Source organism: Rhodamnia argentea, chromosome 5, assembly GCF_020921035.1.
Source record: "Rhodamnia argentea isolate NSW1041297 chromosome 5, ASM2092103v1, whole genome shotgun sequence".
NCBI lineage: Eukaryota > Viridiplantae > Streptophyta > Magnoliopsida > Myrtales > Myrtaceae > Rhodamnia > Rhodamnia argentea.
The window spans coordinates 5,864,399-5,929,635 of record NC_063154.1 but is presented as its reverse complement, the minus strand read 5'-3'; the positions used below and the strand labels follow the sequence as shown (position 1 = coordinate 5,929,635).

Sequence of the window (65,237 nt, the reverse complement as noted above, 5' to 3'; positions counted from 1 at the left end):
AAGGTTGTTATTAGCATGATAAAGCCGATGAATGAGATTTGTCTTTATTTCCTTTTTCTATTTCTTTTGTCTTGGTCTTTCTATTTATAAAGGAGTGTTCTCCATTGTAAGGAAGACATCAGATTTGATGAATGAATGAGAATTCTTCTCTTGAGTTGAGTTTGCTTGATTTTGGTTTCTTTAGTCTTGGAAAATAGATTCTTTTTCGGTGGTGACCAAAAGCCCATTAACCTTAATTGGTGGTTTTCTTTCAAACCTTGGTAGTGAATTTATGTTCCGAATCCCGATCTAGACTCTTGGCTGGTGGCCTGCCTTTAGACTTTGATCTTATCGTATCCTATACTTATTCGCGTTTATCCTTTCATACCCATCCTAAAAACTCTGTTCGATCCATTATTCCTTTCAAAATCACTCAAAAAGCATTTGCCCGCCTCACGTACGAGTCATGTTGTTAGTGTCGAAGCCAAGACTCAACTTTGTTACTTTGTTTCATAAAAGGAGGTTCGGGTTGTCGGCATTACTAGCAACATGGAACATCATCACCCCCAAAATTAAGCTTATGATACTATCCGCCTACAGGTGCTTAATACACCACATATCAATGCATAACATGTCCTAAATCAGATTTAGTAGGGTCTATATTCCACCTTAGAAACGTCTATAGCTCACGAAAATGAAACAATGCGGATTGTTTATGCTAATATTCCATGTTCCACGTAATCTCTCTAGCACCGACCAATAGCACTACTTTTAAGTTGCATGATTCCTTAGAACCGATAAGTTTCCTGACTCACTTCTAGGCCTCTTGAGCCTAGCACTAGATCCACCACACACATCCGGATGATCAGGGGAAATCAAGTGTTCCCAACTCGGGTGTGTGGCAAGTTGTTCAAGCCGGACAAACTCGAGAGCATTCGTGGATCAAACCAGATAACATTTACATCAAGTAAGAGGAGTTGAACCCGTGAATCTTATTTGTTGGTGAACAACTCCATTTTTCTCTCCACCACGGGAAAACCGTGTGTACAATGATTTCTTCCAAAGATCGGTGGCTCGAATCATGATCATCATCGTCATACATTGAGGAGCCAAAATTTTTATAGGACGACAATCCAATGCTCCAATGGTACATTCAAGAACAAAAGGACAGCTGATTGCATAAACCTATAAATCTACCTTCCTCTCAATAAATTCCGGACGGGACTATCAATCCTTGTCTTCTTCTCCCCGAAAGATTGAGTCGATACATCTGCGAGGCTTGGTAATCCGGGTGCACCACCCTCCCTTTACGGGCATAAGGTCCCGCCACCTCTATAATAGACTTCCACCCATCAATTGGTCTTCGCTGGCTAAATATGTAGTTCTTTATGAAACTAGCTATTTGCACAACAATTTCAAACCCGTGTGAAGCGGAACTGAAAATGAGGAGCAAGAGCGAACTTTGAAGAAGAAGAAGAAGAAGAAGAAGAAGAAGCAGAGAGGGAGCCATAGCGTTATGATTATTGATGTTAGAGGCAAAATATACTGCACTTGATGTATTAACGACGGGAAGTAGCCCATGTCCCGCATGGCAAACCGCTTGATGACCGCAGATCCTTCATTTATGGGAGAAAAACGTGCTTCCTATGATGTTAAACCTAGGAAATGATAGAAATGATGAGGTAATATCCTGGTTTGTTAGGACCTTTAGACAGTATAAGGTCTTAGTGAGAAAGTCATGGGATGGGTACAAGTATGTTCCCAGACCAATCTTTAAGATCATCACATTTGTACATTTTGTTTCTTTGGACGTAAGGATGATTGTTAAGATTTTTATATTGGAAAGAAAGACTATCATGACTTTTGTCCGATACGATCATGCCAAGGGAAGTGCTTTACGTAGTCCTAATATTTAGACTAAGTACTTAGAAACCCTACGGTAAGATGTGATTTCCAAAAAATGCATGCTTAACTATCTTTTGTGCACTTCAAATGAATTGCAGGATTTTTTACTCTCCCGGTTGATTGGAATACAACAAACTTATTGGGCTCTTTTGAGTTTAAAAATAAGCATGATGGTTGGGGAAACAATATCCAAGTCTCAATACGAAAATGTGTGGGAAATGTCACGGAGGGAGGAAGATATTCTACTCCAAGAATTTGATCGCCGCATTGCATACAGCAAATTTTAGGTTTGTCGGTTGGTCAATGTCATATAACGGTCTATTCTAGCCTTAAATCAATTGTTATTGCACGTTCATAAGCGTTTGCTCACGTTTGCTAGTGAAGTACAAATTTCGTAGGAAAAATAGTATGATGGAAACCAGTTGCATCATCATGCAATAATTCCAAATGCTATATGCTGTTCTTTCACATTTCACTTTTCAAATTCTGCTCATTCATTGCATTTATCTCATGCATATCTTTATGTTATATTTTGCATATCTTTGCGTACATATTCTTTCGAGTATCACTTATCTTACCTTCCATATTTTAAGAGAAAATACATCAAGTTGCATATCTTTGCGTTATCTTATTATTATTATTATTTTAATATCAATCTTCGAGTATCACCTATCATTATCCCCATTTTTTTTTTTGGGAGAAAATACATACCCATGCAAGATTATTTTTCGAAAATCACATGTTACATAATATCGTTTGCCATGCCATATATGTCATATATGTTATGTAATATAAAAAAAATCATGTTTAGTTTGCATATGTTTAGGATAGTTAAATAAACATGCATGTTTAGTATAGTTGTTTCCATAATACATGTCATCGTTGATTGTTTGCGTATTAGAGTAAATTGTCATTGCATATAGGTTATATGTCACTTTGCATGCTTTAATTTGAGTAGTTAATTCTTGCACGTAGGGTAATTCGATATTAAATTTGCATTGCATACATATCCTCCATCATTTAGATAGTTTCATTATTCATTCATGCATCCATCTAAAAAAGCGAAAACCCCAAAATCACTTCATCTCATTTGAGCTTAAAAATAAATTCAATCAAGCTTGAGTTGCCAAACCTAGGATTTTCATGAAATTAAGGTACCGAAAGGGCATTAGCTTTAATTAGTTAATGTAATCAAATCCCTAAATTCTTAATCTCTAGTTCAAAAGAATAAAATAGTTCTTCCTCTATTTTATTTAGGTTTCTAACAAACCTATCGAAAATGGTTAGTGGCGACTCCAAAGTCAAAATCATTTGAATTAACCTAAGTGGCGATTTGGTGGGGCTTAGTCCGCATTAGGTTAGTTATCTATTAACTTGATAATCCATTAACCTACAAAAATTTCTTTTAGGTCGCCACAAGTCAATAATCCAAATATCCCGGCACAAGGCGAATCCATCTTAGTTTCCTAAAAAATGAAGGGATGAGCGAGCAACCCAAGAAATGAAATCACTAGGTCTAAAATAGGAAGATTTGTCCATACCCGATGCGGTGGTATAAATGCTATTAGACAAAGCTATACTGTGATTCACCATAAAACAAATGTCATGTATTTCACACATCAAGTATGCACATGTAATGATTCTTTCATGTTACTCGTGGCTCGAATTGCTCACAAGGGTTATAAGCTCATCGGCTTGTTCTCGTAATCTCGTAGCCGTTACCCGAGAACGCTTTCTCGTAAGCGGTAACATTGCTTGGGAAAGACGACGTCTCGTTTATATTGTCACCTTCACGGGGAAACGACGTCTCGTAATCTCGTAATAAGGCCAACTCGGGCCCCCCCGACGACGGTATCGTAATTCCCGTATAAATGTCAATTATGACTTTCGTCACTCCTTGGGTGACAATGAGTGAGCAATGATTTCATATTTTCATATGTGCACACATTATTTCGCATACACATGCCCATTTATCATCTTTTCTTGTTATAAAAATGCAGGTTTGGAAACCAAACGAAGAAGAATAGCTCAAGCCTCCTCCGGCCCAACGAAATCAGCCCGATGGAACCTAGGCCGATCCGACCGATGGCGGTTGGCCTTGGCGACTCACCTTAGGTCCTCGTTCAAATGTCCGTCTCCTTTTCAATGCTCAATGAATGTGATTTTGATGCAACACACATATCCACACACAATCAATACAACACAACATCAAGCATTAAACATACATTACTACCTTGGAACTAGTAATTCAATTTACCTTGTACTCAAATTACGGTGTCCTACGTCAAGTAACAAGGAAACAAGAGGAGAAGTGGATGACGATGGCAGCGACATGAGGCGATAGCGGTGTGAGGTGGCGATGGAAGTCGGCATGGGGGAGAGGGGAAGTCGGTAGGGGCGTGAGGGAAGAGAAAGAGAGAGGGAAATGGATTGGTCTTCGTGTTATCCAATTGAGGGACCATATCTTATTGATTGGCATAAAAGTTAATGTCTTAGTCAACATGTTATTATTATTAGTCAAGATGTCATTTTCATCATTTATTATCATAGGAGACTTAATATGATTGGTCCACCTTGAAGCATATCTTTTTCAAGTTTCTAGATTAGCTACTTAGTCATGGCCATGGGCCTGGAACCGACTCGGAACCAATTGAGGTCAAACCCGAAATCGGCCCGTTGACGGGGCCCGCGATTCCAAATTGGAATAGACCCCGAAGTATATCGACTCGGTTACAGCTTATGCAAACCTTGAACCAATTCCCGGCCGATTCCGAACCGTGACAAAATCAAATCGAATTGTTTTTTTTTTTAAAAAAAGAAAGAGTCGTTGTAACATTCTGAATTCCGACTCTTTTCGAAGCTTATGAATGAATGAAATGTCCATCGATGTAATTTCGTAAATCTCACTCAGAGTTGATCACTCTCAAGTTAACTAACCGAAGGGAAAATGTTAATGAGGAATTAAGTACGTGGACCAAATAACTCGACCATGGATGACAACCAAAGTCGCCACGTTTCGAATAACTCTTAAACGTGACAATAATCACAGGTCGATACGTGTAACACCTAAGAGCCGCTCGTTAGTTTGAGATGCACCGAAATTATTATTCATGGATTTTTTTTTTGCCACGAATTGGACCGTGAAATTGGACGTCGATTATTCAAGGATTCCAACAATAGCAAATTGATCAAGTCATTATATCGTTCTCAAGTAGACAGAAAGTTAGGAATTAAGATCGTAAGTTAGTAGTTATCCTAATTACCTTCAATTAGTGCTTAATCATCTTAATCATGTTAAGGTAGATTGGAGACCTAATGGGGTCCCATGGTAACCGAATAGTGAAGGGTTAGAAAGTCCAAATGTGGTCTTGGATTAATAAGTAAAGAATAAAGGAGTTCAATTTTAGTAGGGGCCTCCTTGGAAAACATCCCTTGATCTCCTCAACTACCTAACTACTCAAGTCTTCTCATGTCAATCAAGTTGACTGTCCATTAACATCTCTCTCTCTCTCTCTCTCTCTCTCTCTCATTTGGCTGAACATCTCTCTCTCTCTCTTAACATTTCTCTCATTCAAACACTCTCTCTTTCACACTCAAACTTTCTCTCTAGCTACCGGCCCGTTGCCGCCCACTCTTTCGGACATAACCCGGTCGTCCATCGTCAGAATCGGGCGAGCCACCCACCATTGGAAAGCGACATATCATAAACCCAAATCTGCCCAATCGTTTATTCTATAGAGCAATTTGAAGCAACGAAAGTCGCTGCTTGACTCCATTCCGACCCGGAAGGTTCTAAGTCGGATTTTCGAGCTTGTTTCACCCCAATCTTTTCGTAAAACACCTCTTGAACTTAGGTAGGATGTTGAGCAACATGTTTATGAGATTAAGATTGGGTTTTGATGGATTATATTGGCTAAAAACTAGTTGGTTTCATGGATAGAAACCGAGATCTATCCTGTCCGGATTTGGCATCGAGCTTCAAGGAGAACTTCGTGGGGTTTTGCTTGCTCAATCTTTCAATAAGTTGTCCCTAAACCTCTATTAGGACGTGAGGTTACTAAAAGATTAAAGTAGAGATTGATTTGGTGACCTTGTGGTTGGATTTTGCCTTGGAATTGTTGGAGGCCAAATAGGGAATTCGTGGAGTTGATTATGTTTGATTAAATTAGGGTTTCAAATGTGAAATTCCTGATAATTATGTGTATGTAGGGTTCGGTCCTAGAGGGGTTCTAAGTACCCGAATATGTAGGTAACCTTGTTTGGATTTTGTTTGGCAAAAAAGGATGATTTTAGTGGAATGGCATGTCTTGTGCTCTTTGACAACTGGATGGTTTATCTTGTGCTGAAATGAACCCCATATATGTTCTGCCATGAATGAGGAATGTAATTGAAATAATTAAGTGGCTTGCCTATTTTAATTATTCGAGCATGAAGTCCGAAATGGGACCAAAGACTAATCGAGTTGCGATGTTCGAACGTTAATTGGCTGTGAACATGTGTGATTGTTTAGTTGTGTTGGTTTAACCTTGATTGGTTGGATTTTCATTGAATGACCAAAATGTGCCCCGAGTGTTTGATCACAAATTGGGTATTTGATCCCCAATTAACCCGACGAGATTAATTGCGGCTCGAGAGTCATATCATCAACCGAATCATCTCGAAGGAGTTGGGGAGTCAAGAGCGCTATATACACCGAATCATCTCAAGGTCCGGACACAAGAGTCATGTGGTCGATCGAATAATCTCGGAGGAGTTGGGGAGTCGAGAGTCGCTATATAGACCGAATCATCTCGCAATAATAATTGAACATCAAGAATCGATGAAATTTGTGGTAATACTTGTTGTGGCCAATTGATTGTTTATAATGCTTTAAGTACGAAGCTTAGACTTGATTGCGAATTTATAGCTTGCATTCGACTAAACCGAGTGTCTAATCTGCCATGTCCTTACTTATCATTTTTAATTGACATGTAAATGTCTTTTCTTGAAAACTACATATTTTCAAAGTGTCTGGAGGTACTAATGGCCTAGTTTAGGTTTAGGTTTAGGTTTGACTTGTTGAGATTTATTCTCACCCCGTCGTGGGCTTTACCTTTTCCGGACCCTAAACCCCGAATATGCTACCGACTCGTTTTGGGGTACCGATGGACATGACGACATCGGATACAGAGCACCCGCTAGGGGACGATAAGATCCGTGTTAAGAGAACTACCATAGTCCGGGTTGATGAAGATGATGATGATTGGAATTCACACCGTTATGAAGCCTGGTTCCGTAGGGATGGAGATAATGAATATGGACCGCTAAGGAGTTATGACATTCCAAAGAGTGTGATCCTTGGATGGTGTAACCCGATGCCATCTAATGGCGAAGTGTTTGACCCTATCGCTGAATCTATAGTTAGCCAATCGAATCCCCCGAATCATGTTGCCGATGGCGAGACCGTGGAGCCATCCGATGCCGATGGCGAACCCGGAGAACCCCTTGAGTTGGAACCCATAAATGAAGACAATGTCGACTTCCCCTTGGATTCGGATTTCGAGTCCGAGGAAGAGGAAGAGGAGGAATATGTTCCGATGGACTCCGAGTCAGACGTTTCTGCAGAGTACAACTCGGTAGCTAATGAGGACTTTTCTAGTGATAGCGAGTCCGACCCTTAGGTATAGCCGTAGCACCCATCTTTTGGTTATGATCGTAGGTTTAGAAGGGGCTTGGTTTTGGGTTGGTGGTTGTTTCTTTTTTGTATATCTTGTATCGTCTATCGTCGAACCCATCGGTTGTAATTTTCTTTTATGCTTTAAATTATTTGTTGTATTATGACTAAGTGTTTACTTTATGCTGTTCCAAGTTGTCTTGTGTTTTATGTATGGAGTTTGTATTTTCGCTTTCGCATGTGTATTTCTTTCCGCATACGAGATATCCACCATTAGATTCTTGGAGCTATCATACGTAAAGGGCGTGGCGGGATGTTATCATGCCCGTAGGATGCGGGGCGTGACATCCATTGTCAAGCAACGACTCTTTCTCTTTGGACCTAGGTGACCATTGGCAACTTAGTAATTTAATGATAAAATTTAACGAAAATCAACAAAGGATAAATTTATCACAGGTGTACCGGTTCGGGGTAAATTTGTCAAAGGTGTATCGATTTAGGATTCTTTATTGTAAAAAAAATAGTTTTGGGTAAATTTATCACAAGTGTACCGGTTTATGGTTTTTCGTGGTATTAATCCTTATAAAAAAGGAAAAAAAGATTTATAATTTTTTTTATGAATTTTAATGGACGTGTGCATATAGGTAGCGATATTTGGAGTAATCATAGTCAAATTCATTCTTATATGGGCATAACATGTCATTTCATAGATGATAATTGGAATATTCAAAAAAGAGTTATTGCATTTAGAGTTTTTGATGATAGGCATACGACAAATAATATTTATAGATTAATTAGGTAAATTTTAGAAAAATATTATTTGCTTAATAAATTTTTTTTCAATTGATTTTGATAATACCGTGGCAAATACCGCTTCGATTGTTGAACTAGAAAAGATTTGTAAACCCGTTTTTGGTGGACAATTTTTTTTACGTTAGATGTGCTTGTTATGTTTAAAATTTATGTGTACAAGATGGTTTAAAAACTCTTGATTTTTTTCTCGACCCTATAAAAATAGCAATTCAATTTTCATGGAAACATTCCCAAAAAATGAAAGAATGGTTAAAATTTTGTAGAGCAAATGGAAAAAAAACCAACAAGATTTCCAAGAGATGCTCCAAATCCTTGGAATTCTACTTACGAGTTGCTTAATGAATCTTTTGCATATAAAGATTTATTATGTGCATTTATTTCAGATAATATAACTCAAATTAATTTATTCCCACAAGAATGGGATATTTGCAAAAATTTTTTTACATATTTTAAAAGTTTAATGATGCAACTTATACTTTGTCTCGTGTTTATTATCATACTGCGCATTTATTTTTAAGAGAATGTATTAATATTGTTTGAGTTTTTGAAGAAAATAAAAATGATGATAAATTAAGTTATACCATTAGAGCAACGCGAACAAAATAGCTACATTATTATAGCGAAATTCCTATTATTTATTTAATTGTTTGTGTTTTTTATCCGCATTGTAAATTAGATGATTTAGGTGATTATTTGAGTACGTATTATAAATGTTTATATTTAATTGATGCGGTAAATATTAGAACTATACAAACAAGGGTTAAAAACGTAATAATAGAATTATATAATGAATTTTGTAGTAAATATAATCTAAATGATAGTGGATCTTCTCAATTTAGTGACATACAAAGTGGAAATATTGGTAAAATTAGTAGAGGATACCAACTTCAGTTGCGTATGCAAAAAAAGCAAAAGGGACTAATAGCAAGTAATTTTAAAATAGAGAGCTATCTAACCGTTTCTTTTGAGTTCGATGAATCTGAAGGCAGCATATATTTCATAATATTAGATTGGTGGAAGAGGCATTTCGTCCAATATCCAATTCTTGCTCTCATTGCAAAACACATTTTAGCAACCTATTGTTCGACAATTGCGGTAGAACAAGCATTTAGCGCTAGAAGCAATATTTTGGACGAACAACGTTCAAGATTAGCTCCCGATTCGCTGGATGCTCAAGCTTGTGTTGATGATTGGATAAAGGCTCAATATAGAGAACAAGAGATAGATCGTAATAATGAAGCCAAATTCTTTGATGACGAGGATATCACAGCACCGGACATGGTACCGGAATGGGTAGCGATAATTTAGAATGAGGTAAGTATGAGATTATCACATGTAAGAGAACTACATGGATTTTGATTCTTTTATATCCAAGAAAATATGTGGGCACTTAATGATAATTCATTAAGTTTAAGCCCCTTCTCTCTCCCTTTTTCCCCCTCCCCCAAATTTGATGACAATTTACAATTTGATAACGATTTGTATTTGATAATTCATTATTTCGTAATTTCATAATTCATTAATTTCTTTTATTTTATAATTCATTATTTGATAATTTGATTACAATTTGATTACAAATTCATTACAATTTAATTTTTAAACTCAAAAACCATAATTGAAAAGGAGGTTCCATTTTCGATTTTGAATCGGAATCGGGCTCGAAACCTACCCGAAACTACCGATTCAAAACTGGAACCGGAACCCCCACTTAAGGGCTCGATTCCGATTCCCCCTAAATTAGAACGGGTACCGTCGGTTTAGGCCCGTGGCCATGACTATAGCTACTTATCGACGTTGTATTGGTCCACTTATACGGTGGATAGACATCCTTATCTTATGCATTAAATTTGATAATGACTTAATGCTTATCCCTTACCATTAATGCTTGCAAGTGACATTGGTTTTATCCTATCATTAATTACTTGAAAACAACATCGATCTTATCCTATTATTAATTTATTGAAAGTGATATCGATTTTATCCTATCATTAATTACTTGCAAGCGACGTTAATCTTATCCTGTCGTTAATTACTTTGAGGCGCCATTGATCCTATCTTATCATTTAATGCTTAAAAATGACATTTAAATTTGTCATTTACCTTTTGATTTTACATTGACTTATTAAAAATAACATTTATTTTATTTTGACTTCGCATTGACTTATAAAAATGACGTTGATTCTATCTTGAATTGGCAATCCTCTTAGTGCGATCCATTTATAGTTTCTTTGACATTCTAATTTTTACAAGTGTGATTTCATTTATAACTAATGTGAACTCATTTATATTTTCTTTGATTTTAATAATAAAAGCGACATTATCCTTATCATATCATTTAATGATTGAAAATGACATTATTTCTATCTTTTAAAAAAACTTAATTAACTTAGCATAAGTCTTCCTTATTCTATTTGATTTATAAATATCGATTCAAGAACATTTTCTTCATATTAGATTTTCTAATACAATTTTCCCAAAAAACTTGCTAAATAAGTTAAGTAATAACTTTCTCGAAAAAACGACGAAATAGCCTCTTACAAATATTCCTTAAATAACATGTCAAGAAAATTGATTTTATCCTCTAATTATTCCTAATGTAGGGATAATTCGCGATGTTTAGTTATTATATTAAAATACTCATTTAGGGGGAAGAACGACATAAATGGTCATTAAACTTTAGTTTAATATGCAATGTTCTTGGACTTAAAATTTATTCACGTGGTCCCTAAGTTATTGGCAAATATTAAATGTAGTCTTTTTGTTTATTCAAATAATAAAGTAAATTATTATATATTGAGTTAGACTTTTAAACAAGATAAATTAACATATTCATTTTGTTGTTCATTTACTATTGAAAAGGAAAATATTTAGAGTATTAACATATACATCATTATTTGATAATATGAATTTTTTTTGTGTGGATGAATATGTTGCTTGGATAACTAACGTATAACTTTCTTTCTTTGATGTTTATAGTTCAAGTTTAACTATTATCTTAAAATAATGAAAGAACGGATCGAACATTGTAATATAATGTAGATGGTAAATTATCAATTTACTAATAATTAATTGAAGTTAAGATAGACATGGTATATCGGATAAGGGGTTTGCGAATCCAAAGTTATACTTGGATCCGAAACACGCAGAGTCCGATCCATTTGCCCAAGAAATCGCGGGGGGAAAAAGGAGGAGGAGAGGGGCGCATGAAACAAAACGAAAAATGTTGTCAATATTCCAGATTCACGGAGAACGAAAACAGCGACGTCGCGAAGGCTATAGAGAACGAAAACAGTGGCGATAGAGAATGGAAACCATCGAAACTTACACTCCCCTTCGCCATTAACGCCAACGCTCTTCGTTCGTCTCCGCCAGCCCCCTCCTCTCCACCTCCACCTCCGTCCTCCGTCCTCCGTCGACGCGCCGGCTTTCGTGCCGTGCAATCTCATTGCGACGTCCTATCTCTCCGCTCCGATGACCTAATCGAGCTTCGCGGCTCCACCTGCGACCGCTTCTTCGCCGTAGCAGCATCGGCCTCTAGGTCGTCGAAGACTCCTTCCCCGAGTCCCGGGGGCGTTTGGTGGGAATGGAGGCCTTGATCGAGCTCTGCGACCTCATAGCGCGGAATCCGGCTCAATTCACCGGTAAACTAGCGTGGATTTGCGGCAGATGCCCCCAATCCGAGTTCATCCTCGCCGGATCTCGTAGGGTTTCGCGTTCGCACCTCAATGCGGTTCTCGCTGTCGCCCGTTTCCTCTCCAAGTCTGAAGCTGTGCCCGATAACCGGCCGTGCTCGGTCATTATCGAGTTTCTGCACTTGATTCCCTCCTCCTTTGACGTCAAATTTTGGCCTCAGTCCTTCAATAACGACGCCATTGCTTCGTTCTTCGCTGATTTCTTCGATTACCTCTCGAAAGCTGCGGACTTGTCGCCAGAGTTTGCCGCCGAGGTCGCTGCCTTCACCAGGGAGAATGTGGTCGCAGCAGTCGGCTGCAGTGGGGACAATACCGCCATCTCCAGAGCTTTTCTGGTGGCTATCTCACAGAATTTCCCGCCCCTTCTGCAGTCAGATGGTGACACGTTGGTGACATACCTGCTCGAGCAGCTGGCCTTGCCAGTTCTGCCGCCGCCTCCACCTCCACCGCGGGAGCAAATGCAGGTGAATTCGGAAACATGGTCGGCACAGAGTTCGCCCTTGAGTGTCAATGCCAACCAGAATCAGGTCAGCAAGATTTCGAGTCCGAATGAAGTCAGCGGTTCGTCGGGTGGTGTGACTTCGAGGCTTGTAGATGATGCGGCAAGTGCATCGTCCAGGGCGTCTGTAGCAATGAACAGAGGGAACATCATGGGAGGTGATGGTCGGCACAGAGTTCTGCCGCCGCCTCCACCGCCGCCTCCACCGCCGGAGCAAATGCTGGTGAATTTGGAAGCATGGTCGGCACAGACTTCGCCATTGAGTGTCAATGCAAACCAGTATCAGACTAGCGAGATTTTGAGTCCGAATGAAGTCAGTGGTTCGTCGGGTGGGGTGGCTTTGAGGTTTGTAGATGATGCGGCAAGTGCATCGTCCAGGGTGTCTGTAGCAATGGACGGAGGGGGCATCGTGGGAGGTTGCAGTAATGGGGGCAGGGTTGCAGCTATGATCAAACAGCAAGTTGCTTCATTTGAGGAAGAGTCTGTTGAGAACCTGGAGAAGCAAGAGATTGCATATAGGTTGATCACCCACATTCTAGACAAAGTCCAAATTGATGATTCAAAGTTATTGGAGCAGGTGAGGTTACTGGCAAGGAAGCAAGTCCAATCGATGCCTGCATTTTTTAAGGTAATTTTTGGTGACGCGGTGCCTTTTCTTTTTAAACTTTTCTCTTCTTCTGGTGGAGGGCGGCCCTTGGTTCTTGCTATAATCCCATTATAAAAATTTTCTTCTCTGTAAGAACAATGGAGTGGATTGAAAGATATATTCTTTGATGATTTTATGGCAGCAGTAGTTGGCAGCCTTTTGAGGGTTGAGTTCTTGCTCTAGCTATAGGTTTCCCAGCTTACATATATACATATATATATTTCGGTAGCAGAAGCAGTCAATTGCTGAATTGCTGTTCTGTACACAGATAAGAAAGCGGGACTGGAATGAACATGGTCCAAATCTGAAAGCCAGAATAAATGCAAAACTATCAGTTTATCAAGCCATCACAAGATTGAAGATGAAGAGCTTATCATCTATTGATTTGGATGGTAAAGCTGTAAAGAAGTTTTGGGTTGAGACTCTTGCATTACTCACTAAAGCAGCTGAGGCATGTTTACCATCTGTCTGGAGAAAATTGAGGATGTGTGAAGATCTATTCAGTGCTTTGCTTACTGGAGCGACTCAAATTGCTGTCACTTTGGGTGGAGAGCAGATGCGAGTTTTCCTCATTCGCCTCAGGGAGCTTGTACTGATTGCATGTGCTCAGGTGCGTTCTAAGAAAGTAATAATGCCTGTTAGCATTATCCATTCATAATGTTACTCCAGTTGATGTGTTCATCCATAAAATTCTTTTTCTGGGACCACAATTTTCAGCAGGCTGATGCATGGGCCAGTAGCCGCGGAGCCATGGTTGAGAGTGTCATGAAGGCAAGCTGTAAAGTGATTGAATTTGGCTTGAGCGAGGACCGGGCTCCTATTGACACTTTTTTCAGGGGATTAGTGGTCCCAAAAAGGAATGACGATGATGAACAGGTTGGATGAATATTAGTGAGTCATTGATAAGAAACTCATAAATGATAGCTGTGGCTGCTGTACATGCTTCTTGTACTTACTTAGTCGATAATTGCTGGACAAATACTTGCATGTAAGATATGGCCATATTCTCCTTGAAATATTTGAATTTCATATTTTGGAGTCCACTTAGTTCTATTTTGATTTGTTCATCTGTTTTGTGACTGCATAATTCAATGATGTTCTAAAAAGTGCTAAGTTCTCTAGGGATCTTATCTGGAATGTCAATAACTGGTCCTTTGTCCTTTTAACTCTTGGTATTCAAGTTCTGATTGAATGGATCTTACCTGGCAAAGCCAATTACTTTTCAGTGTAGTGCTTCTTTTGGTATTTTTAAATTTTCTTTTTCAACTTTAAAGATGTATGCAATATAATTTCAGGATGGAAAGGAGAAGCCAGCAGTTCCTGTTGTGCAACTTAACCTAATACGCTTACTAGCAGATTTGAGCGTTGCTATTGGCAAGTCGGAAGTTGTGGATATGATACTGCCACTTTTTATTGAAAGTTTAGAAGAGGGCGATGCTTCAACTCCTGGTTTACTGCGGATTCGTGTATGGATCTCCTTTAGAGCGCTTATTTGTTAATATGTAATTGGCATTTTACCCATAAGTTTGCTTTGTAAAACTGCAAGGATCCCTCAGTAGGCTAGTCTCTCAAACTTTTCTTTTGCCTTTTGCCGCAGCTACTTGATGCTGTGTCTCGTATAGCAAGTTTAGGCTTTGAGAAGTCATTTCGCGAGACTCTGGTTTTGATGACAAGAAGCTACTTGAACAAGCTTTCAGATTTAGGGTCTGCTGAAAGCAAAACATTGGCCCCAGAAGCCACAACAGAACGTGTTGAGGTCTGCATAGTTTCCCCTAATATTTTTTGCGAGTTGTACTAGGATAATTTGTCGGGTTTGTGATGTGAGGATGTGATTTACTGAACGGATTTTGACTTATTCCATGTTGCTGTAGACTCTTCCTGCTGGGTTTCTTCTGATTGCTAGCCGTCTTACAAGTAGTAAATTGCAGTCAGATTACCGTCACCGTCTGCTGTCTTTGTGCTCGGATGTAGGCTTGGCGGCGGTGAGCAAAAGTGGAAGGTATCATTTCCCTCAGAATATTTTAGCATACCACTAATAGTTTAGGCTCTATAGCACAAATAGTTGAGGCAATGCTACACGTTTGAGTTACTTTGAGTTACTTCCGATCCTTTTTGTATGATGTTGTTCTTTAAAAACTGTACCGTTGTTCTTTACCCCAAAATTATAGAGAGAAATAGTTCTAACTACATTTTATGAAAGTGTAAATTTTTGTTACAAATGATACATTTAGATCTTCGTCTTTGCTTTATTTTGCTCTTATTTTTTTAAGGAGGGGATAGGATTTTCTGATGATCCTTCCACATAACTTTCTGGGTCTGTAGACCACCCAAAAGCGAGAAACCAACAACAACAACAACAAACTGAAATCAGCTATAAGAATCCATTTATCCCATTGTGTTTGATTTAAAATTTTGTCTTTTATAAGTTATGGAAGCTTTATATCATTCCTTTGTGTCCTCCCATGACTTTTTAGGCCTTCCTCTACTCCTTGATTGAGTCACAATCTCCTAATGTCACCTTCTCACTAGAGCCTTTGAAGGTTTTCATTTAATGTGACCAAACCAGGTTAAACAAGCTTCTCTCAACTTGTCCTCAATCGGAGCCAGGTCCACATTATATTCAGTTCGAGTCGTGTCTTTCCTGGTGTACAGGCACATCCATCGAAGTATTCTCTTCTTCACTACGCTTGTCATGTGCCCATGTTTCGTGCTTATGACTTTGTCCCATAATGAATAATTGTCATATGTAGAATTTTTCTATAAGCTTAACTGGCAGTTTAGTGGTTGCACAAAATACTATATGCACTTCTCCAGTTCAACCATCCTGTTTGTACTCTGTGCACGAGATCTCCATCTGTACTTAATTTTTTTCCCATAAAATATAAAAGAGGGTGCAGCACAGGACTTCCCTGGAGGTCACTCGTACTACTACCTTGGTCGAAGTAGGCGTAAGAAAATCCAAAGAAAAAAACTTGCTGAGTTTCCATAATTTTCATGAAGTCTTTTAAATTGAAAGAGTCATAATCATATATATAGACTCATAAAAAAATCTTGGTTGAACTAAGAACTTCTAAACAAGAAAGATGGTTGTATTGGAAAACGAGAGACATAATTATATGGGAATTTTGCTATCTTAACATATATCCTGATTTATCAAAGAAAAGAACTTCAATTATCATATAAGAATCTATTCCCAACTTAGCAACCATTGTAGATCTTAAACCATGTAATAAGCATTTTGTATCATTTCTCTTTGGCTTGATGGAACTCTGTCCTGTCGAGTTTGCTTGCTTCTGCTCAAGACATGTTTTGGCCTTCTTGAAACCTTGACTTGTCTTTGGTCATTTGTAGATCTTTCTTTTGGAGATCTTCTTAGAAGTCTCTGCCTTTTTTATCACTTTATTCTTTTTTAAACCGATTCTTGAATTTAGCAAGTCCTTGCTTTTGATAGCGTAATGCAGACTTCCTGGGTGTGATGCTTAGAAAACCCTAAATGTGATTCCTAGAAAGCTTCAAGGTGATGTTTAAATGAGTTACTCTTTTATGACTTATCATATGTCATGAGCTCGCCTTGAATTCTCAATCAAATATGTGCTCACTACTTTGGGACTTTTGTCCCTGCATTGGATGGCTGAACAGGATATCGTTATGGTGATTGTAGCGCAATAACAGGTAGAAATGTCGAATGTATCTGTAGAAAGATGAAATCTAAGAGTGCCTCTGGTCCATGATAAATTTGGGTGGAGTAGCTATTCCGCAAAAATAGAATAGAGAATAATAGCACTAGATTAGTTATACAAAAGTTCTGTTTGTATAGTTAAGTGACCATTTCAGGACCATGTTTGGCTTTTAAGATTTTGAAAAGGAATAATCGAACTCCTTTCATCAATATGATAACTTGAAGCTCGGTTCCTTCTAGTAGAGTCATAGTTTAAAGGTTTACTTTAGAAGTTATGAACTCAGAAAGCACTTGTTTATAGTAGCCAAATTTTCATTTGCATAATTTTACAAAGGTTAAATATATGAGAATTTGCGAATAAACCATTAGCTGTGGGGGAGCAGCTGTGGCACCAGCTGCTGGAGGTGGCTGTGGTAGAATGGTAGCGGTGGCAGTGGATAATTTTGGTGATGTTGGGCATTTGTTTTTAAGTGGGGCTGCAGGCAGTGGGAATTGGTGGCAATGTTTCCAAAACTGGAAGAGATTGGTGATTCCATTAGTTGGACTGGATAACATAGGTCCGGTCTGATTATGACTGAAAGCAACTGTGCCCGAAATTGGGATCACACTGGCGTCAACCCTTTTGAGCTGACCAAACCTGGTGGATCAATCGGGCTCAAGACTTGGTGAATTTGTTTTCCGTTCATCCTCCCCTTTCATCCTCCTATAAAGCAATCAGGCAGCTCCCATATACCTTGTAGAATCTCTTTCTTCTGTTGTACGGTAGCTTGGAAAAAGATTTTTACTATTGAGGATCTTAGGAAACGGAATTTCATTCTCATGATTGGTGCGTAAGCATTCTGGGTAATCTGTGTATTGCTCTCTTCCTTTATTGACTTTGCTCTTAACCTTTGGAATCATATCCTTAGCTTGTCCATGGTGGCACGGATGCCAGGTCATGCATTCTGAGTTTCCTTTTTTGGAATGCTTATGGAGGAAGCTCGATTTCTAACAAGTCTTGGGGTGCCTCATAGGGAAGGAGCACAACAAAAGTCTTTAAGGGTTTAAAATCTTGGGTTGCTTATGTATTGTGCTCGACTATGCTGATTCGGATATCTTGTTCTGACTTCGCTGTAGTCTTGTGAGGTTTTCCTTTGTCTTTTGCTTTTCTTTCTTTCATGTACTTGAATTTGTAGTTTAATAATGTCCTTTATTATATATCCGAAGGTGGGTCAACCGGTTCTGGAACCTCTCAGACATGAATAATAAAAGCATAAAGCTGCACTTGCGACAATTTTCATCCAGGGTCCTGCTTTTGGAGTCACTATGTACCAACCACTAGTCCATACAATGGTCTCTGGTCAGTGCTTACCAACAATTGTATTTTATGAGAAGCAACTAAACCAATGAAGCAAACTGACTCCAGCAAAGAATTGTACTTGGATGCAATCCTGTGCTTGTCTGAATTATGCACACACCCCTCAAACATCTGCTCCAATGTGTTTCAACTTGAAGATTAAATACTTAATATAGTGGTGCGTCAACTCGTGTTCAAGTGGTTGAACTGGTTGAACCACATGCTGTTCACTTGACCAGTTTTCTCACTGGTACGGTTCTACAAGTATTGGTTGTTGGTGGAACTGGCGAAATGGTTAGGTTGTGATTGAGTCACTTGTGATGGAGTGGTGAGGACTACAGGAGGAAAAGGGGGAGGTGATGATGATGATGGTAAGTGGCTGGAGGTTGAGGCAGTAAAAGTGGCGCCGCCGCCATGAGGATCATAAGGTCTTCTGTGGAAGAAAATTCTAGTCATTCCTAGTTGGCCCCGGAATGAAAGCTATTCCCATGGGACCAAGGGCAGGCATAGATATTCTGGTTAGTTGTTCTTGGCGAGCTTTTTAATGAGTTGTTGGATAAACTATTCCATCAGGAGTGGATGGAGAATACAATAGGTTCTACAATTTATCTAACACGCTGTAAGATATGCTTGTTTTCTTGCTTTTCCTCATTTGTATATATGATCGGAATTTGTTATTACGGCAACTCTTAAGAGTTAAATTGCTAGACACCACTGTGATTAACTTCAGAGCATTGTGATAAACAAAGAAGCCATTGTCAGAATTGAATATCTCTTTGTATTATATATGCTCGTTCAATCTTTTCCTGGTGAACCTAGGTCAAACCATTGATATGGTGCCCCTGAAGAAGGCTTTCTTTTTTATTCTGAAAGCAACAGTAAGAATGGCTGATTGAATTAGACAATTGTTCTTCTGTGTTCCAACTGCAGAGAAGTTATTGATGCTAATTCTGATATTGCAGGAGCGGAGCAGATTTTTTGGGTCCTCTACTTCCTGCTGTTGCTGAGATATGTACTGATTTCAATCCATCAATAGATGTGGAGCCATCTCTTTTGAAGTTATTTCGGAACTTATGGTTCTATATAGCTCTTTTTGGTCTAGCACCTCCCCTGCAAAGTAGTAAAATGCCCAACAAATCAATGTCTAGTACATTGAATAGTATGGGAAGCATAAGTTCAATCCCTCTTCAGGCTGTGGGTGGACCGTACATGTGGAACGCACTGTGGTCTGCTGCTGTCCAGAAAATTGCTCAAGGGACTCCTCCCCTAGTAAGTCAGTCTTACTAAATTTGTTACCTCGCCTGCACAACCTTTCTTAGGATCCACAGTTTTTCTTGATAAATTTGGGAATTACCAAAAACATTTCCATATTTTTCTTTTATCATCACAAGAAACAAGCACACTTACAGATACCCAAAAATAGCTCCTATTATGTCATTGACTGAATTTGGGAGCTATTTTATGAAGGAACCTGCATGATAATGCTGCAATTAAGTTGCAGATGGATGCTGGTTTTTTTATTTTATTTTGGTGATGTCTATCTTCTTTGATGCATTTGGCATATGTCAGGTGTTGCAGCCTAGGTGTGATAGCGTTTCCTTCTTTCTTGTGGACACTTTGAAGTTGTAACTTTGATAAGGGGACTGGAACGTGGGATACTCGGTTTTCTTGAGTCATTCTTTTATTTACAATGATGAAATGGTTTAAAGCCAACAATATCTTATAGAGGCCTCAGATGAAGAGGCTCGAGCACTATGAGAATATCAAAATCAAATGATGGTTTGAACTTTTCAATCATACAAAGTTTGCAAGCATGTGCTTGTCGAAGATCTATTTAACCATCTCCATGGAACCGTCGAGCTTACTACTTTTGTTAGCCTTCTCTGCATTGGGACCTCTACTTTTTTGTTTTTTAGATATTTTGGTGAATGAGAGAAGGAGTATAAGGAGAGATTTGAAGTTGGCAATTTGGTCGTTAAGATTTTTCTCCTGAGTTGTAGCTGGAGCTTTTGTTGCTAATCTATCTTGAAATGTCTTCAGAAATTACCATTGATGAACAGTAAAGATACACAATAATGTCCTGTGATCCATGTAAGGTTACTTGTCGCTCCCTCCATAACAAGCACTTTCGATTGATGAAGAGGCCAATTTTGCATTTCTGAAGCACTTGTTTTATATGTGACAAATCATGCTTTGCAATTTTAGACTGATTTTGGTTCCATTGTCGATGCTCTTGATGGAAAAAGATTTTCATTGCAAGAATTTCCATTACTACATAGAACCGAACAACTTCCATTTTTATATTATTTTGCTGTTGCTTTTGATAGGGCTCTGCAAAGAAGTAGCAAAGCTAAGTTCTTTATGTGTAAAAGCGCATCTGATCGGAACACTGTAGAGAGTGAGACAACTGGTGAATCTGCATTGGGATTTTTAAGCATTTATGGGGTCGAGGCTTCTTGAACTCGTGGTCATGGAAGGAATTGATTTTGCAATTGAGTACGGGAAAACACTGATACTTGCTGCCACCTCTCCATCAAATTTTTGGCTAATGTGGAGTGCGAGAAACTTAAGGGCTTTTGAGAGAGTCTAGTACCAGAAAGGGCTATAATGCTGGAGATAGGGGTGGGCACGGTCTGGCCAGGTGGCCTTTGCCAAAATTGTGGCCCAGCCTGAACACTCAGGTCTGGGACTTTCGATTGAGGCCCTGGCCTGGTGGCTCGCTTGATGTCGAACAGTATTTAACTGCAATCCTCAGAAACTGAATTTGGCAGTCACTATTTTCACATGTTTTTATTCCACAGTGTATTTGCTTAAAAGCAAAATTTTGCGAGTAATGCCATCTGCAAGAATATTATAGTGTAAGGTGATTAATTGTAAACTTGTGGGACCTTTTTCAAATCTATAGGCTAAGCTTTTGCAGAAGCGTAAAGTTTAGTGTTTCTGGTTCTTTGGATAAATGCATTTTCTGGTCTTTTCTTACTAAGATCAACTGCTTGACCTGATTGAAACATTTTCCATATTTCAAAAGAATTTGTAATTCAACAACATTTAAAATTTTGACTTTAATTACTTTGCTGTCCAGGTGGTTAGTTCTGTGAAATGGCTTGAAGATGAGTTGGAACTTAATGCTCTCCACAACCCTGGTAGTGGTACAGGCAGTGGCAATGAGAAAGCTGCTGTAACCCACAGGACTGCTCTTTCTGCTGCTTTGGGAGGGCGAGTAGATGTTGGAGGGATGAGCACAATTTCAGGTTAGGATAGTCTGTCTGTTACATTTTGCAGTAAACTTTGTGTCTGTAATTTAGGAATGTGATTTTTAATCCTCAGCTTCAAGATTTTGGTTGATGCCATGTAAAATTTTCTCAATCTGAAACTTCTTGTCACTTATTTTGCAGGTGTAAAAGCCACATATCTTCTTGCTGTAGCTTTCTTAGAAATCATACGATTTAGTAGCAATGGTGGCATTCTCAATGGAAGCGAAACCTTGACCTCTTCTAGAAGTGCTTTACGTTGTGTCTTTGAATACCTGAATACACCAAATCTTATGCCTGCAGTCTCCCAGTGTCTGACAGCAATTGTCCATCGGGCATTTGAAACAGCAGTGTCATGGCTGGTATACTTACTTTTTCTGGAAATGAGACTTCCTTCTAAATTATTTACCTGTTTAATTTAATCGTATGAGAAGATCTTGTGCTGCTTTTCAATAGATGGTTCCATTCTGTTTTTGCTTTCTTCTTGTGGAATTGGAAGTACCCTAAATAAACTTATTGGTAGTTCCAAGAGAATTATTTATTTTGTAGTTGCAACTTGCTTGTAGGTTCTAGACTTGTAGTTTTCTGCAAGATTGTCGTCTACAAAAAATTTCTCGCACTGCTACATGGGTGAGGTCTTAGACTAACTTTGGAAAAAGCAGGTTGGTTATGCTGAGGAATTAGAGTGACGAAGGTGACGTAGAGAGCACCATGGTACTAGGTAAATTAAGATCAGAGGTGATGCCATGTCTGATGGGGCTGTCTAGACATGGACTAAAATTTCTTCAGCCTGCCTTCTAAGCTGAAGTGTTTTCTCACATCTTCAGGTCCCACATTCCAAGAGGAAGATTCTCATGAAGCCTAATCTAATTAGAAAGGCTTAATAAGGTCACTTATTACTCTAAATGATGCTTTTGGCTTCTTTGGAAGAGCTAATTAATCGAGGATCAGTATTCAGTATGATCTTGGGATATCTGGGAAAAGGCTGGGTTATCTGTTTGAAATTTGTAATTATTCAGCGTGATGAAATTCTTCCATGTTGGTCGAAGCAGTGCTGCCCCACTCTTAACACGTACACACAGATGAAGGTCTATGCAGATGATGCACTTTGTGTAGCCATCCATCTGTTTGTTACCTACCTATGTATAGCTGCCTGTCTGTTTGTTGATCTGTAGGTGAATATTACTGATTCTTTACTTTGGGTTCAGGAAGATCGGATATCAGACACAAGCATTGGGGCAGTGACACGAGATTCGACTCTTTGTGTGCATACCTGTTTTCTCATAAAAAGTATGTCCGAGAGGGAGGAGTGCATTCGAGAGATTGCTGTTAACTTGTTAATTCAGCTTAGAGACAAGTTTCCACAGGTAGGCTGGTGCTGTAAAACTTTCTTTAATCTTTAAGTTCTATTATGTTCGATTCTCTCTTTGTTTGCATGTATAGTTTAACAAACAGAATTGCTCATATGTAGGTTCTCTGGAATTCGTCTTGTCTAGATTCCCTGTTATTTTCGGTTGATGATGGCTCATCCTCTGCTCTTGTGAATGATCCTGCATGGATAGCTGCAGTTCGGTCATTGTACCTACGAGTTGTTCGGGAGTGGATCATTAAATCTCTTTCGTATGCTCCATGTACTACCCAGGGCCTTCTTCAGGTTGATCTTCTCATTGCAATGAGCTACTCATTTCATCTAGTCAGTGGTATTTATTGTAATTATTGATAACATGCTTTTAGATTTAGGTCTGCTGGTGCTTAATGAGCTAATCTGGCATAAAGAATCTTAATTATTTTTATTAGCGGCGGGGTGGGGAGTGGGTGCATCTTCTCTGCAAAATGGTTGTTTTTAAATCATTTGAAGTACCTGCTTAACAATGCTCTTTTAGTGGGTGGAGTTGTCTGACCTATGTTACACGGACACGCTCTCAGAAATAATTTTCACGTGTCGGACACGTGTCGGACACCGACTCGTGTCCGACACGCCGGGACACGATTCAATAACAATACAAAATTAATTCTCGCAAATGTTGTACTTCAAATTCATAATCTGCCCCAGTCCCCATGGGCCTTTGGCCATCGACCCAAGCTTTCATGTAGGGGACACGTTAGGCCTTTTTGATGGCCCATCAAATCCAAATGTGTTAGTCACGTGACTGAGCCTCCTTTTTATAACAAGCTGTCTCTTTCTTTCTCTGTTGCATGGCCGATGTGGGACAAGGAAGTGCACAGGCAGACGTAATTCCTTCATAGAGCATTATTATTTAATTCTCTTAGTAGTAGGTCATCCTTCCCTCACAGGAAGAATTTCTGGTCATGAAACTAAAAAAAGTTTAAGAGAATTATTATGTAAATTCATTCCAAGGGATTTTTTTTATTATTTATTTATTTGTGACTTCAAGAAAATAACAATTTATCATGTCCACATAAAAATATATATTTAATGTGAAACGTGTCCCAGCGTGTCGGAATTCTCTATTTTTTTAAAATTCATGTGTCGGCGTGTCGTGTCGTGTCGTGTCGCGTATCGTGTCCCGTGTCCGTGTAACATAGTGTCTGACCATGCCGAAGGTTGTAGTTTGCTCTGACTGGAGCAGACAGTAGTAAGGCATTAAATTTTATGCAGAAAATTTTGAAATTCCTAAAGGTGTACCTCCATATATAAAGCTTTTTGTCTGTGCTGGCCTTAAGCTGTGAAACTTAATCACATTGCATAAAAAAAGTGCCCTGCTCTTGTTTTTGTTTGATCCCTAAAATAGGTGCTCTAGTGGACTTCCTTTGAATACGATCTTGGTTACCAGCAGGTAGTTGTCCTTGTTCAGTTAGCAGTTGTATGGATGAGGTGGCTCCACATTTCAATTTTATCTATATGTAAACTACTGTAGCCCCAATTTCTTCACCCCTAAATAAGTTTCACTGTATTGATATAAAACCTTAGTATGCGTGACTAGTTAACTAGCAAAATTTCCTACTTTACTTGGAGAGTAGAGGGTATTTCTTATTATTATCCTTGAACGTTAAAAGATTCTTTTAGGTTTTACAAAGGGAGTACCTCTATGCCATTGCTCTGTTTCAGAGGTAGATTGTAAAAGTTTAATCTTGCCGCTGTAATGTGGATGAAGATACAATGGAAATTAAAATTGAGATTATGGAAGCTACCAGTCTGTTTAATCTTGTGCTGTAATATGGATGGAGATACAGAGCATGGACACTAGCATTGCGATTATGAAGTTACCTGGCCATTAGATTATCACAGGCTCCAAAGTCATGATCACTGTAAAGAACTATCAAATATGAAAGTTAAAGGCTCTAGCTTGGCATTTTTGGAAATATGATTCTTTGTGTAAGTATATATCTTTGCACATGAGATACTCTCCTTGTGTATGTCTGATGGCAAGGTAAAACTGAAGCCTTTGGATCTATTGCTAATGGAGTTTCAATTTGGCTTAGTGCGAAAAACTTATGCGACCCACTAAAACCATAGGGTGATATAAAAAAAGCATAAAATATTAGATATGTCTGTCATTCAAAATAAATTATTCATCGAAGAAAGTGAGAGTTTAAATGATAATAAACCAAACATAGCAATATCAATTGACCAGATTTTGCTCTTGAAAGACAAAATTTATTGGTCCATACTTTATTTACTGGTCTCATGCCACACACCTTTTGCTGCTGCTACACCAATTCCCTGTCCGGGTCTAGTGAAGTCAAAGAATGGTTCTCATAATTACATATTAATGATGATGCGTATCGAATAGAAAAGTTAAAGGATGAAAATTCTGGAATTACAATAACTAAACTATATCATGACATGTACAAGTTAAGAATATTGAAATCATTCAAAATAATAAAAAGCTTTCAAGAGCATCAAAATGAAATTAACGGCTTGCTCAATTAGGAAAAAGCATTTTAGCGCACTTGGAAGTCTAATTCTATCAATCGGGGAACACTTGGGCTGCGTTTGGTCGTCGGGATTTCTGGTCGGGATAGGATTGGATAGGATAGGATAAGAAATCTAGGGATTTGGCCATATTCTATCCACTGTTTGGTGAACTGCGGATTTAAAGACGGATATTCTCATATCCTATCCTATGCTGCATTTGGTAGAATCTGTATATCAATGTAAAGGACATATATGCCCCTACGTTATGCTCATGAAATAATCCGATCTTATTACTATAAAAATAACGTTCTCATACACAAAAAAACTTGAAAATATTCACATTTTATTAGATTTTCAAATCTCTTTGCAAAAAATAAATAAATAAATTGAAAATAGAAACAAATGAGACAAGAAAGTTGTCATCATTCTAAAAGTTAGCTTTTATATGATGGATAAGAGAAATCCTATCCGACCTTATCCTACCCCCTCCCCTCGAATTTTTTTATCCGGGTTGTATCCCCTCTATATCCGACATTATACTATCTGGGACACCTACCAAACACGGGATAGAATAAAACATATCCTATCTCGAGTTTTATACGGACTACCAAACGCAGCCTTGTGGTTTTTCACAATCCATGTAAAACCATCTGAATAGGAATAGCATTTGCCTAGCGTCAATACTTGAAGAGAATAAGCATACCTATTGGGCCACTAACTATTCTTATTACTAGTTACCATTTTAATCTAGGAGGACTGATCTCATTGACGGGCATAAAGGGTTCGAATTTAATTAAGGAATCCGGATATATGGGTGCGCGAGTGTGTGTGGGTGGGAGAGAGATTGATTGAGGGAGGAGGGTCTGAGGCAGATGGTGGCATTGTACCAATAATCAAAAGCAATTGAGTCATTTTATATGCTCATTCTGGGACTCTGTTGCTGCAGCGGTCATGGTTGTCCCTTTTTTTATCTTGAGGGCATGGTTCCCCTGTTTTGAGTTTTCTTTCTTTCCCTTATCCTAGGCACTTCATTAATGTTGTTGCATATCTTGATATCTTATGTCTGATCTTATTAAACATTTCCCTTTATTTCCACGTCCACCTTAGGAGAGGCTTTGTAAAGCAAATACATGGCAGAGATCAAGGCCTGCGACTGATGTTATATCTCTTTTATCTGAGATAAGGATTGGAACGGGTAAGAATGACTGTTGGACTGGCATACGAACTGCAAACGTCCCTTCAGTCATGGCAGCTGCTGCGGCAGCATCTGGAGCAAACGTGAAGTTGACCGAACCCTTCAATTTCGATGTGCTCAGTACTAGCATAGTCAGTGCAACAGCAAAGTGTAATCATGCAGGGGAAATCACTGGCATGAGAAATTTATTTAACAGCATTGGTGGATTTCAAACGGGCAATGCAACTCAAGGTTTTGGACTGGGCTTTGGGATTCAGAGGTTGAAGTCAGGAGTGTTTAGTCAGCATATGCCGGCTGAGAATGATTCATTTGACAAAGTAGTACTTACAAAATTCATTCAACAACTGCAGCAATTTGTGAATGTTGCTGAGAAAGGCGGGGAAGTGGACAAGACATTGTTTCGCCGAACTTGTTCACAGGCAACAGCCTTCCTGTTGTCAAATATGGTACAGATATACTCCTCATTTTTATCTGGGATTTTGCATAAATTGAATTCTTTCTTTTGCAAGATAATCTTGTAATAAAGAATAGAGAATCAGTGATTTCAGAAACGAGGAGAAGTAACAAGATAGCTATTAATTGCTTCATATTTATCTGCAGGATCTTGACTCAAAATCAAACATAGACGGTTTCTCTCAACTTTTGCGCCTTCTCTGCTGGTGTCCTGCCTATATCTCAACTGCTGATGCCATGGAGACTGGTGTTTTCATTTGGACTTGGTTGGTCTCTGCTGCACCTTCACTGGGATCTCTTGTCTTAGCTGAGCTTGTTGATGCATGGTTGTGGACAATGGATATGAAACGTGGCCTTTTTGCATCTGAAGAGAGGTACAGTGGACCTGCTGCGAGACTTAGGCCTCACCTTGCACCAGGGGAACCAGAAGCACAGCCTGAAAGTGATCCTGTTGAACAGATTGTTGCTCATAGACTGTGGCTTGGATTTTTTCTTGACCGCTTTGAGGTAGGATGAGTGTATCTTTTCCTACGATGCTCTTTTTGTCCCATCCCCCCCAGTTGCACGTTATAAAGGCTTTAAAATACGGTCATGGTCGTAGAAGTGGTTGTGCTGCAGCAGTGGCGGATATGGGCATAGTGGCTTTCCAATAGCTGATGACATCCGTAATGGTCATAAAATGCAAATATGATAGGATAGATTTTGTTGCTTAAATAGAGTTGATGTTTTAATTTTATAGGGCTATTGTGATGCTTTCTACAAATCTAAGAGTGTCAGAAAGTTCAACTATATGAATTAATGGATCTTGTTCGAATATCCCATATCCATTGCTTATCTATCAGGTTTTAATGATCCTCATATTCATGTAGTGTCCCTACATAGCTTAAGTTTGTGTTAGATATTCTAACATGGCATTAGAGCCAGGTTTTGTCTTAGGCATAGTATGTGCTTGAGGCTGCTCTGTCAATTTGCCTTGCCACTGTCAATCTGGTTTGCCTGCTAGAAGGGGCGTTTAAATATCTCACATTGCTTGTTTATGGGGTGTCTATGGGCCTTATGGTCTCACTCCACCTATTAACTTAAGAGTTTGTGTTGGACATTCTAACTAATTTCGATAGGTAGCAGTGAAGGAAATTGATTGCACTTGCGATTATGTTGGAGATCTGATTAGAAGTAATCTGCAGTGTTCAATTTCTGGAAGTGCTAATTGTCTCATTTGTCCGTAGATTCAGTTATCATTCTCCACTTAATTTCACTGAAGCATGTCCGAGCACTTCATAGGGTATAGTGTTGTCATAGTTAGAGAAAAAAGTACACTTGAGGTGCATCAGCACACCTAGAGCATTGAATGGAAACTCTTTTTACAGCAATTACAAGAGATATAACTGTACTGAACAATATAACATTCTTACAAAGCACTTGTTTTCTCATTTGATAAGGCTTTGGAAGTGCCCGTGGCGCCCTCTTGAACATTTTCCATTAATTATTGCTAGACCAGGGACCTTGGCTTTGGACAACATTTTGCAAAAATATCGCTCTCTCTCTCGCTCTCACTCACACACATACATACATAAATGTCAAATGTGTATACATACAAAAGTAACTATCGGATCATTGCGTATATAATGCACACTTGAGCTTGTGTGTTTGATATAAAGTGCCAAGGCTTGCTTTGGAAAATAAGGCCAATGATATATCAGGCAGTTTTTTTACCAGTAGTAGGATTTTCCTCATTGTTAGCTATAGTTCTCCTACATATACAATGCATGCATGGGCCTGTGTCTTTCATAGAAAAGTTAGTGATGTCATGAATTAAGAACCAAATCTTGCTTTAAGAACAGGGCCAACAATATATTATGCAGTCTTTGAAGTAGGGGCTTCTGAAGTGTTAGCTATAGTTCCCCTTGGCTTTTAGGCTCTTCAGAGATAGCTTTGTGTTGCTTTAACTTGCAACTGAAAGTACTTGTTTAGTGTTTCCAAAGAACCTTTCTTGTTGAGGCCTCAACGTGAAATGGTGAATTGCATTGGCCAAATAGCTCTTTTGTGCACTTAAGCCTTATCTTGAGCATGTTGGATGACTTTTTGTTTGGGAGATTTTGATGATTCATTGGATGGAACTTAATATAAAGGGACTCACAAAGATGTTGAAACTATATTGTAGTATTCGCTAGGCAGAGAATTTAGTGAAGATTGTTGTCGGGTGTCTGTCTAGAATCATACCGAATGAAAATCTAAATTATTGTAATTTAGACTCAAATGAATCATGTTTTCTTTGACAGTTTGTAAATAACGCCATTAGGAATGGCAAAGCGATGTTCAATGGAAATCGATCCTTTGAAAATCTAACGTATGGTAGCTAATGTAGGTAGTGTCTTGGGCCATTAGGTATTGCAACTCCATGTTAAATGAAAATCGATCCTTTGCAAATCTAACATATGGTAACTAATGTAGGTAGTTTCTTGGATATGGAGTAAAAGAGGTGCATCACATTTCAAAAGGTGCAAATATGCAGTTTCTATTTTTAGAATCCCGCGAGACATTGTTCCTGAAGGCACTTATTAAGAAGACCTTTATGATGGTATTCATAAGTGGTCGGTTGTGAAAATTCATGGATTGTTCTTTTAAGGGATTAATCCCTAGTCTATGCTTTAAACCCAGGAATCCCTGGAATAGCAAAATGCTGCTGCTGAGAGTTGGGGGGGAAACATTTGGGGGCTGTTTGAATGGACACTAAACCCTTGCTTTTAGCTTTTGCTTTCTGGCCAGCATAAGAAAAATTACCTCATTTTTTCTAAAAATATTGTCAAAAAATCACCTATGTTTGTGATTTTGGTACTTACATATTTATGGTACTATATTTTTCTTAAGGTGATTAACCGCCTTTCCTCTTCTACTGTATAGTAGTATATTTTTCTTAACCGCCTTACCTCTTCTATTGTATAGTACTATATTTTTCTTAAGGTGGTTAACCGCCTTACCTCTTCTACTGTACAGTTCTAGTATTCTTTTTACTTATCCAAAAACAAGAAAAGAAAAGAAAATGTAACTCTTGTAAAGCGGGAGGGGATATTGCACTTTAAATATCAAAATTATTTTCAACCTCTTCTACTGTATAGTACTATATTTTTCTTAAGGTTAACCGCCTTAGCTCTTCTACTGTACAGTTCTGGTATTCTTTTACTTATCCAAAAACAAGAAAAGAAAAGAAAATGTAACTCTTGTAAAAGGGGAGGGGATATTAAATATCAAAATTATTTTCAACCTGAAAACTCCTGGGGTATGCTGGTTTAGTAAATGTGAATCCAACTTCATTTGACATTGGCGAAAGCTTGCAAGCTTGTTAACTATTTGCTTTGGGTTGAGCTGCTGTTGACTTCTATAACATTGGCCACAAATGCTTAGGTGATGTAAATCATTCGGAGTTTCCTGGACTTGATAATTCTGTTGCTCCACTGATACATCTTTGATAGAGACAATAGACAGGATGTTTGATCAATTCATCTTTGCCTTTTATACCTGTTACTGCAGTGATTGCGTCCTATTTAAAGCAGGACCCTTGTACACTTAATTGTTCAAGAAGTTCATATTCACCAGATTCTTGCTTCCGAAAATCAAAGTTAATTTTTTTTCATCACTGTTTCTTTCTTGTGAAGTTTACATCACCGAAATTGTAGGTTTTGATCATAATTTAAAAGACTACTATTTCTTAATTGTGGAGCCAGACATTGCATGTCCAATTAGGTTGCGTTCGGTCGTCCGGATTTTTAATTGGGATATGACTGGATAGGATATGATAAGAAATCTAGGGATTTTGTCATATCCTACCCGATGTTTGGTGAACTGCGGATTTAAAGTCGGACATCCTATGTACTATTTGGTAAAAATTGAATTATAATATAAACGCCATAAAAACTAGGAAGGCGTGTTTCTCACGCCCTTGTTGCTGCTGTAACTTGCCGTTGCCCACGTTCCTATCGCCCATGTTCGAGTCATGAAGGCTAGCACGTACACTAGGCAGAGGATCGAGACTCGAATCAGACCTCCTGCTGCCTGGTCCTGAGCTTGAGGGTTTTGCAGGAGAAGTAATTGGAGAGCAAATCTGGGGATTTGGGGTTTTGTGGGGACGGTAGGTTGGCGGGTGTGATTTGGTAGTGCTGTTGATGGGTTCTGATTTGCCGATCATGGTGAGAGACGGAGAGAGAGATGGGAGTGTGGATGGGATCAATTCTTCATCAAGATTGATTTTTCTTCGCGGAGGAGGCATCGGGCTTTGATTGGGATTGCAATGTTCCTCGCCAAGATTGAGTTGAGAGACATAAGGAAGAGGCGGGGCCGGCGAGTTAGGTGCTGCTTTTCCCTGTGCCCGAAGGTGGGAAGCAGGTTGTCGCTGGTGGGAGGAGCGGTGGCCATGGAGTTGACGGTGGGATTGGGCAAAAGAGTGGAAGAGCGGCGATTGCAGAAGTGGGAAAGAACACGTAATCTTTTTTATCAGTTTTCCAAATTTCACGTATCCTATTCGGGTCTATCCCACCTCCTAGGTGGGATTTTTTTATCCAGATTATATCTAGGCAATATCCGGACTTTGCGTCACTCCAAACACCAGATAGGATAAAAATTATCCTATTCAGAGTTTAATCCGGTCCACCAAACGCAGCCTTACTTTTTTTTTTTCAAGTTCAACAAGGATTGTCTTTCTTTTCCTTGTCAATTAATGAATAAATGAGGAAAAAATAAATTAATGGCTAAATAATCAGTCAAAAGAACAGCACCAAGGCCCACCTACTACATTAAATTCTAAGAACCATCTTTTGTACTATCGATAATTGTGACAATGACTTTGTTGAACTAACTGGATTTCCATTCTACTGTGAACTCGTGACATTCTGCTGTTTAGATGGGTGGCTTGTTTTTGTATTCTTTCCACCAAGAACCAACAGTAATGTTGAAAAATAAATCAAGGAAGTTGTTAAAGTTGTTAGTCCTTCTGCTTCTATGCTAGCTTACTCAAATTGTTAAAAAATGATTCAGGTAGTTTCTCACTATTAATTTGGCCATAGTTCAGCGCTCTGTCACGGTTGTGCCTTCCTAGCGAATGGCCTATCCTGTAGAAAGTTGTGGATGGTGGTATGATATCTCTGAATACACAGTAGCGTTCTTTCTATAATATTCTCTACTTGGGGTTCGTCAAGGAAAGTTATAATTTGATCACACATAAAAGCTTCTATTTCACCATTAACCAGATGGTAGCATCATTGTAGGTCAAGGAACATGTAGCAGGTCTCCCTGAACAAATAATAATTCATGTTGGTTGATTAACAATTCGATAATCATATTGCCATTCTATGGAGAGTACACACATATTGCGTTTCCATATCAAAACTAGAGAGAACATATGGTTACCAATTAAAAGGTAAAATTGTTGGGCCCGTGTTACAATTGTTAAAATATCCCATATCACCTCTTTAATGGGTTCGATTGCAGCATATATTTGTAGTCACCCTTTACCTAACACCCTAAGCTTTTGCAATGGAAATTCTAACGTGGTATCAAAATGAAGTCTAAATTCTTCATGCTCGATTTAATATTTTGTGTTGTGTGCAGTTAACTATCTTGTTCCCTATCTGTCAACATATGGGGTTTTTCAAAAAATGTTCATTGATTGGGAGATCGCGTGATCAGAAATAACTAATAGTACTACCTATACATATAGCCCAAATTCTTCATGCTCGATTTAAAATTTCGTCTTTTGTTTGTGCCAGGGAGAGAGAGAGAGAGAGAGAGAGAGAGAGAGAGAGAGAGAGAGAGAATTGCAAGCTTCTCGGGTTGAAAATGCTGATACAATTTTGTTTTTGTTGTTTAATGTTTCGTCTTCTTTTTGGTTGTTACAATTCTTTCATAGTATTATCTTAACATTTAAAATAATTGTTGTTCAGGTACTTGGAATTTCTCAGTATGCTAGTCACTTTGGGTATAAGTAGTATATAGTCATACTTATGAGCACTTTTTTGGGCTTGAGCTTTTTTTTAGCTTGCGGCTCTTCTTCCGAAAGGGTTGGCACCCGCTCGGTGTCTCATAGTGAAATTGTCTCTACTTATCTACAAAAAGGGAAGACATATGTAACCTATTCTTCTAGAATAAAGCAGTTATTCCCTTCTCATACTTTGTTGTTTGTTTTATAGGTTATTCGCCACAGCAATTTGGAACAGCTTTTGCTCCTTGGTCGGATGTTACAAGGAACTACAAAGCTTCCATGGAACTTTTCACGACATCCTGCAGCCACTGGTGCTTTCTTCACTGTCATGCTTCTTGGGCTCAAGTTCTGTTCATGCCAGTCTCAGGGCAATCTATTTAATTTTGGCGCAGGACTTCAGTTACTAGAAGACCGGATTTTCAGGTGAGAAAAAATTTTCCTCTACCGTGATATTTCTTTATTAAATTGAGACAGGATTTTCAAACTGTGCTGTAGAAAGTAGGACATTTTAGTCTCTACCGGAAATTACTCTCTGAAGGAGTTCCTTGCATGCCTCCCTTGATGCATGGTTGTGACATTGTGTGGTGTAAGAGACTTCCTAATATGCCATGCGCTGATGTGCTTGCTTAATGCATCTGTACTTTTACTTGAATGACTATTTTTGAAACATAGGACAAAGCCTGGTGGCGGTCCTGGAGTCAATTAGATTAGACGTAATAATTCGTCACTGCTACAGCAGGACATTTTCGTCTCTACCTGAAATGACTCTCTGAAGGAGTTCCTTGCATGCCCCCCTTTATGAGTGGTCGTGTGGCGTAAGAGACTTCCTTATATGCTATATGTTATGAACTCATAGGGAAGAAAATCGATTTATGGATGGTGCTTGCTTAATGCATCTGTACTTTTACTTGAATGTCTACTTTTGAAACATAGGACAAAGTCTGGGGTGGTCCTAGAGTCAATTAGATTAGACGTTAAAATTTGTCACGACTATCAATTGCGACTTATGTGAATAGGAATCTGAGAATCCAATACAAGGGGCTGGTTCACATAATTTACTGTCAATGTTTTGTCTAGTGGATATTTTTACCCATGTCCTTTGCTTGAGTATCATGATAAAATGACCTGTGATTTTATATGGTTTCGCACAATAGTGTATGTATGTGCGTCTATCTGCGTATATACATACAAGCAAAAACTATATGCATTATTTGGTGCATGATGTGCCTATATGGGTTGGTTTTCTCCTGTGAGTACCTCATCTCAAGTTGGAAGTGAAAATGAACCTTGTTATTTCTTTTAGGGCTTCTTTGGGATGGTTTGCCTATGAGCCCGAATGGCACGAAATGAAGGATATGAATTTTGCCCAGAGTGAGGCTCAATCTGTATCCATATTTGTTCACTACTTACAGAATGAGCGAGTAGATTCTCCTCAATCAGACTTGAAGGGATTGGAACGTGAAAACAGGAGCTCTTTATTTAATGGGGTAGGTTACTCTACTTAAATGTGTGGAGAATCTTTATGCTCTTCCACGTTTCCCATTGATGGAGCTGGGTGCTGATCTCATAAGAATAGAGTGTGCAGAATGACAAATACCATCCTGTCTGGGGTGCCATGGAGGATTATGTTGTGGGAAGAGAGAAGAGGAAGCAGCTCCTTCTGATGTTATGTCAGCATGAGACTGACAGGCTTGAAGTTTGGGCGCAACCCACCAACTCAAAGTATTCCTATGGTTTTCTTTTGTTCATCCATATTTTGCATATGTTTATAGATGATAAAGCATGCAGTTGATCTTGTTCTTACTATAATATTTGCACTGAATATCAGGGAAGTTGGTTTTAAGCTCAAGATAAGCTCTGATAGATGGATTGAATATGCAAGAACTGCCTTCTCTGTGGATCCTCGTATTGCTTTGTCCTTAGTCTCAAGATTCAGGACAAACCCTCATATGAAGGCAGAAGTAACTCAGCTGATTCAGGTTTGCGAAGTTTATCTTACTGTAAATTGGCTGGTCAGATCTTATATATGTTGCAAAAAAGGTTAAACATTGCCTACATTGGACTTCTATTTCGTCAATCCTAAGCATGAGATGACTTAAATAGCATGTTTTCTCTGAGCGAGGGAGCCATCTTGTCAGTGTACTTACATCTATCAGTCAGCGTGAAACATCATGGGACATTGCACTTAGGGGCATATGTGGACCACGATTATAAGAATTTAGAAGGCGACTCCAGCTTGACCTAGCATCAGTATTGTTGCTTGAACTCAACTTCAAATGATTTTTGGCATGCTTGAGATTGATCCCACCAATTTCTGGTTTTCTGTTGATATTGAGCTCAAGCTCCAGTTTGAACTTACTTGTTAGTACAATAATTACCAACTTAAAGGAAAAGTGAAAAAAACATATATATTTTTCTACGATATGAAGCTAAATGAGGAGGCAAAATCACTATCTCAAGCACTTTCACTCATTAATTTAATTTGTAGTTGCAAAGTTTAAGTAAACTGAAACAACTCTGTGAAGGTGTCTCTGAGAACTGCAACCGAACCACCCTTAAGCGTTAAATTCCCCTAGGACTGCAAACCATGGAGGAACTCAACCTCAGTAATCTCCTTTGAGAATGTGCAACCCAATGAGGAAAAGCAAAGAAAAATAGAGGTAATATATGGCTATTTACTTACAGGAGTCAGGAAATAATGATCTCAATGTGTTACCCTGAGTATCTTGATTTTCTCATAAGCAAAAATGTGTGCTGGAGTACTTGATTAGGTCGCAAGCGACACAAGTCAGGCATGAGCAAGCTCGAGCTTGGCTAATATAGGATGAGTCATCACCTAGCTGCCTTGAGTTTTTTGGCTTATTTATAGTAAACACAACTTGTTGGGGGCTGGCTATATGGGTCTTTTTTTTATTCTTGAGTCCCGTTACTTGTTAGTTGATTGTGTTAGGCAGGCTGACTTGAGTTTGACATGAACACAACTAACATGAACTCAACATGCCAATTTGCATTGTTGTATTTAATCTATTTAGGAATTGCCATTCCTAACTTTATTTCAGAAGCCCAACTGTGGACATGGCCTCCTGGCGATTGGTACGTTAACCTTACCACGGCCTTGTAGAACCTCTAGAAACTTATAACTTGTCATTATCGCTATTACTAGGGTTCCCTGTACTTTTCCCCTTGTAATCTTTACCAACCAAAACAGATTTTGAAGTACCTGCGAATCCTCATATCAGCGTTGTCTAGTTTCTAACAGAAGGGGAACTACACGCCACAGATAACTTTAGTTGGCAAAAAGTCCACCATGTCATGACAGGCTTCACCTCTCTCTCTGTCTCTCTCTCTGTCTGACATACAGACACACACACCCCGAGCTTGAGGTGGGGAAGGTTTGTCTAAAAGAAATGGCGTGATGACAGAGAAAACAAGGACTGGTTAAAAGTGGAGTGTTAAAGTCATTTGATGCCACACGAAAGCGTATAAACAGTCTCTTTTGGTTTTCGGGATTGGGTAGGAGACTTAATACTCAGACATAATGGATTTTAGATCTTTAGCTTAAGGCTGTTACAATAACGTGACTGCTAATACGTACATCAAGATCTTCACTAGTGAAATGGAACTGTAAAAGTGTGAAATCCTAATGCTCAAAGGTTCATTCTTCCACCTAATTTCTAGCCCTAGGTAGTAAGTAAAGTGGGATTCTACATTTTTTGCTTCTCCCACTTGTTTGCTGTGGACTTTAAGAAGAGAAAGGAGGCATTCGTCAGCATAGGAAGGCCACGTGAGATTCTATTGTATGGAAGGGAGGATGGTGAATTCCGACTTTAGGAGCTCATCCAAATCCAAATCTGTAGAATCTATGGAGAATGTCCATCTTTAATGGATGTTATTCCCTGATGTCAAATTGATGGAATTTATCTTCGGTAGGCCTTTTCCAATTTTGGGTGTTTGGCCGTAATTAGTCTTTTTCCAGCCATTTTGTAGGTTTCCACGGTTATTGTAATTGTAGGGGTCTGAGAATAAGATGATGCTCCCACTCTCTCCATCTTTCCTCACTTTGCTAATCTTCCCCTCAATGATAGACCGGAGGTGGCAGGTGCAGAAGGAAGAAACCTAAGAGAAGTGTGTGTCTTGTTTTTTCTTACGTTCTTTATCCTTTAAGTTCAACTCAGGGAAGTGCCCTTGTTTTTTCATCCCTGCAGCTTCTCAAATAAAACTCAGTTAATGTTAATTAATTAGTCTTGCAATCTTATTATGAAAAAGTGAGCCAATTATGTTAGCCAATAGTGAAACGAATTATGTCCATCTGGTAAATCTCAAATGCAACTTAGTTGGCTGTCCTTTAATATAGTGCTCCGAGCTGGACATTTTCAGGCACTTCAGTATCTTTGTTGAAACTTCACTTATTTTACTTATATATTATACATCATGAAAGGCTAGTCGCTAATTTCATTGCAATTTCTTACTCTAGTTGGCTGTCATTTTGAAATTGTAAGAACTAGGAGGAACAAGGGTAGACGGGCAGAGTTTCTCCACATTTTCTTTATTTTACGGATGGTCTTTGCATGATCGCATTTATGCTTTGTAGTTTCCCATTGAAGTCATGTATTTTATCTGGTCTATTGAATAAGTTTATAGGTGCTAGGATTGTTGGCTTCACAGTCATACTAATCTCTACTTCTTTAAAAAGGATGATTAACTCAATTTATTACTGGGCCCTACTTTCCCTTGTTTATATATCAAATGGTTTTGCTCTTGATTTGCTGCCTTGCATACTGCAATGTTTACCTTGCAGTCACATATATTGGATGTGCGGACCTTACCAGAAGCATTGCCATATTTTGTCACTCCAAAGGCAGTTGATGAAAATTCAGTCCTTCTGCAACAATTACCCCATTGGGCTGCTTGTTCAATTACACAGGCTCTTGATTTTCTTACTCCTGCATATAAGGGTCATCCACGTGTCATGGCCTATGTTCTCAGAGTTCTAGAGTCCTACCCCCCTGAGAGAGTGACATTCTTCATGCCGCAGCTGGTCCAAGCACTGCGATATGATGATGGGGTAAGCAGATAGTAGCATATCACTTTGTTGGTCGCGACATTGGGTTGGATTTGGCAGATCAGCTTGAACACCACAGTTGGTGATCTAATTGAATAAAGTGTTGTTTAAGACCTGTCTTAGTATATTGGGTAGGATAAGAAGTTTTCAGATTCCCTGCTGCATGGACTATCCCATTTCATATAATAACTGCAACAGGGGGAAGGGACCATATTATTTGAGTATTTCAACTTGAGCAGAACTTTTAGTGTTCAACTTTATAGCTAATTACTTACTTTGAACCTTGCAATTGGAAATTAGATAGATTTTCTTTATGTGCCCTAGATGCTGAAGCTAGATACTTATCTAGGAATGGTCTTAAAAATATTATTTTGAAAGAATTCACTGGAAGTCCCAAAGTTTGTATCCGAAGTGCAATTGAACCTTAAAACTTTCAGATCATATAATCGAGTCCTAAATCTCGTAGAAGTTGTGCAATCAATTAACTCCATTGAACCCATTAATTTACAAATGTGGTCTATTGACTTCTTTTCTCTCCTACTTGATCCTTTTGAGGAAACTTGAATCTGCTGTGGGCACCAGGTAGGTGCCAATGTACGGAACAGGTAAAGGCTTCAAGTATTGGAATAAACCTGTACGCAAAGGTAGGACAAAATGATTCGGAATTAACATAAAATGTTTAATACATTAGACAAGAAGAAAATCCAAGAGTTCCATTTGGCAAATAAAAGCAGAAGGCATCAGAGAACAGAATAGAAGGTTCAGTCTTTTACCTTTGGCTCTTCTTTGCGAAAGTGTCCACCAATAGCATGGTCAACGGTGGCGTCAATTTTGAGTTGCACCACACAGTTTTGCTACCACTGTCCAGGGCGAGTCAGTGACGGCAAGTGGTGAAGTCTCAGTGAGAGGAGTTGCTGTGGTGGTTATGGTAGGGATAGTGGATGGAGGCGTGTTAATGATGGCTTGTGGTAATTGCAACCTTTGTAAAGACAAGTGCCAAACGTTGGAGCTGGGAAGCAGCAGAATGGAAAGAATTTTACTTTGGAATAGGAAAAGAATATTCAAATCACAATCTGCGGCTTGTATTTCTTAACTTAAAAGCAATTGACATTAGCTGGAAGTATTGACAGCAAGCTACTGAGAATATTTCCAAGCAACTACTATGATCTCTTGTTCTCCTAAAATGGGCAGATTTATATTGTTTTGAGTATTAAAACCTGCATATTTTTTTTTTTCATTTTTAAATCTTCATCTAGGCTGGCTGAAGTGCAGACTATTACCTGAACGACACCCATCATGAGGGATTTGCATTTGGTATGGTGAACCTCATACTAACTACTTATGTGTGATTAACTGCCATTCTGCAGAGATTAGTTGAGGGATATCTATTAAGAGCTGCTCAGAGAAGTGATGTATTTGCCTCTATATTAATATGGCATCTCCAGGTTTGCGAACGTTAATGTTTTCTTTTTCAAAATCGTGTAATGGAATCAGTGAAGTATGTTCTTTTCATGCTTAAGATTTTTATGTAAGCTGTGATTGATCGTCTAACTGGCAGGGCGAGGCTTTTGCACCAGAACCAGGGAAAGAAACTGTTGTTTCCGTGAAGGTGAAGCCATGCCTCGTTCCTTTGAAATATGTTTTCCATGAAACTCCTACGTATGAAATTGTGGATTAGGATTCTCGTATGTCTGCTCCCACAGCTTTTATCGAAGAATCTCTAGAAAAAGAGGTCCGGCTGGTAATAACTAATTTAATCAAATGACTGTCCATTATTTATTTCAAACATTCTGAACTAATTTAAATTTACGAGGGTTGATGAGAAGCGTCATGAAGATATCATAAGTAAAAACAATATTCCTTTAATATCCGCAATTCCATAACATTAGAGTCACTAGAGTTGAGTGCGTGACCGATTTCAGACTATACATGCTTTCGTTTGTTTTCCAAGTGAGGCATGATGATCTTGAATTTGGCATTTTAATCATTTGTGCTTGCAACACTCTGTATGATATTGTTTAGTTTGTAGCATCTTATCCCGCTGCTGACATTTAGATTTCCACATCTCAACACTCAGGAAGATAAAATTAAAATTTCAAGGTTGTCCTGGTACGTGACAGTGAAGATAATAGTACAGGCTTTTAGTTATTTAAGGTGGATTGGTGAGTTTTCAAATTTAGGTGCACGTTTAGTGTAATTATCATTTCTTCCTTACTAATATTCCCTTAAAATAATCTTCTGTATGATGCTTAATTTAGAAAATTAGCTTTTCTACGAGGATGTACTGTGTAAGGTAGTAATATCATTTCTAATTACTTTGATTTAAGTGACTGGGTTTCTACTGATAACTTGCACCCTGGTGCTAAATATTGCAAGCGCGAAATCATATGAAATATAGGCAATCGTTTTGTATTGATTTGTTTTAAGCAGTTTTTCATTCCATGCAAACGTCAAAGTTACATTAGGTACCAAAATATTCTTTTTTCCACAAAGTAGGTCAGCAGCCTGCTACTTGATTGATCTCATTGTTCTTTTGCCTTCTTTTCAAGTCTCATGTCATTATGATTTTTGAAGCAGGAAAATGTAAAACCAACCAAATTTCAGCTAGCCAAATTCTCTCATAATCCGACACAAATAAATGTGAAATGAAAAGCTCACTGATAACATGTATGAAGTAAACTCGTTCATCGCATGCACAAGGACCACTGCTTTCTGTGATTATAATTTCTCTGATCCTAATGCTGTACAAAATAACTCATTTGGCTGTTTCAGAATGATAATTTTCAAGTAATGTTGCCGGTTGTGAGGGAGCATATTATTGATGGTTTCACTCCTAAGGCCCTTGATTTATTTAAAAGAGAGTTTGATTTCTTCGACAAAGTTACATCTATCTCTGGCATACTCTTTCCACTACCCAAGGAAGAGCGTAGAGCCGGCATCCGGAGGTTTTTTTCTCTTTCCCTGATGAAATCCTGTCCTATGGTAATTATTTAGCATGTAGCGTTTGAAGTTGATGCTCACAGATATTTATGGCAGAGAGTTGGAGAAAATTGAAATGGAGGGAGATGACCTCTATTTACCAACTGCTCCTAATAAACTTGTCAGAGGTATTCGGGTCGACAGTGGAATACCTCTACAATCAGCTGCAAAAGTTCCTATCATGATCACCTTTAATGTGGTGGATCGTGATGGTGACCAGAATGATGTAAAGCCTCAAGCTTGTATATTTAAGGTGAGTATCCCGTATATCATGTGCTTATAAACCCTGTATTTCTTGGCTTTTGATTCCATGAGACTTTCAAACTACCTAGCTGACTTTATTTGTATTAATGTACTCATTGTATGGGTTATTGCTGTATCATAAAAGAAGCCCAACCCTCAGGAAAATTATGCTGAATTATTCTCTGTGGTTTCTGGATTTTTGGTTCGTCCTCATGGTCGGGTTTGAAAAAATTTTTGTAAAAGAAAGTTTACAATGGATTGCAGGGGATTCTTCCTCATACTCAATGTTGTTTCTATGTTTTCACATGGGCATGGCACTCAAGTAGCTTACTTGAGTCCCTGTGCCAAAAGTGATTTTTCAGCAACTGATTTTGTAGTAAATGTGTGAAAATTGTTGTATGTGATGCTAAGAGTGAAAATTAGTTTGATCTTGACCGGTTATATCCACAAATGGCCACAAGTGAATTTGGTGGATAGAAACTATTCGACTAGTTAGCATCCTAGTTTTTGCATTATGGTTAGGATGGCAGAGTTACGTAGGCAGTTGTCTCACTAACTCTAAAAACTGTTAATCTAGCCAGACTTGGCAACTATGCAACATGCTTGCTTTTCTGGTTGCTTGTCTGATGTGAATTTTGGGAATTGGCTGATCACTCTGATCATCAAATATCTTGGTGGGACATCTTACTAAGGTAGCAGTTAATTCAATATCAACATTTTTGTGTGTCTAAGCAACGATTGACTGGATTGGGGTAGGTTTTGGAATATCAAGTATGACAGGCTTTAAACCAACTCAGGTAATCACATAGGTTTTTGTAAGTAGATGAATCAAGAATTTAATGACTAATAACGTAGTTGGACACCAAAGTTGACATGTAAGTAATTGCTTTTAAATTTGATATGCCTGTTTCCTTGTGAAACTGGTCAATTGGACAGTGTATGTCAATGAAACGGTTAATTTATTAGTTCTGATCAAGTAAACAACCGCAAGAAGAAGAAGAAGAAGAAGGGAATGAAAATGAGTGGGAAATGAGTGAGATTTTGAAATTTTTGTGATTGATAATGGAGTGCAAATTTTGAATTCTTGCATTTTGTCTTTAAATTCTCTTACTCATCGCCCAAACTTAATAGTAAGGCTAATTTTGTTCTCTCATCTGAAAATAGGATCTTGAATAACTAAACTGTCGCCTTTGGGATGAATAACTTGAATTTAATAAGGCCAAATTCAAGTTTTGAGTTACATTTCTTCTTTTGTGGAAAGCAGATGTCATGAGAATGACAGTCCTGTTAGGTTGTTCCATGTCTTAAATGCTTTTGGATTTTGTTGTTGTTCTGGTCAATTTGACAGCAAATCTATTCCTGTCATTAATCTAATTATGCAATCAATGGCAGGTTGGAGATGATTGCCGGCAAGATGTCCTTGCTCTTCAAGTGATATCACTTCTTCGAGACACATTTGAAGCAGTTGGGCTTAACTTATATCTCTTCCCTTATGGTGTTCTCCCGACAGGCCCAGAAAGAGGAATTGTTGAGGTGATTATGTTTTCGTGCTTTGATATTATATAGGTAGAACTGCTTGTTTCTAGTTTCTTCCTATTTGTCTAATATCCTTTCCATTCTGGGTATATGTTACATAGTCTTTGATCCCTGGTCCCAGGCAATATCATCATTTGAGCTTCCCTGGTCCTTTTGACCCTCTTTGTTTCCCTGTCAAGAGTATTATTTTAGTGCGTTTGAGAGAGAGTGGGAGTCCTTGAATTATCATTTCTCTGCTTATGGTACGTAAAATAATTGGTTATTATAAGAACATTTTCTTCCTGACATATTTACTTTGTTTCGATGTTGGGTTCTTGATATCGGCTGTGTGGCTACCAGCGAACACATGGCTTTAGAAAGCATGAGATTTGCTTTAATAAGTCTGCTATCTAGTTGCTTAGTCTTTGGTCATCTATGGCTTAATTCAGTTGGTTTTAAGAAAGGTAAAACTTGTAACGTGACACAGAAGGCAATCGAATCATAAGTAGCTTATGCATAAAAGAAGTTGAAAGTTCAGTATTATTTCTTTACGGGAAAATGATGTCGAACATTTGGTTTTGTAGTATTTTTTTTTTTTTTTTTTGTGGATAAATTGGTTTCATACATTTTAACGGTCATTCTTCTAGCTTTAGGGAGGTTTCTTTTGTGACTTTGCAATTAATATGTCTTTTCTTTTTCTTCGTGTCAATTAAAGGAGGGGGCCAGGTAGCTTTCGGGAAGTATCTAATAATTGGTGCATTGGGTTAAAAACTTCCAGTCCCAAGTCTTTCTACTTTCCCAATCTAAAATGTGCTGATGGTGTCGTTTAAATAATTCAGTCTTGAAAAAAAAGATGTAATAATTCAGAGTTCCATACTTTCAGCTCTGGGGAGGTTACCACTGACAACTCTTCACCTTCTTCTAGCCCCATTTTGCTGGACAATGATGACGAACAGAGACTAAGAGGGTCTTTTATTTCTCTGTTGGCGAAACACTTGTGCTTTTACATAAATCTATGTGTGTAATTTTCAGTATAACTTTCATCTTCGCATGTTTTCTGTACTTAAAGAAAGTACTTGTTGTAAAACAATTTATACCTGCATAATACATACACTATATTTGTGACATATCTCATATATAATGTTCGATTTTGTAAGATTAAACTTGTCGTTTATCACTCTTGTACAAAACATATGATGATATCACATCATGTTCGTACAAATAAATACATTGACCTGAGTTAATATGCATGTTTTTCTCAATTATATACTAGATGAGATAAACTCCAGTGAACATCATGTTAGAACCTATTACAATACTTTTCAGAAAAATGACAATATAGTATCCGTCCTTATCTGTTATACCTTTTACTTTTGTCGAGTATATTACTAACAGAGCTTTTGTTGGGCATAAGGGAAATCTGTTAAATGTAGATTCATCTTTACTAAAGTCACTATATTTCGAGTAGTTTGGTCTAGAAAAAAGAAAACGAGAGCTTTCAGAGGATAGGAAATACTAACCATGTTGAAAGTAGATGGCGTCCCCAGATTCTTCATGTGCAATGTGGAGTATCGCTATTCATGAGACGCTTAACATTTACAGACTACCTACGTTTTCTTTTGCCTGCAGGTTGTGCCTAACACGCGAAGCAGAAGTCAAATGGGTGAAACGACTGATGGGGGTTTATATGAAATATTCCAACAGGACTATGGGCCTGTTGGTTCTCCCAGTTTTGAAGCTGCACGTGAAAATTTCATCATCAGTAGTGCTGGTTATGCAGTTGCTAGTCTTCTGCTTCAACCAAAAGATAGGCATAATGGCAATCTTCTTTTTGACAAGTACATCTCCCTCTCTCCCTCTTTCTCTCACCCGTATGTGCATTCTGCTTATGCCTAATTGGCAATATCATCAGGCATACTTCTGTTTAAAAACAAAGGGAAATGCCATCAGGCATGCCTTTTGAGCACCACTTTGGTCATATAGTATTAAGGATCAGTCATCCATAATATCAAACAAATCGTTTTCTGTATTTGGTAAATTTACCAAGGGCTATAGTCATAAGATAGTTCATCTGATTTTCCATGGAAGAGGTTTCATTTTCTGTTGACTGATGATCCTATTCATTCAAGTAGAACTTCTTTTATATTTCTGAAAAGTTCTGTAGAAAAATCAAGGAGCCTTAACAAAATGATTCATGCAGCGTGGGACGGCTTGTGCATATCGATTTTGGTTTCATCCTAGAAACGTCGCCAGGTGGAAATATGCGGTTTGAAAGTGCACACTTCAAGCTGAGTCACGAAATGACTCAACTACTTGACCCTTCTGGAGTCATGAAGAGTGAGACTTGGAATTGCTTTGTGAGGTAATGTAGACTGTTCACATGACACGAACCTGGCTTATAGTTAAGTGTATCCTAGTTGAACGTAATTTCTTTTGTCTTGTACATGTGGTTGACTAATTGTATAAAAGGCGAATTAATTTCTGGTGTGTGAGGGGATCTTCACAACCTATTTACAGACATTTAAGCATGTTTTATTAAGCAGCTTCACATTTTATCTAAATGACATTTCCACACATTTGGATCTGTTTATATGCTTTTAAACATATTCAAACATGTTTTAAGACTTTCATATATGGGAAATCCTTTTTAAAATGTGTTAAACATGTTATTCACGGGTCCCACATAGTTGGATAAGGCTCAGTTTATTGTTGTTGTGGCCGTTCTTGGATAATGTAGGTAGCAAGCATTGTGATCAATGAACTTGCCATGTTCGGGTTGACGATTGTATATTATACTTCAAATTCAAAGCGAGAAAACACAAATTGCCAGCCATTATCTTTCGTCCTTGGAACATTTACTGTCCAATACCTTTTGACTCTGGTTAAGTTACAAGGGCTCCTGCTTACGATGCTTATAATTAGCTTAATGTATTCCCTTGTTTGTTAATCAGTCATCATGCCAAAACGTTACATTTGTCTTGCTCCTTTTAGATTGTGTGTGAAGGGCTACCTTGCTGCTCGTCGTCACATGGATGGTATCATCAACACAGTGTTGTTAATGGTGGACAGTGGATTGCCTTGTTTTAGCCGGGGCGACCCTGTCGGCAATTTGCGGAAGAGATTTCATCCTGAAATGAGTGAGCGTGAGGCGGCTAATTTCATGATCCGCACTTGCACGGATGCGTACAACAAATGGACTACCGCTGGATATGACCTGATACAGTATCTACAACAAGGCATAGAGAAATGATTTTGTCATTAACGTTTTTCCTCTTTCCTCTTCGATTCTTAGTGAAGCTCGTGTCTTCCATTGTAAATAAACGCTTCTACCTTGTAGGTGTCTTTTGGTAGTCACCATTGTGACGGGGAAACCCCCCCGCTTGCATTAAGCGTGAAAATCCAAGTGACCTCTCATGTGCAATTGAGTTATTGGCAACCATCGGGGTTTTTCATGATGAGCTTTTCGTACTGGCTGTCTTTACATTGTATTGTGTAAAGATGCTGAGCTTATGTAAGTTGTATCTTTGGTTTGATTGGCACTAATTCTCTCTCCTGGACAAACATGTACTGCTTTTCGAGCATTGTTTTTAATGCTCTCGATTATGCGATGGCGGTAAACGCATCCTTTTAGGCCGAGATATCTTATCATTAGTTACACTAAATGTGACAGGTCCACCCACTCCCACGTGATAGTGTGGCAATCCTAAGAGACTAGTTAATTTTTCGAAGTTGCAAGGGGTACACATCTTGGCTATGATACTTCAATTGTGTAATGGAAGCGGATCTTGTCATTTGTGTATCAAACATTGCTGAACTCATTACTCTACATGGAGATGTTTAAAGGAGATGTATTTCTGACTTGAATGCTCGATGTGATTTTGCAATAATGTGCTTCTTGCCTTGCCCAATAGGTAATTCGTGCGTCTCCTCTAGATGTTCTTGTAGACTTAATAGGTAATTCGTGGGTCTCCTCTAGATGTTCTTGTACATATACCAATACTTGGTCAAAGTGTGCCTTTTCGAGCGATTTATATTTTCCTTTAATGTTTGATCGTTCAAGTTCACGAAAAACCATAAGAAGTTTGATATCGGCTTTCTATCACCCCCAAGTTCTTCTGTTTGACGCATATTTTATGCTGTGACAACATGAAATGGTAGGAGGGATGTGTGTAAATAATTCTGGTCAATACCTAATGCTGCGAATTGGTGGAAGGAGTTCCTGGCCATTTGCAAACCCTAATGTCAACGGCTTATAGCAAGTCATGAAATCTAAAAACATTCTCAACCGTGGAAACACTCAAGTCATGAAATCTAAAAACATTCTCAACCGTGGGCTTCCTAGTTCGTGCGGTGAAAATGACGTCGCCCGAAGGATCTAAAGACTGCAATCTTCCAATCCTCGATTGAATCAAATTTATGGACAACTCAAAACATCATCATCTGAGAGATATAAAATTATCGTTGATGAGACAAAGGCACACGTAATTGATAATCGATGTTGGTGGTTGCAAACTAACCACTAAAATTCTCTTGTTACGATGCATTACACATCACAGAATTTGACTTATGCCTCAAGTGCTAATCTGTTGAAGGGGTGTTATGACCTAAAAATCGGCTTTTTCAATTTTAGGTTAATGGATTACCATATTAATTAATTAAATTAACTAACCTAGCTCGAACCCTCTCAAGTTCTACCAAATCGTGACTTATGGTTCAAGTGATTATTGAGCAAAAAATTTTAATTTTCGGAGCCGCCACTAATCGTCTTTCGGTAGGTCGATTAGGAACCTAACTAAATTAGTGGGAGAACTAATTTACTTTTACGAATAAGAGATTCTAAGTTTGGAGCTTAGTTACATTAATTTTTCAATTAATGCCATTTCGGTACCAATTTCATGAAAAATGTCCAATTTGGCAATTTTGATGAATTCTGACTTAGAGTTCAAAGGTGCAATTTTTTCGTTTTCTTTTTATGATTTTGTTTTTGTATTTTTTTTATGTATTTTCAAAATTAAAATTTAATGGAAAATGAGAGTGAATTGGTTCAAGATTATCTTAAATTTTTCGGATTTAATTTGCATTAATTCCCAAAAATTTTAATAAAATCTTTTAACCTTAAATCTACATCTTTTTAAAAAAGTTGAAATAGATTCCAAATATTTTATTTACTAGGATTTTCTAGAAAAATGCCATCTTTTTAAAAATGATAAGACGTGGTTTTTAAGAAATCATATCTTCCTAATTTTTAATTATTTTATCTTATTTTCTGACGCAAAATTTAAAGACATGAGACAAGAATTTTTTTTTTTTTCAAATTTTATGATTTTTTGTTATTTTCAGTTTTGAGAGTGAATTTAAATTAAAGTTGCAAATTTATTAATGACAAGATAATTACCGATATTTCTTTTGAATTAAATTGCGATCTAAAGCCCGATAAATCGACCCTAAAATTCGAAATAGCCGCTATGAAAATAATTCCATCTAAATGCCGATAGATGGACTTATTTTCATGTGTGCGGTTGCGGATCAAGAGATTTTCCTGATCAATCACATTTTGAAAGAATTTTTTTTTTTATATCTTGAATATATTCAGAAAGGTTTTCGGATTATGACAAGATTATCACAAAATTTCCAATTGGTTCACATTATGAAGCAATCTTTCCAAACTAAACGCGATGTCCTGCAAGATATGTTCCGGATTTTCGATTTCCAAAATTAGCATGCAATCTTCCAATTCAAGCAATTAAATATTCCAAGCGGCGATTCAATCGATTAACTTTGCAATCGAATATTCATAATATCCGAAATGCAATTTTTTTTTACGGCAACTAAATATCACATTCCCCGAATCAAGTCATCGGAATATGCAATCGAATCCGCAATTATGCGATATTGCCTTCCCGAATTTGGACTTGCGCCGAACTCGCGAAGCAAGCCTAGGACCTTGGATCAAACAACACAGGACCTCCGCGGATCAGGTCGGCAAATGGGATAGCTCCGATTCAGCGATGGTGTTGAAGCTTTTGAGATCACGATCGGTTCGAGAGAAAATACGGGGCGCGACTTGGATTCTTACCACCGGAGCCTCCAACAGTGAATTGCGTCCTTCAAAGTGAGGGACAGCAACACAACGACTGGAGCGACAATGAAACACAACACGTCAATGTGAGGATCAAGCACTGTCAGGACGGTATTCTATTGATTCCTCCAATCGTATCACCGTTAATATTGAATATCAAAGAGAAGCAAATGAAGATATTCTCCATCTTTCTGGGTTTTCAACCGGTTTCTTCCCGTGATTGCCTCGTATTTTTCACGATTCAGGGCTGAATATATCCCCAAGTATGCATTTTTCGTTTCATTGCTCTTTGGGCATGTGGGCAAGTTTTAATGATTCTATTAGTGCACAATCTTCCTTTCCTTATAATGATTCTGTTACCAACCAATTCTTGGACGTATGCACGTTTTCCTTCCATCTCTTTTCAATCAAATTGCAAACTGCATAGCCAAGAAATCGATTAAATTTCAGAAGAATTGTACTGAATCTTCTCCTTACTTGCCGTAGGAATAATGCTATTTTTCATTGTGATTTTCGGAACGCACATTCCTTGCTCCCGTGGACTTGATAAGTTCAAAGTTTCACTATTTCAATCTCAAGCAAGATTAATTAAGTCCTGAACCCACCATTTAAGCACGTCCACTACCAGTCCAATTATTAACCGATTATATGAGCCTAGTTAGCTATTAATGAAAATGCTCCTAATATCTATATGCGATCAACTAATTTTTGTGTTTAGGAATCAAAGTCGGTCCCTAATTTTTCTATGCAGTATGCATTTAAATGGTAAATCAAAATTTGGGTGTCTATAAAGAATTGTCAAAATGACTTTTTCGCAAGTTGTTGCACCCGATAACATAAGCTTAGTTTCTGGTTCTATACTTGCAACTTCACTCCATCTAAAGTTGATTTTGATGCACTTTTTCTGACATTCCTTTTTAGCTTGACCAGACGATGCCCCATTCGTTGCTTTAAACTTTCTATAGTTTGACAACTCAGAAAGAACTTTGGACCACCTCGTTTATGATTTGATGAGAAAGATGAGCCAGACTGAGGTGACAGATTCCTAGACACAGCGATTAATTGAACGTGCACTGTTTGGCAAGCCTCGTTTGCCTGACAGATGAAGCCAATTCTTATGAAGAAGTCTGGTACAGTTTTTGTTCGGTACGCTTCAAGCTGTCATCACTAGTTTCACATAGTTCGGTAAAATTATAAAATAAAACAAAAAAAAAATCTTAAATCTTTTATACTTTTACTAATTCAATCATAAACCTTTTAAATTTGTCAATTCAATTTTATTAGCAAAAAATGGCTGACATGGACATTTTTTTAATTTTTTTTAATTCTTCATTTTCTTTTTTTTTTCCCTCCGACCATTACCCGTCATCGACCTCGGCCGGCGTTAGGCGAGGGCAACCCCCGCTGGCATCGAGAGAGGGGCCCCTCATTTGGGCTGGCGAGGGCTGTCCCCGTTGGCCCTTGGCAAGGGCAAATTGGGCGAGGCTGGGCTAGGGTTGCCAAACCAGGATTTGGTGGGGGCGTCGCCCGCCCGACGCCGGTGGAGGATGAGGTTGATGGCCGTAGAGGGAAAAAAGGAAAACAGAAAAAGAAAAGAGGAAAGGAAAATAAAAACATAAAAATATTCAAAAACATATTCAAATGTTATCGGAAATTGTCCACGTCAATGATGGCAGTGGCACGTAGGAACGCCGGCAACCACGTCGGCGATTTTCGGTCGGCTAATATGACAAAATTGATAAAAGTGAACAAATGTAGAATCGAATTGGTAAACTTAAAAGGTTTACGACTGAATAACTTAAACCTAATAAATGATAGGACCGATGAGGTAAGATCCTGATTTGGTAGAATCTTTAGAAAGTATCAGGTCTTAGAAAGTCATGGGATGGGTACAATATGTCCCCACACCAATCCTTAAGGTCATCACATTAAGAAAATTACTAAAAACCACTGGTGTCATAAGACACGACTCTAGAAGAAAGACTGATTCAATTTGCGTCCGTTTGCAATACGATCCTCCTCCTCCTCCTCCTCCTCAAGGATGCGAACGACTTCCTTGGCACTAATAATGCTTTAGATAGAATAACCATAAGTTTTTTCTGTCATACTTCCCTCTTGAATTTGCTCCGAGCATCATATTATTGTCGATGTCCTTTAGCGCCGGTACAGAAACTTGGCCCTTTCGAAGTTGAAAATGTGAAATAACTGTGGATCTAGAGCTTCGTCAGGTGTTGAAGATTGCAGAAAAGGCAAAACTAGACCCTGTACTTCAGTGCTGCAATTTTGTGGTCATTTCTTCTACCAATTTATTTCATTCAGGCAATGACCCAGTTCCGGCAAAAGTTGAACTCATTCTCCTCGGGCTCTGAAGAAATTTTCCCGGCTAATCAGGCTCGAAGAAAAGCTCTTGTTGCACAGTCGGATTTCTCCAAGCAATCACACCTTAATATTGCTACGTCGAGCTTCCTTCACCGTTTCCTCCTGTCGTTGCTACTCCTTTGCGATGGCAATCTTCGGTAACCTTCCTGCAGCAGCATAAGTACTTGACAGAAGGATTGCAGCTGCAGGGTGCAGTCCACATGTCTCGCTGAGGATTCGCTTCACGTCTTCCCCCAACTCAACATTCCCATACACTCTGCAAGCACCCAATAGAGCACGCCATGCGGTGGCATCCACCTTAACAGGCAACTTCTTAATGAGATCATACGCTTCCTCCAGCATTCCTGCTCGTGCCAGGACATCAGCAATACAGCCGTAATGTTCGATCTTCGGCGAAAAACCATACTCCCACACCATTTTGTGGAAGCAGTTCATAGCCTAAATCACGAGCCCTCCATGGCTGCAGGCACTTAAAACTGCCAAGAGAAACGACTTCATTTGGTTCATGTCCCACCTTTTCCATCTGACAGACCAGGATTCACCTGCCTGCCCGTGATTCCCTAGAGCTGAAATTATAGTAGTCCAAGATTTCACATCCTTTTCTCTCATCCGATTAAAAATGCCAGCAGCTTTCGCCAGAAGGCCACATTTAGCATACATGTCCACCAGAGCTGTTCCTCATCAACAGACTCATGAATGTACTTCCCAATGCTTGAAGCAGCTGAGGGATCGCAAGCCGAAAACAACCCCACCAATGTAGATGAATTGGGTACCACCTTTTTAAGCTTCATTAAGTTTAGCCCCTCTACTGATATGTCAACTAGACCATACCTAGCATACTGCTCTATCAAACAGTTCCACATGGCAGTGTCCTTTTGATCCATTTCATTGACGATTTTACGTCCTGCATGGATATTCCCGACTTTTGCTCAAGCAGTTGAAAATGGAGGCCGCGCATTGTGTATGTACGATGGAAGACACGAGAAGCTTGCTGAAGCTGAAACGGTCTCTGTTGAGGCCGGTTTTGACCATACAGCCATGGATTTGAGAGATCTCAGAAAAGGTCTTACAAGATTGAAGCAGAGAAACAAGCGGATGATCCCAGCTGAAGACGGAGCTCAATCATCTCGCGTTAATCATAAATGGGCGAAAGTTTGGATATTTGCCTCAGTCGAGTGGTGTCGACCGACAAGATCACGAACCAAGCTTCAAAACGGAGGCACTTGAAGCGCAAAATACTCAACGCGGGCAAATTTGAATCTTTAATCAAAGAATCTTAACAAGTTGAAATTGAAAAGCTGGGGATGGAAAACGGGCCAATTTTCTTACAAACCGTTGTCAGTGTCGAAGCCAAGACTCGACTCAGTTGCTTTGTTTCATAAAAGCAGGTTCAGGTTGTTGGCATTTCCGGCAACATGCGACATTGTCATTCCAGGAATTAAGCTTACGATACTATCTGCCTTTAGGTGCTTCATCCACCACAGATCAATGCATAATCATGTCCTAAATCGGATTCAGTCGGGTCAATATTCCACCCTCGAAACATCCACAGCTCATGGTGAAACAATGTGCATCGTTTATGCCAATATTTTTTTTTTGGTAAGGAGTTTATGCCAATATTTCGTGTCACTAGAATATGATATCCACGTAATCGCTTTGACACCAGCCAATAACACTCCTTTTAAGTTCCATGATTTCTCAAAACTAGCAAGGGTGTGCATGATAACAGCTCTGCTTCTCTATTTTTTTGTTCTTTTGTTTCGGAAAACAGGTTTGGAACATAAATTAGTTTGAATATGCAATTTCATTTTTGTATTCTCGAGACAGATTTTTGGCTAAGATATAGGTTTAGAAGAGAAACCAAAAGTTAAAAAAACAAAAAAAAAGGGCTACTTTTTTTGTTTCTGGAACAAAACTTAGAAATAAGTTCGGGCGTCGCTCGGTCTTCTTCTCTTCTAAAGTTTGGCACACCAAAATTAGGGCTCTCTCTACCTAGTAGAAGCACAACGCAAACCTCCATCTCGAGCTCTCGTCGCCACAGATTACGGCTCTCTCTCTCTTGACCATCCGTTGTCTACGAGAAGGCTCATCATTCAAATCGCGCCTGCAATTTTGAATGTGTGTGTGTGTATATATATGTTGCCTCCCTTATATTAAAGGGCGTGTTGTCGCTGTTGCTGTGAAGGGTTGATTCTGTTATGGACTTGTTCTAGAATGTACTGTTAATTTGTGGAGAAGGGACTTTTGTGAACTAATGGGAGATTGGGAACTAAACCCGTTATAGTCAGGGATACAGTTGAAAGTTCTTATTGGATCTGGTTTTATTTAAGTTAGTGGAAGTGTTTATCGTTGTTCTGAGTGCTATGGAGGGCTGACGGTGCTCGTTGATTGAAATCTTCAAATCGCGTCTCTTTTTCCTGGTTCGTTCCACCTGTTTTTTCTGTTGATGTCATTTTGATGTAAACATAAGAGAATCTTGTCGCTGAGCCTACCGATTGGAGAAGCCCCAGCTCAGCTGCTACCCTCGCTTCACCGTACCTATTCCTTGTTTACATACTCCGGGAGAGCATGCTTTTGCTTCGATACTGAGCATTAAGTTCGCGACGCTCGTGACATTGTATATCCATATGGGTGCAAAGATCTATGAACTTGGATTCCCTTTCAGTCAATTGTGTGATACTGTTGTAATGTGCTGCACGGGAACAAAACTAGCCTGACCTTAACTGCCAATTCCTAGACTATGTAAACAGTTTTTTGTCTTTCCATCACTGGTAAGATTATCTCGCCTCTCTTGCTGTGATTGTTGTCTTTGATTGTAAAATAGTTGGTTCTGTGGTAACTTTTAAGATGAATGACCTTGTAAGGCTACTCTTTCTTTGCACTGCAAAACAAAATCAGTTCCACTCTCTCCTGTGACTACGTAATTTGACGTCTGAAGCTTCTCGAGAGCTACGAGAGCTTTTGATTGCTCCAAAGCTCTTTCGCTATCAGAAGATACTAATCTTGAATTAGCAGAAAACAAAGTCCCAAGCAAGCAATTTGAGATTCCCATGTGATTCCCTAAGTGCTTTGCAAGCGTAGCCTATGTCTTCTTCAATACAGACTTCATTTTTTTCCACAAATTTTTTAAGCAAGCGTCATTTCCAGTGTACAATCTGGATGCTCTCTGTTTCTAAACACATTCCTCAATAAATTCAATGCTACCATGTCCTCCCCTTTCCCGTGACAACAAAGAGACAAAATGCGGTACCTCTCATTTCTTTCCAGAATTCCCGGGAGCAACTCTTGAACCAGATGAGCAAGGGCCTTCCATCCACTAGAGACAGATAGGGCAAAAGAAAGGTGATCCACGATAGATGAATCCCATCCGATCATTCCAAGTGCACATTTTCTAAGTAAGATTAGCAACAGAAGCACCGCCTCTTCCATTTACTTGTATTTGTATTTAAGGAGAACACAACATGTAAAAAAAAATTTGGAACTAGAAATGTTGTTTTATACTGTTATCAAATGAATTTATGTCTAGAAAATAGAAATATTATGTTGTTATCAAACGAATTTCTATTTTAGAAATAAAAATTTTGTGTCGCTATCAAACACGTATCTCAACTCAGAAACTCGCCCAGAGAATAGAAATAGAAAAATCTATTTTAGGCAATTGTTGTCATTGGCGCCCTAAATGTCCTGTCTCACTTCTAGACCTCTTGGGCCGAGCGCTTGATCGACTACACACATCCAGATGAGGAGGGAAAACCAAGTTTTCCCAACTCAGGTGGGTGGCAAGTTGTTCAACCCCGGGGAAACCCAAGAGTAGGGGGAGCACCAAGTAGCAGCCCAGGAACAAATCAGACAACATTCACATCGAAGTAACAGAAAAGTCAAAAGCATGAGTCTTATGTATCGGTTAACAACTCTCTTTTTCACTCCTCCACCATAGGAAAACCGTATCTACAATGATTTCGTCCGAAGATCAGTGACTGAAATCATCACCATCATCGTCATACATTGAGGGGCCAGAGTTTTTGAAGAACGCCAATCCAATGCAACAAATGGTACCCCCAACAAAAAAAGGACAGCTGATTGCACCAGCCTATAAATCTACCTTCCTCTCAACAAATTCTGTACAGGACTGTCAACCCGTGCCTTCTCCTCCCTGAAAGGTTGAGTTGATGCATCTGCGAGGCTTGGTAATCTTGGTGCACTACCCTTCCCTTTCTGGGCATTAGGTCCCACCACCTCTATCATATACTTCCACCCATCAACTGGTCTTCGCCGGCTAAATATGTGGCTCTTTATGAAACTGGCTATCTGCACAACAATTTCAAACCCGTGTGAAGAGGAACTGAAAATGGGGAGCGAGAGTGAACTTTAAGGACGAAGAGGTAGGGAGGGAGCCATAATGTCATGATTATTTATGTCAGAGGAAAAATATACTGCAGTCAACGTATTAACAACGAGAAGATCCTTCATTTATGGGGGGAGAACACGCTTCCTGTGATATTAAACCTAATAAATGATAGGAATGATGAGGTAAGATCCTGATTTGGTAGAATCTTTAGATAGTCTCGGGTCTTAGTCAGAAAGTCATGGGATGGGTACAATATGTCCCCACACCAATCTTTAAGGTCATCACATTAAGAAAATTACTACAAACCAGGTTGCAGAAAGTGAAATGCAAAAGAACAGTAGATGGCACTTGGAATTACTGCATGATGATGCAACTAGTCTCCACAGTACTATTTTTCCTCCAAAATTTGTACTTTACTGGTAAATGCTTCCAAATTAACATGCAATAGCGACAGATTTCAAACTAGAATAGACCATTATATGGCACTGACAAACCTGAAATTTGCTGTATGCAATACGGCGCTCAAATTCTTGGAGAAGAATATCTTCCTCCCTCTGTGACATTTCCCACACATTTTCATCTTGAGACTTGGATGTTGTTTCCCAACCATCAGGCTTATTTTTAAACTCAGAAGAGCCCAATAAGTTTGTTGAATTCCAATCACAACTAGGAGAGTCAAAAATCCTGCAATTCATTTGAAGTGCACAGAAGATAGTTAAGTGTACATCTCTTGGAATTCAAATCTCACTGAAGGGTTTCCAAGTACCCAGGGTAAAATTGTGAGACACTATCAGAACACAGTAACGCACTTCCCCTTGGCATGATCATATCAGACTAAAGTCATGATAGTTTTTTCTTCCAGGACAAAAACCTCAACAATCATCTTCACTCCCAAAGAAACAAATCAAAATATGGAGAAAGAACTAAATGATATAATGTTAGAGAACTGCCACAATTCTCTATTGCCAGGACAATAGGTGGAAAAGACATCATTTGGTAAAGCAAACTGTCGGTTCCCAAGAGTGAATGGAATGACAAGGGGTTCATATCTTAATAACCAGGCATCAATCTTTTGACAGAATGGAATCTAATAAGCAAGAGGTTATCTCCCTAGTGATAATTTATGACAACAAAAACTTTATGCGCTAGGAAATTTCAGGATTTTATATGCTAGCATTCAGCATGAAATACAGTGAATATGATCCTCGCCATTTCCTTATGCTTTCTTTAGCAGCGACACGATCGATCAGATAATTGCCGACATGGACCAAAAATCACAGTAGAGAAAAAGAAGACCTTACAAATGGGTATAACCAAAACAATTTATCTTTTCTTCACAGCCAAAAAATCATATAATGTTCAGTAAATTTAAGCCTCAAATCAATTCAACCAGATATAATATAAATCAGCTTTCCTGTATATTGTCCTTTGAAAAGTGTCAACTTAAAAAGCAGGAGTTGCAACGTCGCACAAAAGATGATCCTCCTATTTGGAAAAAGTCAAGTTCTCCTAGATAACTTTCATGAAAAACATCCCACCCCAGATACATCAACCATATTTCCAAAACATTAAACTTACCAAAGATGTGACACTAAAATCACTGAACCAAATATGCCGAAAATGAACATAATTCTTTCAAAGACAGATGCAACCCTTGAACAGATGAGACAAAGGGGTAGTGCTGGAGTATTTACAGGCCATCTACAAAACGAACATTTCAAAACTGAATCTAATGGCCTTTGTGCATCCTCATATACTTGAGAGAGATTTACCTACTTGTCATGTGAGCAGCTCAATTCGCAGCGGTTGATTTTTTGACTTACAAGAACATCTGCAGAGAATGCTTATATCCAATTGAACTATAAACGAAACCCACAAAAGAGAAAACCATTTCCTCCCAAAATGTCGTTTTACTCGGCAATCTCTCGAGCTAATTCCAAGCTAGCACCGATGTCTAACTCAAATTCAGAAGTTCTGATGAATAAACTAAAGGCAGCCTCCAACATAGCCTCCATTGCTTGTGCCGGCAAATTCATACATTTTCAACTATTAACAAGGTAATGCAACTTGTTAAAGATCCCCTCGCACTTCAATCAACCAACCACAACAAAAGCACAATCCAATGTGCCAAAAGCCAACAACGATAGAGAGAGACAAATCAGTGACCGAAAGAAAATGAAACAGAAAAGAGCTAAGAACGTACTCAGAAGCGGTATCGAGCAATCGCTCGATGTCATCTCCAGCACCGAGCTTGGCCTCCTCCTGCTTCTCAATCTCCTTCACCCACAGTCCCGCGTGTATCCTCTGCTTCTTCAACCTATAGTCCTTCTTGATATTCTCCAAGCTGTACAGCGAAGAATCCGCACTCTCTACCTCGCAGCTCTGCTTCTCCCGTTGCCTCAGCTCCTTGCTCTTCGACACCTTGCTCCTCTCGTCCCAGTTCTCGTTCATGTCCTCTACAAACGCCTTCGTCTCGGCGTCCGCGTCCGACGGCAGGACGACGGACGGAGAAGAGTCCGACGACGGGAAGTTCACGTCGCTCTCCCACGGCGCTCGGTTCGCGGGCGACAGGTCGTCCGGCAACCACGCCGTCTCCCACGCGTCGTTCCACACGTCGCCGCCGTTGTTCTTGGTGGAAAGTGTTCTTTCGGCGGCAATGGAGCTAAGGGCCGACCGGAGCGCGAGGAATTGAGTAGGAATCGGCGATCCGAGCGTTGATTTTGCTAGCCGTTGAAGAGCGAGCATGGTTAGGTTTTAGCAGGGTCTTCGAGGGGATAGTGACGAGAGGAGGGAAGGAAGACGATGATGAAGAAGACTGGAGAATTCTCGCAGAAGAGTCGGGCCGGCCCATTTCTGACCCATCGGGGCCCATATTCTTAGCCCGACTTTCTCAAGAAAGCATGCTCAACTCAAAAAAATTATCCCTCGGCCTATCCCAATCCAAATAGCAATATCAGTCACACTTTCGAGTGTTTTTTTTTTTTTTTGGGGTCGATCATTTTCAAGTCTAACTTCATATTTTATTACCGCGAAATCTTAGAATTATGTCCATTTGATTGTAAATTTCCATGATCTTCTGTTTCTAGGACTCTTGCAGAGTTTTCTCTTTTTTCTTTTTCTTTTTTCCCGACAATCCGAAAGTCCGGCACAAAAATCCGACTGCCTGAAAGCCCAATATAATATCCTATAAAAGCCCGTAAATCGGCTAAATTCGGACCTTTGGTCATCTAGAGGAGCGCCATTGGTGGGAGTTCAAAACAAGCTTTTTGGCGTACAACATGTCCTAAACTTCCCCATTTCTATTTCTAGCTCAAACGCGTCATTTTCTATCGGGGCCATGATCGGGTTTAGTGGGGGGGTGACATTTTTTTTTTTCTTTTGGCGGCCATGCCCATGAGCCGTCACTGTCGTGCCACGAGCCCACCTCTTCTCTCCCTCCCCTATGCAATTTGCCGTACACTACAACAACGAAGGTGGCGAACTTCCTGCAACCCGATCCGAAGTCGCCCGAGATCCCGGATCGCCGACCCGAGCTTGCAAGGGCCGGCTTTTCGGGCATGTGATAACAATCTCAAGTCATACCATTTCGGTGGACGTACATCCTTTCTCTTCATATTTCATGAGAGCTTTTTTTTTTTAAATTTACAAGTTCTTGAGCGACTTCTAAGGCCCAAAAATGTCATTCCACGTTTAGGACGCAGCCACAGTCGAGCCAGGCTGGTTACGAGTCACGAGACGTGAGGAAGATGGGCCGGGCCCAGGTGTTCTTGATCACGGAAAAGCGCTGTCGCACGCCAACTTTTGACCCTTTGTTCGCGTCTGGCTCTGGGATATGATGTTGACCTCGAACCTACCAATTCCTTCTCCTCTTCGGATAGGGGATAGGGCAAGACAGACGTTGGATGTCTCTGTCGGCCGGTGGGATAGTGTACTAATGAGTAATTTACATGCAGGGACAAGTCTGATCTTAAAATTTATCACGAAAGTATAATTAAATCTTAAAATTTATTAAAAAGTACAATCAAGTCATAAAACTTATTCAATTGATGCAATGAAGTCTTTCTATTAACTCCATGCGGAAAATGCCGACGCTAATATTTTCTCTCTCTTAAGTGACGATGACGTGACTAAAACGTGAAATATAATGTTAAAACGAGGTCGTTTTTGCGTAAGTTATATTTTTTTAACCAAAATCTTAATTAAATAAAATTAAAACATTAAAAAAAGAATTTAAAAAATAAAAAGCCATAGACAAGGGTGGCAAGCCCTCGCCCCTGTCTGGCCATCGCTAAGATGTAGCCCTCCACTTAGATATGAGGGAGGGTTGCTGGCCCTCGCCCAACTATGGTGGCCCTTGACCGGACCGCGCCGAGGAACGCCAACTGTCTGGTCAAGGGCTAGCGGCCCTCGCCTAATCCCTAAAGACCCCCGTCTTTGTTCTTTTTTTCTTTTTTTGTACCTTATTGATTGTTTTACTCTTATTAATTAAGACTTTGGCTTAAAAAAAACATAGAATTTAGGCCAAAACAAGACTGCTCATGCATCGACCCATATTACCTCATCTCCAAGCCGTCCAACGTATATATCGGGCGACAAAAAAAAAAGCATATATATCGATATTTAGCTTGCATATCAAACCACGGATTATTCATTGAGCGGTGTTCTCCCGGTTCATTGATTGCTTATGCGAATGTAGATTGGAATGGATACTCCGATACTCAACAATCCGCCTCATATTTTTCTAAGCGCCAATCTTTATTTCATGGAGTGCTAAGAAGCATCCTACAATACCTTATTTTAGCATAGTGATCGAGTATCGCGCTGTCGCTCACCATGTTGCTGAGATTATTTGGATTCGTCATTTACTTCATGAGCCTAGGGTCCCCTTTTTAATCCTTTCCCAATTCATTGTGGCAACATCTCTGCCATCTAATTTACTCTCAACCCCGTGTTTCACACTCGCACCAAAACACATTGAGTTGAATTTTCACTTTGTTCAAGAGCGGATTGTTTCCGGCGATCTACAAGTTCGCTATGTGACCACAAAGGATCAGTCGGCAGACATCTTCACCGAGGGACTACTTAATCCACTCAACCCTATCTCAGCCCCAAAGTTCCAATTTGAAAGGGTCTCGGCGACTCTACAACTCGTTGGACTGGAAAGGAGAAAGCCAAAACTCCAAATAAGAGTAACAGCTTTCTTTGCTTCTATTTTGGCTCGTACAAACGTAAATGTTTGCCTTCTACCATTTCTTATCTTCATGCTTTGAATTATTCTACCGCTTTTGGTCATGGATTTGGAATCTTGGGTATGGGGAAATTGTCTCGAGCGCCCAGCGATTGAGCCTTCTTCGCCACGCCTATTTTCGGTTTAATAAAGGGGCTTCCAGGGCGCGGGAGACTCCATAATCAGTCCAACGGAGGCAAGGTGCACTGTTGTGATCCAATCTCTCAATTGTTACATCTACTTCGGATTGAGAGGATTATTAATTTATAACTTATATACGTGGCGTTTTTTAAATCAGGTGTACATAAACAACTTGGTTGAATCCCCATAAACATCTTGCTGATGGACGATCTCCACGGCCATTTGGCAGAGGCGCAGAAGCACTGAGACCGAATGCTCTGTGCACCAAAGACCCTATGAATCGATGCATTGGGAAGCCATTGGAAGTCCACAAGATGCTCTGTGTTTTCTTTTCTGGGGATGGACCCTAAAGATGCGCTCTTCACATTCCCACGCATGGTGTGCTGTACTCCACATTATTCTGAACTTCTGTTGGTTATCGAAAGTTAAAAAATGAAATTTGATCAAGGGCAGCCAACGGGAAAGACACGAGTAAGAAAGGAAAGAAAATCATCTGTCTTCCTTCATCTTCAGGATCTTAGAGCTTATGGAGAACATCCGGCGAATTTACAGAAGAAGAGAGAGGACGAAAGAGTGAAGAGAAACTGTTCGTTTCCTCTTTGGAACCCCTACACTTGCGTTAATGTCTACATCAACCACTAATTCACCCACCACTCTAATGGGGAACCAAGGCCGGGCTCCAGGAGAGCGTAATGATCAGCAGCCTCGTCCTTGAGCTCCCACACCAGCCCCTCGCACAGATCGATCCAACCTTGGCCGTCACCACCGCCACCGCACGGACCATCGTCGCCTTCTTCGACGCCAACGCCGTCTCCAACTTCGCTGCTCTCTCTGCTGGGCAGCCCGAGCTCGTCGTCGGAGGCCTCGAGCAAGCGCCTCATCACCCTCTCCCTCTCGTCTGCTCCCCCACCTCCACCCACAGGCGAAGGAAAAGGAGGAGCTGACGGGGAAGGGGCTTCCGCGTCGGCTTCCTTGGCGGCGGAGGCAGCCGAAGGGCCGGGGCCGGAGCCGGAGGTGAGCTCTTGCTGGAGGCTCGCGATGAGGGACGACAGGTCTTGGCCGGGCACGTCTTCCTCTTCCTCGAGGAGAGAGAGAACGTCCTTGTACGGCTTTTGCCGCTTTCCCTCCTCTTCTTCTTCGTCGGGGGCCGCCTCTCTCCGGCGCTTCAGTGGCGATGTTTCCGCCATTAGAGATGGGTCTCGCTTCCTTCTGCCTTCGAGTGTTTTTCCGCCGTGCATGTCAGGAGATGGAGGAGGGCCGGCAGTGAAGACGGTTATATATAGAGAGGAGGAGGAGGAGGAGGAGGAGGCAAAGAAATATTTAATTTAATTTCGATAGGGGTAGGGGAGCAAAAAGTGCTGTGCTTGCTTGGAATCTCCTCCACGGGTCGAGTCACGCCAGCCGTGTGTCGGTCTGCACCGTTGGATAGGAAATCTTCCGGATATTTGTCAATCAACGGCTGCCGATCAACGAAGGCGGTGCCATTGGAAAAGACGATAAGTGCTTCCCGAATCACGATCACGTCTCAAAAAAGTTCAGCACATGCGGTGTCGAGGAATATGTGCCCAACACGTTAGCAAAAAGTACAATCAAATTTTTGAATTTATTACGAAAGTGCAATCAAGTACTAAGATTTTAAAAAAGTGCAATCAAATCTCAAAACTCGATACGAAAGTGCAATAGAATCCAAAAATTTTCGAAAGAGGCAATCCACAAAATAAATTAATCCGATCAATTTGACAAATTTTATAATTTAATTATATATTTACGATAAATTTTAGGACTTTTAATATTTTTATCCCCGTGATTTACTTATTGCATTCATAATCGGAGTGGCTTGTGAGTCGTGACTACTGTACAGATCGTCGTGCAAGAGGAACCCATGTTAGAGAAAAGCCTTGTTCCAAGACACGTTAATCATAGTTTGACCAATAAAGGTTGACCGCAGAACAAGCTGAAGAAATCATGCAAAGCTCGCCCATTTTTTTTTTTTACTTCTTCTTTTACTTTTATCGTAACAATGTAATATCTTTCGCAAAGCTCCATCGCTCGATATCCCTCGCGAGCGATTGCCGAAATCGCTTGATGCAAAGCAAAACCTTAGGGAAAGATCAAGGTTTCGATTTTTCTTTTTCTTTTTTCTTTTTCTTCCGGATTCTCTTAGCATTCTTCACTTTTATGTTTTGAGATATCAAAGGCAAAAAAAGTTAATCTCAAATCTGGGGCGGCTCTCCTTTTTCCCGATTCTGATGTAATGGAGCCATGTCGATCGGTTCGAATGCCTTGTCTTTTGTCAGATGGGAACTTTCACAGGCCAAGATTGTCACCTTAAAAGGAGCAAGAAGCCAACCAAAGAAAAGAACAGAATTGGAAAAGAGAGTGGGAACTTTCTATCATCATGGGTTTGCCCGCCCCGCCCGCCCGCTCCACTGTAAGTGGGAAGCGTCACTTTATGCTCCGTCGAAACGAAGAAAAGCCAACGGAGAGTTTCGCATCGGACGGCAGAATTCCAAGCATGAGTTTCATTAGTCAAGAAAAAAAAGGGGGTGATTCAGAAGATGCCAGACGCGGGTTTTGCCATTTGGACTCGAAAGAAAGCCACAAGAGAGAGAGAGAGGGAAGGGATAGTGAAGTTAGGGCACGCATGACAAAATTTTTTTAGTAGAATTTCTACTCTAGAAGTGCTTTTGAAGCAGAAATCCATTGCATAATGTAATTTTCTGTAGCAGAAATCTGTTTGGTTATGTAATTTGATTTTTCTATTTTTTTTTTTTTTTTTTTCTCCAGAAGTAGAAAAACCAACTTCTACTCATAAGTTGATTTCTAAAATAGAAGTGTTGCCATGCGCGCCCTCAATAAGCGACTAGGGAAGATATCGTCGGTAAGATATTCACTTAAAAAAAACTAGATATAAACGACATAGGTTGGAGGGAAATGGTGGTAAAAAAGAGATGGTGGTAGCTTCGCATGGTGAGAAGAATAAGGGCCCGCATGCTAACTTCTAGAAATGAATTTCTCATCCAAAAGTACTTCTAGAGTAGAAATCTATTTGCTAATGCAGCTTTTGAAGTAGAAATCCGTTTGGTTACGCAACGTTACATTTCTACTTCTGAAGTTGTTTTTTAGCCAATTCCAAAGTTAAAAAAGTTACTTTTCTTCAAGAAGTAAAAATCTCTCAACATTAATATCTCTCTCATTTCGGTATTTTTTCATTTTCAATGCATCCTTTCTCCCAACCACGCCTCCGCCATCACCGCCCACCGTCGACCTTCACCTGCCCCCGCCGCCTCCCTCCGACTACCAATCGTCGACCACCGTCGACCATCATCATCGCTCGCCACCACCGCCTCCGTCGAGCCGCCGTCTCTGACCACCAAGTAAAAAATAAATAATAAAATTCATTTTATTATTTTTCGATAGAGATTTTTTGGCCTCCGACAATAGCTTTTTGTAGAAGATTTTGTATTAGTAAAGTTCCAGTAGTACAAAATTTTCAACTATTACCAAACGAATTTCTCCGATCAGAAATCAACTTCTATTTCTAAGTAGAAGTATAAAAAAATAACTTATCAAAAATTGATTTCTGAAGTAGAAGTGTTGCGACACACGCCTAAGCATGCAGTGGAGACCACGTTCGATCATTTCCTTTCCGGTACAAATACTGTCTGCCTGTTTCTCCTAGATTCGAGATCGAGATAGAGAGAGAGAGAGAGAGAGTTGCCATCTTCTTCTCAGGCAACCAAGTGGATATTAGGCCCAAAAGACACAAACAAGGAAAAGAAAATGCCAAGCGCATCGATGTAGGGAAAAGATACCCGTCAGTTTCTTGATCGGTCGCTCGAACTTTTTCATTGGGCCCAAAAAAGGCACACAAAAAAAAAAATGAAAGCAGAAAAAGAAAATGCCAATTCAAAAAAAAAATTAACCAAAAAAAAGAGAGGAAAAACAGGCGGATCAAGAGTCTTGTGAACTTTTTTATCACGACACTTTGATATCCAGATATTCGATAGACGACTTTTTACCCATGTAACTTCGTAGCGGCGAGAGACTAGTCTTTTCAAATTACGAAACTCTTCTTGGTTCAGGTGCAATAAAATTTTGTTTCCCTTTTATCTGTCGAGTTAGGTTCCTCTAATGATGAGGTGGAAAGAGCTCTATTTCCTTATCGGTACTTACATATTTCTCCCAAAAAAAAACCAACCGGTCGAAGAGCGTGCAACCATTTGGACCCCGCTATTCAAGAACCCTTCCACACGGGACCCCCCGGGGTCACTATGGCCGACTGAATCGGATCGATATCATGAATAACCAC

General features: G+C 39.4%; 3 protein-coding genes and 1 pseudogene across 10 annotated transcripts; 1 reads left to right on the top strand and 3 right to left on the bottom strand.

Annotated features, from left to right (window-relative positions):
* The first annotated feature begins 11,631 nt into the window (after positions 1-11,631).
* On the top strand, positions 11,632-46,294 carry LOC115751647 (phosphatidylinositol 4-kinase alpha 1-like). 7 transcript variants are annotated; one of them, XR_007198562.1, is made up of 26 exons: positions 11,632-13,169; positions 13,456-13,797; positions 13,905-14,063; positions 14,483-14,653; positions 14,785-14,943; positions 15,059-15,186; positions 19,165-19,471; positions 21,285-21,453; positions 21,598-21,815; positions 22,662-22,820; positions 22,925-23,107; positions 26,441-26,974; positions 27,129-27,488; positions 33,161-33,375; positions 34,256-34,439; positions 34,529-34,674; positions 34,781-34,931; positions 37,751-38,017; positions 39,382-39,459; positions 39,573-39,623; positions 40,787-40,959; positions 41,051-41,246; positions 42,629-42,769; positions 44,381-44,589; positions 44,908-45,113; positions 45,743-45,879. XR_007198562.1 is itself a non-coding variant. In XM_030689619.2 (26 exons), exons 1-26 carry the CDS (start codon positions 11,934-11,936, stop codon positions 45,999-46,001), a joined length of 6,345 nt encoding a protein of 2,114 aa, XP_030545479.1. In that variant the 5' UTR covers positions 11,632-11,933; the 3' UTR covers positions 46,002-46,294. The 7 variants fall into 7 exon arrangements, 6 of the variants coding, with proteins under 6 accessions (XP_030545479.1, XP_030545467.1, XP_030545471.1 ...); XM_030689619.2 differs by having other exon boundaries at positions 13,908-14,063; positions 34,538-34,674; positions 44,952-45,113; positions 45,743-46,294; XM_030689607.2 differs by having other exon boundaries at positions 13,908-14,063; positions 44,952-45,113; positions 45,743-46,294.
* A 4,483-nt stretch (positions 46,295-50,777) lies between these two features.
* On the bottom strand, positions 50,778-54,261 carry LOC125315072 (annotated as a pseudogene).
* On the bottom strand, positions 51,455-62,184 carry LOC115754519. The gene is made up of 2 exons (XM_030693558.2): positions 61,511-62,184; positions 51,455-51,465 (listed from the first exon to the last, which is right to left on the bottom strand). The coding sequence occupies exon 1, from the start codon at positions 62,161-62,163 to the stop codon at positions 61,564-61,566; it is 600 nt and encodes a 199-aa protein (XP_030549418.2). The 5' UTR covers positions 62,164-62,184; the 3' UTR covers positions 51,455-51,465; positions 61,511-61,563.
* On the bottom strand, positions 55,077-58,336 carry LOC115753938 (protein GAMETE CELL DEFECTIVE 1, mitochondrial). 2 transcript variants are annotated; one of them, XR_007198563.1, is made up of 4 exons: positions 57,761-58,336; positions 56,052-56,241; positions 55,245-55,517; positions 55,077-55,210 (listed from the first exon to the last, which is right to left on the bottom strand). XR_007198563.1 is itself a non-coding variant. In XM_030692801.2 (3 exons), exons 1-3 carry the CDS (start codon positions 58,300-58,302, stop codon positions 55,308-55,310), a joined length of 942 nt encoding a protein of 313 aa, XP_030548661.1. In that variant the 5' UTR covers positions 58,303-58,336; the 3' UTR covers positions 55,077-55,307. The 2 variants fall into 2 exon arrangements, 1 of the variants encoding a protein (XP_030548661.1); XM_030692801.2 differs by having other exon boundaries at positions 55,077-55,517.
* Positions 62,185-65,237: the final 3,053 nt, after the last annotated feature.

What these genes read in the sequence shown, in the direction of transcription:
- LOC115753938 (XM_030692801.2), bottom strand. Translation starts at nt 58,302, where the DNA reads ATGCTCGCTCTTCAACGGCTAGCAAAATCAACGCTCGGATCGCCGATT. An exon ending in TTGCTCGATACCGCTTCTGA is followed by an intron (nt 56,242 to 57,760) that starts GTACGTTCTTAG and finishes AATGAATTGCAG; the next exon opens with GATTTTTGACTCTCCTAGTT. An exon ending in TTGCATACAGCAAATTTCAG is followed by an intron (nt 55,518 to 56,051) that starts GTTTGTCAGTGC and finishes ATTGTTGTGCAG; the next exon opens with ATAGCCAGTTTCATAAAGAG.
- LOC115754519 (XM_030693558.2), bottom strand. Translation starts at nt 62,163, where the DNA reads ATGCACGGCGGAAAAACACTCGAAGGCAGAAGGAAGCGAGACCCATCT.
- LOC115751647 (XM_030689600.2), top strand. Translation starts at nt 11,934, where the DNA reads ATGGAGGCCTTGATCGAGCTCTGCGACCTCATAGCGCGGAATCCGGCT. An exon ending in CGATGCCTGCATTTTTTAAG is followed by an intron (nt 13,170 to 13,455) that starts GTAATTTTTGGT and finishes TTCTGTACACAG; the next exon opens with ATAAGAAAGCGGGACTGGAA. An exon ending in CGTAGAGCCGGCATCCGGAG is followed by an intron (nt 40,960 to 41,050) that starts GTTTTTTTCTCT and finishes TATTTATGGCAG; the next exon opens with AGAGTTGGAGAAAATTGAAA.